The following is a 70,845-nucleotide window of genomic DNA, read 5'->3' as shown; positions in this document are numbered from 1 at the left end:
TATTCCCCTCTCTCTACATTGGACAACAAGAGTTTAGCCCATATTGCATTAATTCCACTTTTGTGAAACAAATCAAAATTGAACAATTTTATGTGCAAGAGTTAGTTCTTTTATATCTTTTTACAACTAGTTTGGATAGAGGGAAAGGATGAGAGTAGAAAAAAGAGAGGGGAATGATTTAATAAAACTTATTTGATGTTTTTTTAAAGGGGGAATTCGAGAAAAATGGAGGGGGAGGGGTTCCACTTATTTTAAGAAAAAAATTGGTTAATTTTGCTTTTATGATGTCAATTTATGTCCATTTCTTTAAAATTAACAAATGAGGGTCATAATTATCAATTTATATGATTACTCCCCTCTCATTTCTTTCCCCTACTTAATTTATAAAATATTCAAATAAAAGGTAGAAGGATATCTATTTTCCTCTCCTACTTGTTTTTTAAAACATGGGAAAATTACACTTTACCACCCTAAACTATACCTCAGATTACACTTTGCACCCTAAACTATTCGAATGCACAGTTTGCATCATAAACTATTATGCTTATCACACTTTGCGCCCCACTGTTAGTTTTACTGTTATCTTTGACGAAACTTTGATGCACATGACACGCACATGTGTTTTGCTTAGGTGGAAAAAAGTTAAACAACAAAAATACCCCTCTTCACAATCAATTAAAACAAAGTTTTTTTTCCTTATATTTTTTTCCAGCTCTCTCTCACACGTACAGGTACAAGTAAAAATCTCTCTCCAATCTCCCCAAATCAAAACCTTGTAACCCTAAATTCCCAAATCAGAAATATCTTACTTGGCTTTTCGACCCTCTTGTGTTGTAAAAGTGGGAATTCTTTAAGTTAAAGAGACAAAAGTGGTGGCTCCGGCCTTTTCCAAGCAAGTAAATGAAACAAAATAAAATGGTAGTAAAATTGAATAGAAATGAAGCCGACGAAGGAATGAAGATAAAGATTAGTTCTATCCTGGGCACCACGCAAAGGCTTAAAGACTGGACCTGCCTTCCTTTGCTAAATGATTTCGTGATATTGTCCATGTGAAAAAAAAAAAAAAATCGTTTGTTGTACAAATAATTGGAGTTTCCCCCATCAATTAATTAATTAAGTAGTATACATTAGTGATATTAATTCCAAATCTACTCACTTTAAGGCATGCACTCCACTCAACATTCTGCCATTTTTATTTGAGTGTAGTGTATAGTGGTGAAGTGGTGGGCGAAGGTGGAGCTGAAGATATTTTTAATTTGAGGATTTAGGGTTACAGAGTTTTGATTTGGGGGGAGATGTACCAGTACATGTGAGAGAGAGCTGGAAAAAAAAAACTTTGTTTTAATTGATTGTGAAGAGGGGTGTTTTTGTAGTTTAACTTTGATCCACCTAAGCAAAACACATGTGCGTGTCATGTGCATCAAAGTTCCATCAAAGATAACAGTAAAACTAACAGTAGGGTGCAAAGTGTAATAAGCATCATAGTTTAGGGTGCAAAGTATAATCCGAGGTATAATTTAGGGTGGTAAAATGTAATTTTCCCTTAAAACATCTAAAAAGGTGAAACCATCTGTCTCCTATTTCCTCTACTCCCCCCTCATACTCTCTACTCAATCCAAGTCAAATAGGAGTAATAAAGAAATAAAATAAAATAATTTTAATCAATAGATGTAATCTTTTAGATATGTTGGTATCTTGATGACAGTCAAACGAAGCTCCTGTCCAACATGTCAAGGATCATTACAAGGTTCTAATTTGAGTGTAGTCCTTGAAGTCTTGAACCAAACACAAGCCCAAACACTTTCCCACTATAAGAGCAACCGCATCAATCATTCCAAAATAGAAAAAGAGGTTAGTTTTACACATTTATCCCAAAAAACACCTACATCAGTGTTTGCATACCTTTGTATATATTCAAAAGTGTTACAGTAATTGTGCATATCTGTATGGTTATCATAGCTTTATATATATTATTTTAATATTTTTTCTCACCCCTCACATTCTCTCTCTTCCCCTGACTCTCTCTCTCTCTCTCTCTTCAACCTATAATCTCTACAACTGATCAACACAACCTAGCACTGCCAACCACCACTACCACAACATTACAATACATAACAATTTGACCACAAAATCAACCAAAAAACAAACACACCCACACACGAACAGAGACAGATAGAGCATTTTTGTGAACTTGTGGTTGTGGGTTGGTGCTTGGAAGTCAACTGGAATGAGTCTCGGTGCTTGCGGAGGAGATTGGAGTTTTTGGGTCAACTAAAACGAATCTTTGTGCTTGTGGATTGGTGCTTGTGGCGAAGAAGGATGCTTGTGGTGGCTTAAGGGTTTGAGCAGAGGAAAAGACGTCTAACTGTGAGGGAGAGAGTGAAAGGTGATTTCAACCAAAAGGGGGAGAGGGAGAGGCGAGTTTTCATTTATGGAGGTGGCAGTATCTTCAAGAATGGAGAGAGAGAGAGAGTTTCAGATTGGTTAAAAGGGAGCTGAGAGAAATAATAATAAAAAAGTGAGGAAAATTATTATTTAAATAAAATAGATGGTAAAATAGACAAACTGATGTGGGAGTTTTGGATAAGTGACTGTGTAAAATAGAAAACGTGGGTTCTTATGCTAAAATAGACCAAAAATTTTGCACCGACTGATACAATTGCTCTAATACTCACCCATTTTTCCATTATACAGATCCAAGCACAACTAAACCACCCCCCCCCCCCCCCCCCAACCAAAGAGCCCATTTCAAGAGGTGTCTCCCAATCCGCCTCCTTCAAACTCAGATCTACATACTAAGAATCCAACTCGTCCACTCCATCCATGGCTGAAGAGATTGCAACCAAAGCCCATGACTAAGCTCAAGGAGCTCCTAAATGCTCTAGCCATAGTCTAGAAACGAATGCCTTATGCCAACACTTATATACAAGGCAAAGACTTTGAACAAGCATGAGGGTCCCTGAAGGAAGGCCCAAAAGACTAGGGGCCGAAAAACAAAGCCGATATTGTCTGACAGTGGGAGAAAATTAAAGGATGGGCTTGACAAAAATGGAACAATTGGAAAGGAGAGGCAGTTTACTACCTAAGGCCCAAGTGCCACCCAAAGTTTGAAGACGCCACTTTAAAAAATATGAGGGCATGAGCTGCCTTATTGCCCATCTAAAAATGTATGTGAGAGCTCTTCAACTTTTGGGGGCTGACGAAGGTTTCAATTTTCATGGCTAAAGCGTTTCTTACTTTTATTTTATTTATTTATTGAGAGAGTTTCAACGTATAGTATCCGCTCTTAATGATAACTCGTTATTATTGGATTAAGATACTAATTAATTTTTGGTGTAGATAAGAATTGAACCCAAATCTCTTATTTAACCATTAGAGATTTTTCTAGTTAAGGTAATAATTAAAGATTCAAAAATTGTACATGGGATGGAAAGACATCTGCATTAAATTCACTAAGCAGTAAGGAACAACCAACCAAGACTGAATGTTAGAACAAATTCAAAATCTGGAAGAAAAAAAGAATGATCAACTTTCATTGTATTTTCTCATCAATCAAATTGAGTTCATAACATGATGTCTTTCATTGTATGACATCTCTTTAATAAACATAATTGAAAACTGAAAGCATAATGTGTAGTACTATCACTCTAACATCATTAGAAAACAGCTGATAGGGAATGCTGAAACACAAAAGGTGACAACAAATTCAGACTTCTAAATACGATATCTATCAAGTGGGTCTTTGAAGAGGATGCGTTCATGATAAACTCTCCAAGCATAGTCCTCGAAAGAAAAGGAGTTGAACAATCTCTCTTCCCGCTCGCCCGAGCTACCATCACTTTGTTCTTCGTCTTTTTCGATTTCATCCTCATTGCTACCAACTAGCTTGGGTAGGAGAGGAGAAATTGTACTGTCTGTAGGAAGAGTGACCAGCAAAGTCATCGATATGCAGCGAGTGTTGTTGGTATCTCCCAAATGTGCCACTGGTCTCCCTCTCACTTTCTTTAACTTGCCATTGCTCCATACCTGTGATGCATTCATTCCAATTGGGAGAAAATCCAACAAATTTGACTTGGTTAGAAAGCTTAAGATGGTTCTAAGTTCTAACTTCTAAGATGCAATGCACCACAATCTACATACAAACAACTACTTTTGAAGACTTTCTGAAGTATTTGAACTTGCTAACTAGAATTTCATTAGAGGAGAAAACAAAATGATCCACAAATAAACTTAGGTACACCTTAGATTTTTCAATTAAGTTCAATAATACGAACCAATGAATCACATTATTGAATTAATTTTCCTTGAAAAAATATAACACTTGTTGTGATTCATTGTTCACTGTAAACACATTGTTGAGTTTGGTTAGTACCTAAGTTTGCCATTTCGTGCTAACACATGAGCATACTAAATTGTTCCAAACATGTCATAAACATATTTTATACAGTGATAATAGGAAAACAAGATTCGTAAAAAGTAAAAAACATTATTTCAGGTTCATCATTCAAATCAACATTAAAGTATGTTGGGAAATCTAATCTATGCTTGCATATTCATTATGTTTATCATCCTATATCATCCAATAGAATCATGGTGGAAAATAAGCATAAATTGAGTTAAGGTTTATATCTGTATGTTGTATGTATGTTATTTTTTAATCAGACACAACTTTTGAGAAAAAACCATCATTAAAAAATAACTTACAACATATTCACTTTTTATTTTTATTTTTGTTATCACATCTAAATCGATTCATTTATTGTAAAAATTTACAATTTTCAATATGCTCATTTCGTCAACCTGTGGAAGTGGCATATATATTAGAAATGTTGTAGTAATAATCAATACAATAAGTCTAAAATACCCTATATAAAAAAAAAAAAAATCTAAAATACAAATTTTGTCACAATTTTTTCAATGAAAGATAAGCTTAACTCGCAAAAATTGTGTTATGGATTTGTTGTAGTTTAATAGGGTAAATGTGCAAAGCTATTCCCAAGTAAAATACAAAATATAAAACTCACATGAGCAATGTCACCAAGCGTTACCATAACCGAGTCTACTTGGGGCGACACAGAAACCCAACCCGAATCCGCCAACAGTGAATACTTCTGGCACCTGATTTGATACTGTAGGCCCACAATATACGGGTAAAACCCACCCGATAACACCGGTTTATTGCCGGGTACACCTTCAGTAATCCACATAAGTGAACAAAACCGGGTCGGATCCTCCTTTAAAGGATTCTCAAACCCCACTGCACTACAAAGCAGTTCAACGATCCTCACCCCGAGCTTCTCCATAGCAAGAGTGAACTCGCGCAACGAGTCCAACGCAGGAGGCAACTCGGTTGACTCAGTCGAACACGTCGAATCCAAGCGGAACGACTCGCCGTGTTGTTCTTCGTCCTCGTCGTCGTCGTTAACTTCGTAGCCGAAAGGCCAGTTCTTGGGAAACGACGATTCTTTCTTGTCCTTGGGAAGGTCAAAGAGCGCGAGCGAGTCAGACTCGGCCGAGCGAGCGAGTTGGGAAGTGAGGGAATGATCGGTGAGTTGGAAGAAACCGAGTTGGGACGAGGCGGAGAGCAGGTCATCGAGTAGAGTAGCAGCTGCAGTACTGTTATTAAGAGAGAGAGTGGGGGCACACGTGGCGGGGGGTGAGCGGCGCGTGGGGAGAGTGAGAGTGGGGGAGGGGAGGCGGTGGAGGAGAATGGAGAGTGCGTCGGCGGCGTCTGACGTGGACAGGGGAATGTTAGGCTGCGCCGAGGGCGTAGGCGGCGGGGCTGCGGTGGCGCCGTACATGTTTGGTAATTGATGTGGTTGGTGCTTGTGAGTTGAGGAGGTCATGATGGATTGTTTTGAAAGAGAAAGAATGAAAGAAAGATGATATGTGATTGTGTAGCATATAAATATACACACCACAAAATGAGACTTGTTGTACAGACAGGACAGCAAGAAAGATTATAAGAATTCTTCTTTCCATGATATTTGTGTAGGGCATATGTGAGTTAAGCTAGGCAAGTGTATGTTGTGTCATTTGTGGGCCATCTGAGTTACCAAAAACTACAAAGTTGCTACATTTGCATTATTGGAGACTGCATCATTACCAAGAAAAGAAAAGTTACTGCTTTAACATTCCTTTCCTTCTTTTCAAGAGTAATTTTCGAATTACATATTAAAAAAAAGAAAGTTTTGCTATTCACACAATGATTAATAGTTTTTGCTAATATTTTTTTGAGAATTGAAAAAGTATTGACAAATTTTTTCAATTCTCGAAAAAATGTTTCTAAAAATGGATTGTTTAATGTGTGCCCTTAGGGCACACATTAACTAAAAAAAAAAAAAAATCACAATTTGTAGTATGAGAGATTGTGATAAGTTGCTTATTATTTTCACATGAACCTACTACCTAAAGTTTTTTACGCATATAATTGGCAAGAGTTGCATAATTTTTTTGTGGTACTAGATTTTATGTCTTTTAAATCCTGAAAGAGAACAAGAAAAAAAGTAGGTAAAAACAAAATTTTTATCGTAATTATGATGAGTTGATTTATGCTTAATGAGAAAAAAGTAGTTAGTCTATGTATAAGTGATAAACAACTATTCATAACTGATCACATCAAAATTGTAACAAAAATTGTAATAGTAGATGAATGAATTTGAATCAGTTTGAATCAACTTTTTTTTCTCTCCAGATTTTCAACTTTTTTAAAGTTCAATTTTTTTTTTCCAAATAATCTATTTAAAAAAAATTTGAAATGTAAGTTGTACATATCAAATAATCTATTTTCAAAAAGAGTTGGAAGCTCCTATGAAAGCTCTATAAGAAAAAGCATCTCTTTTTCTTTATTTTTCAAAATCTCAAGTGATCCATGATGTTTAAATCTTCTAATCTATATCTCGGTGTCATTCTAACTGATTTTTTCTCTAAAAATATCCAATTATATATATATATATATAGAATTAAATTTATTTATGAATTAATCGGTATTCAAAGAGGCTTGTAAACACACACTAACAGTGGAAAAGAAGAAGGATAATTTAATAGTTTGTGGTAAATCCAGCTTTGATCCAAGATGAGGTTGTGCATGGGAATGCAAGTAAGCTGTAACTTTTTATTTTTAGTTTTTTATGAACTCAAGTAAGCTGTAACTATTAATTACAATCGGGTAAAATGAATTGCTGCTTTCTTTTTGGTTAGAATTTTATCTAGATCAAAACAACTGTGGTGGAATGCAATGCAGCATGTAATTTATTCTAATTTTGTTAGTCCAAAAAATTCGTAACTTTTTGCAGATGTAGCGGCAGTCTGCTCCCTTGTTGTGAGGGAAAGTTGTGTCTAGCTCCTGCTGATGGCAGATTTTAGTTGCACGGATGGACACTATTATTATGATTTGTGGACGAAAGCATGTGCTAGGTCATAGGTGCATATATAGTTCAGCATTATCTATAGAATATATCCTTTGAATTTTTCAAATATTTATATTTATTTATTTATTTTTGGTGTGGCAAGCAACTAAGTACTGATTCAATTCAGAGACTACTCTTAATTTAGAAAAAAAAACAGAGGGACCAGCATTTTTTATTTATTTATATTTTGTCCAATTAATCAACGAGGAACACGAAATTGTAGCATATAAGTCTAAAATATCATTGAGAGGCCAATTAAAACAAAAAGTTATTCGGTGTTTGGTCAAATATTACAACATATTAAGTTGATGGTATCTCATATCTTGCTTAGAGAATTTCCGCATTGATTATATTCTCGGAAGGAATGGTGAAATTGACAATTGTAGAATTGATTGGTCAACAACCTGAAAACCAAAATAATTAGACTCAAAGTGTCATTACTAGTTGATATGGAAATATGGAATTCCTGATCAAATAAATTCAACTTCAACATCTAATTCAGTATCTAAATTGTAATCCCCGTAATTAAAGCTAGCTATAATCTATCTTTCAGATAAAAGCTATAATCTATTTAGGTTCAAACTTGGTTGATTGAAAGTTTGAAACAACCTACTTTCTAACACACACACACACATATATATATAGAGAGGCTAAATCTTAGCCTAACAAACTTCTAGTACAAGTAAGATACTTGATTTGCACATATAGAAAGATTGCGCTTGAACTTACGCTATTAAGTTAAGATATCTCTAACATGATTAATCACAAGAGCCATTGTGAAAATCAAGTTGGTTCTTAGGATTTGTAATGCTTTCACTAAGAACATATCCAACAGTTATGATGAACACACCTTCTTTCCTCAAGTAATGGGGGTATATCATATATTTAGATTTATTTTAAGGATTGGCAATTTTCCATGAATAAGGAAATTTTGACAACAAACCATCCCCTCAAGTCAAACGAGGGGATGGGTTAATAAAACGCCTGTACCGCAAATGTATAATAAAGATGTTATTTTGTATATATGCAAAATGAGTGATGATAGATTAGATCATTAAATGTTAATTTGATGGGTAGACTTTTCTCCGACGCTTATAACAAGTTTAAAAAGAATTTGATAATCGAGCTCCTAAGAGTTCTTCGGTCTTAGATTGGGCGTGCTCGCTTGGGTGTTTGGACATTTGTCTTTGATGAGGAATGAAATACTCCAGACCGTCCATGGTCATCCACACCCACAGTCGAATTTGGCACAACGACATCTACTCGTCCTAGGGAAGCTATCAACCTCGTCCTGAAGGGGTTCGTCCATAAGAGGAACAACCTCCTTTAGAAGCAAGGTATATACAACAAAAGGACCCCTGGACGAGCCCTTTACACTTAAGTAAATTCTTGAGGACATGTCACCACTCCGTAACATACGCATAACTTCCGGTGACTGTTATATGAGAAAATATAACTCCTAAATGGTTGTGGAAATTATCCTTGAACTCTCGCACCTCCTCAAATCCAGGGGAGGTTACAAGCCCAATAACTGTTCCTAGGACACTATATAAACATCCATTCAGACCAGAAAAAGGTACGTTCTACATTTCCCAAAAAGTTGAAACTCCAAAAATATAGAGAGAAAACTAACTTTGCCATTGGAGGGTTCTTGGCTAGCGACCCCGGTCACCCTTGATCGCTTTTCTTTCTTTTTCAGACCAGCAAGTAGTCCTTTCAAGTTTGGAGCATCCAGTCTACTGATTTTCTTCGCATCGTCAGTTGGCGCCGTCTGTGGGAAAGAAACTAAGGCAGATTGTCCTTTTCATTCGAATATTTGTTCTGTTTTCAACGATTAGCCTTTCCCAGATAAAAGGCTGAATGGTTCGAACAAGATCAAGGGCTACCAGCCCAGGCCATCAGGGGAGTAGGGATGCTTCTAGTAATCCCCTCCGCGATCGTCAATCAGCGCCTGTCATGCAACCGCCTTCTGTTCAACATATACAGTCCATGGCTGCCGTTATGGCGGAGTTGACTCGTCAGAATCAGGAGTTGAATAGGGAGATCAATCTAAGGAGGCAGCGCCATAATGGGCACGCGGAAGGATGAACCCAGAGTCAGGAAGGTGGAGGAGAAAATGTTGAGTCCGAAAATCAGACAAAGGGTACTGCTTCAAGAAGAGTGCCACACTTGAAGAGGGAGATGGACCAGATGAGAAAAGCCATGGATGAGATGAGAGAGAACATGAGGCGGGCGAACCCAGTGGATGATTTAGTTCACCGAACGGACTCCCCTTTCACGGCTTCAATCAACAGTCACCCTTACCTCCGAAGTTCAAAATGCCTTCCTTGGATTCGTATGATGAAAATCGTGACCCGTGTGATCACATTGCTACTTTCAAGACGACCATGCACCTTCAAGGGGTCCCAGACGAGATTATGTGCATAGCTTTCCCTACCACACTTAAGGGACCAGCACGGGTGTGGTTCAGCAAAATACTCCCAAACTCCGTGGGCTCATTCGAGGAATTGAGTAAGTTGTTCGTCAAAAATTTCATTGGAGGGCAACGTCACAAGCGTTCCTCTTCTAGTTTGCTAACTATAGAGTAAGGGGAAAATGAAAGTTTGCGGTCTTTCATTACCCAATTCAATAGAGAAGCCTTGACAGTGGATAAAATGGACGACAAGTTGTTATTGGCCGCCTTCCACAATGGGGTCAACTCTAACTTGTTCATCCATAAACTCTACGAGCAGGAACCACAGACTATGGCTGAACTCGTCCATTCGGCCCAGAATTTCATGAATGCTGAGGACGCTATCATATCCAAGAAGAGAAAGAAAGCAGAGTGCTTGGAAGCAGGCCACCAGCGTTACTCAGATCAGGGCCCTCGTCCAAAAAAGGCTATACGGAAGAGAAAAAAGACAAGGATGGCAAGAAGGCAAGTTCCTCAGCAATGAATCAGCAATACACACCCCTGAGTATGCCACTAGAGCAGGTACTTATGCAGATCAAGGATGATCTGCCTTTAAAGTGGCCGGATAAGATGAAAAGAGATCCTAACAAGCGCAACAGGAACAAGTATTGCCGCTTTCACAAAGACCTCAGGCATGACATGGACGAGTGCTTTGATTTGAAGCAGCAGATAGAGAATCTCATCAGATAAGGAAAGTTAAGGAATTTCCTTGGACGAGACCAGAGAGACGAGAAACTGAAGGCTAAGGTGGAGGAGTCACCACGACCCCCATTAGGAGAGATAAGAGTAATTATGGGAGGAACCTCGACAGCGCATTCATCCAGGTCGAGGAAGACATACCTGAAAGTGGTGCAAAACGTCCAGCTGTCTAGACAACCTCCCAGGACAAGGGAAGCAGATGAGGAGGCCATTACGTTCACAGATGAGGACGTGGGACGACTTCACCACCCACATGATGACGCGATAGTTATCACCCTACTCATTGCTGACTACATGACTAGGAGGGTGTTGATAGACAATGGCAGTTCTGCGGACATTCTGTATTACCTCGTCTTCCAGCAAATGAGGCTAGGACAAGATCAGTTTCGACCAGTGAATTCACCATTGGTGGGATTTGGAGGAATGAAGGTGCAACCAGTGGGCACCATCACATTACCAGTGGTGGTTGGAGCGTATCCACAGCAGATAACCAAAGAGGTAAATTTTCTTGTTGTTAATTGTGCATTGTCATATAACGCTATTATTGGAAGACCGACTCTGAATAGTTGGAAGGCGGTAACCTTTACCTACCACTTGTCCATCAAATTCCTAACCGAGCACGAAGTGGACCAAGTACAAGGAGATCAGTTGGCTGCCAAAGAGTGCTACCTAGCCATGCTGGTGATAGATGAGCATGTACAGGCAATGAGTATAGACGAGAGAAGGATCGCAGCGGAACCCACTAAGGTTTTAGAAGACGTTCCTTTGGACGAGAGCAGCCCTGAGAAGTTTACTAGAATTGGGGTGAGCATGGAAGAAGAGGCAAAGTATGCTTTGGTCCAGTTTTTGAAGAAAAGTGTCGATATCTTTGCATGGAGTCATGAGGACATGCTTGGTATTGATCCAAGTGTTATTACTCACAGCCTGAATGTGTGTCCCTATTCCAAGCCAGTGCGTCAGAAGAAGAGAGTTTTTGCTCTTGAGCGAGACAATGCCATCAAAGATGAAGTCCAAAAGTTGATTACTGCGCAGTTCATCCGAGAAGTTTATTATCCAGATTGGTTAGCGAACGGAGTCTTGGTAAAGAAAGCCAACAGAAAATGGCAGATGTGCGTGGACTTTACTGACTTAAACAAAGCTTGCCCGAAGGATAATTACCCATTGCCATGCATTGACCAGCTGGTGGACTCGACGGCAGGTCACAGGTTGCTGAGCTTTATGGACGCCTTCTCAGGCTACAACCAGATAAAGATGGACGAGGCGGATCAAGAAAAAACCTCATTCATTACAAGCCAATGGTTGTTTTGCTACAAAGTAATGCCTTTCGGTTTAAAGAACGAAGGGGTGACTTACCAAAGACTGGTTAACCACATGTTTCGTCCTCAAATCGGGCGAAATATAGAGATTTATGTGGATGATATGCTGGTCAAGAGCCTGGACGAGGGAAATCATCTGGACGACCTTCAAGAGACTTTTGATACACTTCGGCGGTATAACATGAAATTAAATCTAAACAAGTGTGCTTTCGGAGTCTCGTCGGGGAAGTTCTTGGGGTTCATGGTTTCGCACAAGGGAATTGAGGCAAATCTAGACAAAATCCAGGCGATATTGAATATGGAGCCACCGAAGAACATCAAAGAAGTCCAGTCTCTTACCGGATGAGTTGCCGCACTTAACAGGTTTGTATCAAAAGCTACTGACAAGTGTTTGCCATTCTTTAAAGTCCTCAAGAAGGCATTTGAGTGGACGGATGAGTGTCAAAGGGCCTTCCAAGACTTGAAGGCTTACCTTATGACAGCGCCATTGCTAAGTCCATCTGTACTTGGAGAAGAACTGTATTTATATTTGGCAGTGTCTCTACACGCGGTAAGCTCAGCGTTGGTCAGAGAAGAAGGGAGAATCCAGAAACCAGTTTATTATACAAGCCGTGCGTTGAGAGGAGCGGAAGGACAATACCCGATGATGGAGAAGCTAGCTTTTGCCTTGATTACGGCTTCTAGGAAGCTGAGGCATTATTTCCAAGCTCACATTATCAACGTCCTAACAGATCATCCCGTAAAGAAGGTGATTAACAAGTTGGAAGCTGCTGGATGACTAATACAGTAGGCTGTGAAACTTAGCAAGTTTGACGTCAGATACCATCCAAGGAGCGCGATAAAGGTGCAGGCATTAGCAGATTTCATTGCAGAGTTCACCTCCAGCCAGGACAAGTTGGACAAAGACAAGGGAGTTGAAAGGTGGGTTATCAATGTAGACGGATCATCCACACTATATGCAGGAGGAATTGGAGTCATACTCAAATCCCCAGAGGGTGATAAGCTGGAGTACGCTACTAGTCTACAGTACCAAACCACCAATAACGAGGCTGAGTACGAAGCTTACTCAAAGGACTGGAATTGGCTAAGTTCCTAGGGGCGGAGTCGATAATAGTCAAAGGAGATTCACAGCTTGTCATCAACCAAGTAAATGGAATGTGTAATGCTAAGGAAGATCGGATGAAGAAATACCTAAGCAAAGTGAGACAGCTTGCCCAGAAGTTTACAGAAGTGAGTTTTGTCCAAATCCTAAGGGACGAAAATATAGAAGCAGATGCCTTGGCGAAAGCAGTTTCAGGAGGAGGAATTATGGACTCGTACGATAGAATCCAATACATGCCGAGTAAAGACCTCCCAGATATATAGCATATAGGAAGGGGAGAAAATTGGATGAGTCCAATAGTACTCTATCTTAAGAATGGAAGGCTTCCAGAAGACAAGAACGAGGCAAGGAAACTAAGGGTCAGGGCAGCCAAGTATGTTCTCATAAACGAAGTACTATACAAGCGAAGCTTTTCTCAGTCCTACCTAAGGTGCCTGGCTCCGGACGAGTCAAATTATGTTTTGAGGGAAGTTCATGAAGGAGCATGTGGAAATCACTCAGGAGCAAAATCGCTTGTCCATAAGGTCGTCCGTGCAGGCTACTACTAGCCTACGATCCAAGCAGATGCTAAGGCCTATGTCAAGGTGTGTGACCAGTGTCAGCGCTATAGCAACGTCCCTAGACAGCAGTCAGAGTACCAGACTCCAATGATGGCCCTATGACCCTTTGCACAATGGAGACTGGATATCCTAGGTCCTTTTCCCATGGGAACCAAACAAATGAAGTTTTTGGTAGTAGGGATTGATTACTTTACCAAGTGGGTGGAGGCCGAACCTCTGGCAAAAATCACTCAGCAAAATGTCAAAAATTTTGTTTGGAAGAATATTCTATATCGGTTTGGAGTACCCAGGGTACTAGTATCAGATAACGGACGTCAGTTTAACAACGCACCCTTCAGGAACTTTTACGAACATTTTAGAATCAAGAATCACTATTCCTCACCCTCCCATCCACAGGTGAATGGACAAGCAGAAGTAGCGAACCGATCCCTGTTGAAAATCATCAAGACTCAGTTCGAATGGGGCAAAAGGGATATGGCCAGACGAGTCACTAGGTGTTCTTTGGGCCTACAGGACAACTGTAAGAACTCCGACAGGAGAAACCCCCTTTAAGCAAGCCTATGGAAGTGAAGCCGTCATACCGACTGAAGTTCATATGGCTAACCATCGAGTGATGAAGTATCAGGAGAGAGGAAATGAGGAACAACTTCGTCTTGATCTCGATCTCATTGAAGAGGTAAGAATGGATGCAGAGCAAAGGACAGCAAGATACAAGAATCTTATGGCTAGACAGCATGATGCCATGGTGAAACCCAGGCGATTTAGTGTTGGGGACCTCGTTCTCAAAATAGTTTCCTTGGCAATTAGGAATCCAGCTCATGGAAAATTGGGACCCAATTGGGAGGGACCTTACAGGGTAATCAACTGCAAGAGGCAAGGGTCGTACTACTTAGAATCTTTAGATGGACGAAAGTTAGAGCATCCTTGGAACGTGGAGCACCTGAGGAGGTACTATCAGTAATAAGCTGGGACGAGGGGAAGCAAAGACGAGGTTGATGTCCATGATCGGTTACAACTATGTCCTATGTGTTTACCCATATCTACTGTTGTGTTCTTATTGCTATTATGGTGTGTTGTAAGAATAAAAAGTGCACTAGTTCTTAAACTTTTGCACCGTCTCCAGATACTAAGTATTTTCGTAAAGCACTAGCTTCTAGGCAAATGCCATATTTGTGAGCAATGTTTATATAATAATATGTTTTGGATTTCCAGTGTATTTTATGCATAAATCTAGTTTCCATAACAATACCCACAAGGGGGCAAAAGCCTAGGACGAATGAAAATTTCTAGACGCAGGGATGTAACGTTCATAAACTTTCCTCGAAATGAGGATAAAGCAAAAAATAAGTTAAGGCATACTCGTCTAAGCTTTCCTCGAAATGAGGATAAAGCAAAGAAATAAGCTAAGGCATACTCGTCTAAGAAGTAGATAGACACGAAAAAGGCATACGTTAAAGTATAAAGTTCCAAAGACGAGCATCTAGCCAAGACGTCTCAATGTTTTAGGACGAGAAAAACATTATAAGCATCTTGCAAGAAGACGAGCGGTAATTGCCCAAAGGATAAGGTAAAAGACTGGCGAGGTCATCATTGTCGTCCTAAGACGAGTTACACTTGGAAAAATTTGAATGGCTAACAAAGACGTCCATGCTTAGGTGGGTCGTCCATAAGAAAATCGCATGGACGACCATTCAACACTTAGCACACAGACTGTTTAAAAGCCAATGACATTAATGATGAAAATAGTGGAAAAACTCGTCCATATAATAAATAATGAATAAAAGTAAATATTCATTAAAGTCTAAAGAGGGTAGACGACCACCGTCCAAAAACCCTTACAAAATAAGCCTTAAAAGACAATTGTTAATAAACTCGTCCATAACACCTTGAACGAGATAATTGTACTCAAATACATCTTAATAAGGGTCCAAAAAAACAATGGACCAAACTAAAAGAACAACAGAACAACAATAGCATTCTAAGTTAAACATTTTGTCTTCAAGGAGGGGCATCAACATTGGGGTCATCTTGAGATGGCTTTGTAGTGGCATCATTCTCAATATTAACATCGTTTGAGCCTGTTTGGAGGAGAGAACTTGTAGCAACGCCAATGTTGAGTTTAATAGTGCTAAAGTCAACACCAGGAAAGTTTTCTATAGCATCCATTCTGAAATCTTCAAACCCTACTGCATAGTTGGTGTCCAACAAGTTTGTAAACTCCTTGGACGCTTTGAACTCCTCCACTGCATCGTCTTTAGCCTTCTTAAGAAGGGAACTTAGCTTGTCGTTCTTCTTTTGAAGAAGGTCAAGATGATCGTCCTTCTTAGTAGCATCAGATTTCAGCTCCCCCACTAAAGTGTTCAACCCTTTAACCTCGTCCTTGGCCTTATTCGCCACCTCGGCCCAAGTTTTGCAGTCGCCTTTAATCTCCTCTATTCTTTTTTCAAGAAGGATCCTCGTCTTGTCCATCTCCATGGCCTGCCTGGACGCAGCTATGAATTTCGACATTGCCTACATAGAAGATAAAAAGGCTCAAGAGATAAAAATGACAATAGATAACATTGCTAAAGCAAGACGAGACAAAGGTGCTCACCTTAAAAAGATCGTGGACACCGGAGTGCCCAAATTCCTTCAAAGACATATCGTAGCACGCAGCCATGTCCTCACCTATTACAGCCTCTTGAAACCATTCCCAGGCCAAATCCTCATTCTCCAATAAGTTTATAGAAATCCTTTGAGGAGGCTCGGACGAAGTGGGAGCATGGGTTTTGGACGAAGTAACGTCAACGGGCGTAGACGAGTCAACATCAACAACTGTGATGGACGGCAAAGAGGAAGGAGGGTCAGACTTAGCAGTTTCAGCACTGGACGACCCATGCTTGGTCTTCTTCCCCTGACGACTGGGTAAGCTTCCCAAGTCCAAGTTTTTGGACAAGCTTTTCCTTTTGTCTCTAGCAGCAGGACGAGGCTGAGATTGAACCTCAAGTCTGGTCGTCTCCTTAATCACTTCCTTTCCTTTGTTTTCTTTCATGGTTGCCATTCTTGAAAAATACATGTACATATATATATATATATATATATATATATATATATATATATATTAAAAAAAATTTCAAAATTCAAGTAAGAAAAGCACTCACGTCTACGAACAGTTTGTTCGTGCGCAAGGGCTTCAGCAGATGGATTAGCGCCAAGTCCCCACTTGTGCAAGCGTCGAAGAGTCACCAACGAGTGAAAATTTCTCTCGGAGTGTAGACGAGCTCTATGGACGCGGTCACGGTGAAACTTACTTAGAGAAGGACGTCTAACAGCTGAGAAAAAGAGAGAAAAATTAAGGTTAGACAACTGTATAAAGATAAAATATAACAAAACAAATAAAAAGAGAATGAAGGAAAAACATAACATACCTTCTTGACGAAAGTTCTTTAACTCTCCAGTATAAGGGGCAAATGCATCTCTACCAACCTCAATAGGATGCCCCGCCCAGAAACTAGAGACAAAGAAAAATTCTGTCTTCCAGTTTCTGTCAGATGAAGGCAAAGACTAAATCAACCTACAATCATTGCCCCTAGCTGTGAATTGATAAAAACCTAAAGATTGACTTATCTCAGAGGGTTTATAACAGTATAGAAACTCGTCCACGGTGATAGGACGGTTCCCATTAAATACCTCCCTCCATAAGACTTGCATAGAAACAATAAGTCTCCACGCGTTAGGGTTAAACTGACAAACTCTCAAGCCCAGCCTAGTGAGTAATTCTCTAGCGAAGGCATTTAAAGGTAATCTAAGCCCCCCTAGCAAATAAGCTTCGTAAATACCTATTCCTAAACGGGGTTGGCAACACCATTCCCCTTGGACGGCTAACATAGGATTCAGATCGTCTGGGATTTGGAACCAACTCCTAAGAGCGTCTAACCTCTTCTCGTCTGTCTTAGAAGGAATTTCTATAGCACAACTATGCACAGTTTCTTCTTCGTCCAAAGGGGAGGATGGCGGGACGCTCATCGAGGTAACAGCTCTAGAGGTTGCCCTCGTCCTAAGATTTTCTTGTAAGGTTTCAGCGGGAATTTCAGGAACACCAGAGGTATATTCCTCCGTTGTGTGGCCACTACTACTACTACTACTATCGTTACCGGAAGTGCTACAGCTAGAAGAATCACAATACTCGTCTATGGCCTTGTCTATACTGTCGCTAGACGAACAGGTAGCTATTTCAGATGTCCTAAAGCTTAAAAAGGAAAGCCTGAGAGTGAGAGTAAGGCGAATACCTGGCTCTAGAAGAAAGATACTAAGGACGCTGAGAACACTCCTAGACGAGGCGACGGACGAGAAGTGTCAAAATAGAAAATCTAAAAAAATGAGAGGGGCGCGAGAGGGAAACCACTATTTATAGGTAGAAAAGTCTTGGTATTCACAATGACGAGACCAATAAGAAAGCGACACGTGGCATCTGCCTCGAGGAGGTAAATCGACGTGACCAGTCACCTATGTAAGCATGACACGCGGCATGCTGCCTGAAAAACAAATAAAATAGAAAATAAAATAATAATAATAACAATGTTCTTGGAAAACTTGTCCTGAAGTTTAGTGATATGCTGAATGACTCCTGGACGAAGGGGCAACTGATGAGGAATGAAATACTCCAGACCGTCCATGGTCATCCACACCCGCAGTCGAATTTGGCACAACGGCATCTACTCGTCCTAGGGAAGCTATCAACCTCGTCCTGAAGGGGTTCGTCCATAAGAGAAACAACCTCCTTTAGAAGCAAGGTATATACAACAAAAGGACCCTTGGACGAGCCCTTTACACTTAGGTAAATTTCTGAGGACATGTCACCACTTCGTAACATACGCATAACTTCCGGTGACCGTTATATGAGAAAATATAACTCCTAAATGGTTGTGGAAGTTATCCTTGAACCCTCGCACCTCCTCAAATTCAGGGGAGGTTACAAGCTCGATAATTGTTTCTAGGACACTATATAAACATCCATTCAAACCAGAAAAAGGTACGTTCTACATTTCCCAAAAAGTTGGAACTCCAAAAATATAGAGAGAAAACTAACTTTGCCATCGGAGGGTTCTTGGCCGGCGACCCCGGTCACCCTTGATCGCTTTTCTTTCTTTTCCAGACCAGCAAGTAGTCCTTTCAAGTTTGGAGCATCCAGTCTACTGATTTTCTTCGCATCATCAATCTTTATCCTTGAACTCTTCGCCAAGAGGTGATCGGTTGTTACTTTTTATGTCAAGTGAGATGAAACCTTGTTTGGGTTATGTATATGGTCTCAAGAGTCAAGCAACTCAAGGACCCGCTGGGCCTAGGCTAGAAACACCTCTTAGCCCATCTCAGGATTGGGCTTAAAGTATAATCTTTTATTTTATCACATTCTTGTATTTTTTTTTATAAAAAAAATCGCATGTTTGTTTAAAAATATCTTTGTTTATTTTATAGGAAAAAATATCTTTGTTTAGTTTCTTTGTTAACAAGATACATGATGCGTAGAAAAAACAAAAATGGGATCCAAAAAATGGATAAGAAATATTCTCACAAAGAAAGGAATGAGCATATGATACAGAGTCATACATACTTTAAATTAGCAAATGTTAGACCAAGTCATTTGCAAAAAAAGTCAATTGCAAAAAACAACACTTTCCTTTGAGCCCGTGAGAAAAAAAAAAAAAAAAAAGAGAGAGAAACGAACCACCACCCCAACCCCACCAAACGGTCACTCCAGACTCCACAACCTCGCATCACCGTCCGATCACGATAAACACAATTCCCGAAAATGATCCATCACGCATCATCGTTATCCGTGCCATACCTGAATATCTAAAAATCAAAAACAAAAACAAAAACAAAAAAGCAACAAAAGCAAGTAGTAGTTGTATTTATTTGTAGCAGGAGAAGAAAGAAACAGCTCGTGTTTCGATTTCCGTCCACCATGTTTGCTAAATTGTTTACAAAGAGCCCCTCTCAAAGAAAACAACAACAATCACAATCACAATCACAATCTCCTCAGGTTATATATATATACATATAATCTGTTATTAATGTTTTCAATTCGATATTGCGATTTAGCTGATCGATAAAATTTCTCTATATATGAAACGCTCAAATCTGCATTGGTATAATGTTTGTAATGAACTTGAACAGCAGCAGCAAAATGTGGCACAGGGGAGTGTGACTCGGGCAGACTTGGATCCACGCGTAACTCTTCACTATGGGATTCCATCTACCGCTTCTATTCTTGCTTTTGATTCAATTCAAAGCCTATTGGCAATCGGAACGCTGTGAGTTTGTTAATCTAGTTTGCATAATCTTAATTTGTTGCCTAATTGAATTGAATTAGAAATTTTTTTGAACAAGAATTGTATGAAAATATGACATAGTTGTATATCACTCGTTTAAATGGTACAAAATGAAATGTCGACTAAGGAAGTAATAGAAACTATGACTTTGGATAGAAATGAATACATGTGGTCGGCCTTGACTAGTCGGCTGAGACCTCCCAAAATTAAGCAAGTAGAGTTAATTGTGTGGCATGTCTGATCCTGCTTGTCAATTAAGTAAGTATCAGCGACAGAGAGTATGACTTTAGATAGAATAGAATGGTGTAAAAAAATACATGTGACGAACCTTGCTTAGTCTGTTGAGGATCTATAATCTTCCTGATATTTTGGGATTAAGGCTTGGTTTTTGTTGTTGTAGGCAATGTCTTATTATTGCTTTATGAGCTTTGGATATGGATAAAGAATCTTAGAAAATATCATGATCACTTTTTTGTTCAAATAAAAAAAAAAAAAAAAGAACAAAAGGAAGAATCAAATTTTGTGATTGATGAGGAATACATCTTGGAATGCATAGAAATTCTATATATTAGGATTGTTTTGGTAATTAGACCTGTTAGTGAATTGTGAAATCATCGAGCAGATGGTGAAGCCGATAAGTGGCTAGTGTAGACAATTATTGAATTCAAAATTTTGATTTTTTTTTTCTTCTTCTTTGCTTATTGCAGGGATGGCAGGATAAAAGTGATTGGTGGTGATAATATTGAAGCACTTCTTATATCACCTAAGCAGTTGCCGTTTAAAAACTTAGAGGTTTGTGACTTTTAAATGGAAAGATGCAAAGAGCTTGTATCTAATTTGTGCACCAATCTCATGTTTATATATATGGTTCTGAAAGTTGGTTTTATAATTATACTTTGAGAGATTGGTGAATCATTTGTAGTAATCTGTTGTGGCATGAATTTCTAGCTGGAAAACATAAATCTATTGATTTGTTTCACTATACTGCTTGCCTTCTTTTACATCTTAATTCAGCAAATGTTGGTCTGACAATGTTGTCTTTTTTTTTTCTTTTTCTTTTTTGTTCTTTTTAACATGTTTCCACAGTTCTTACAAAATCAAGGTTTTATTGTCAGTATCTCAACTGAGAACGAAATTCAGGTATCAATTCTTGTTAGACTATCCAAATTTCTACTGAACAATTTTTTGTCTTACTAGAACTTGTCTGCGTCTTTGCCATTTTTCCTAGTTTTCTTCTTTTCTTGATCGTTATCTCTTTCTTTTCTTTTATTCTTCCACTTTTCCCCACTGACATATATTATCGGCTTAATAGGTTATTGATGTTTGCAGGTTTGGGATTTGGAACACAGGCAAATAGCTTCTACTTTACAGTGGGAGTCCAATATAACTGCTTTCTCTGTTATTTATGGCACCACTTACATGTATGATGCTTTCTAAAATGATTGTTAGAGTGCATTACACTTATATTGGTTTGCATATGCAACTGAAATCTTGACCCGTGGAACGTTGTTACCCTGTCATTTTGTACAGGTATATAGGGTGTGAGTATGGGATGGTGGCCGTGCTAAAGTATGATGCTGAAAGCAAACAAATTATACATTTACCGTATTGTGTTCCCAAAAACGTCATTGCTGGTAATTGCTCCATTCTTATAATTAGTTGATGCCATAGCTGTGTTGGATTGCAACATTTATATTTTTGTCTACAGATTTTTGGGAAGAGATGGAGAGATAACTTAGTTGAGTATATAATATACAGCACTGCATTCATTGCATGATGACCACTTTGTGTGAATAACTCCAATTAGCAGGTTGTCAATATAATCTTCTATTTTCTTGAAAGACTTACTGTCATATATAACCCTAAGGGGTAGTAGCACTATCAGATGGGGACTACATCTCATTAGTTTGAATCTCCCCTTCCCCTCTCCTTGGTATAAAAACTTACACACATAATAATAATAATAATAATAATAATAATAATTATGTGTCATATATGAGGATGCATTTAAAGCGATAAGATATTTTGGTTGTCTATAGATGCAAGTGTCGCACACACACAGACATAGAAGAAAGAGAGGAATTTGGATGTCATTCTTCTCTGACTTGCCAACCGCCAAATCATTTTCTATTAATAAAACTCCTCACTGAGTCTAGTTGGAGTCAGAATTCTATGGTGGTAAAGCTATGTCACATAATTTCATTTGCATGTGAAGTTTAGGGGTATTTTCTACTAATAGATTCACTAATATACTTATGTATGACGGTATGAGTATATACTTAGAACCTATAAGGTTAACTTTGTTCATCCTACTGCTTGAATTGGATTTTAACCAAATTAGCCTCAGGCACTGGCTACTTTCTACTAGTGCAAACATTGAATAAAAATATGGATAATAACAGTTGTTTTATGATCCCTAATACACTTTTTTCAGTAGCGGCAATTTTTCATTCTGGAAATATTTCTGATAAATACCATGAGCTTCACACTTGCAAAAATTCTTTTGTTTTTATTGGTATGTGTATTGTTGTTAGCATGATATGTTAGCTTCACACAAAAGTACTTCAAGTCTTCAACATAAACTTGAAAATTTAAGAGATAAAACATTAAATAAATACAACAAAAACTTCAGACATGAAGCCATGACACTAAATTTTACTTCTCACCTGCATGTATGTGTGCGACCATTCGTGCTGTGTTTATTTTAAGGAAAAATTGTGTGGACCTGTAACGTCTAATATATAAATAAGTCTAAAATGTTGATCAATTTTTGCAGAGGCATCTGGGATTTCATTGCCTGATCATCTTTCTGTTGTTGGAGTTCTCCATCAACCTTTATCTCAGGGAAATAGGCAAGACAAGATTTACTTGAAATTTCCTGGTTTTTGGGTTTTTATGATTCTCTACTTGTATTCAACTTCATTGATTTATTAAGGTAATAAATTTTTTGCATCTAGAGGCATATGGATTGGTATGCCCATGCATGTCTAAGGCATATGGGTTGGTATATATATCATTCTTTTAGGACACTAAGGATGGGCATGAACTGAGCTGTGATTGAGATTTTGTCAACTGTTGAATAGGCTTGACTAGAGGCTAGATTTGGCACTTAACCCTGCACCTGGGTGTCCAAACTGAACTGAGATGTATGTGTGTGTGTGTATATATGTGGTATAGTTTTATCTCTCTCTCTCTCTCTCTCTGCCATGTGTTGTGTGCATGCCTTTAATTAAAAAAAAAGTGTTGAATGGATGAAGCCAGAAGAGGAATTAGCCTTGAGTATCGCACCTTGAACATTTACTTTGATTTACTTGTTCTACTTAATGAATGTTGAGAGAATGCATCTTTCACAGATTGCTGATTGCATATGATAATGGGTTGATCGTACTCTGGGATGCGTCTGAAGATCGCATTGTTCTTGTTAGAGGCTATAAGGACCTTCTATTGAAGGATAAAACAGTGGTTGATTGTCCAACAGACACAAGCCATGAGCTGTCTGATGATGTATCAGACGATACAGAACTGGACAAAGAGATAAGCTCTATCTGTTGGGCATCTAATAGAGGGTTAGTTCTTGCTGTTGGCTACGTTGATGGAGATATAATGTTTTGGAACTTATCAAATGCTACCTCTATCCAAGATCAGAAAGCTGCAAAATCGTCTAATGATGTTGTTAAGCTACAATTATCATCAGGCAGCAGAAGACTCCCTGTCATTGTTTTGCATTGGGCTACAAATAGATCACATAATGATTGTGGGGGCCAACTCTTTGTCTATGGTGGTGATGAAATTGGATCTGATGAAGTTTTGACGGTGTGCTTTTAACTCAAAACTATTTTTTCATTTGTTTGTCTTAGTTAAGTATATATATCTTGTGATGGAAAGTCCCTTTTTTTGTGTTGATAAAATTTAAACATAAGACCTATAACAATCCCACCCATCCCTTTACCACCCAAGCCAAGAGCCAACAGATAATAGTGATCAAAGCACCTTATTTTAACATGGGGTCATAAACATGTTAACTTCAACATTAATATTTGAGGTTGTAGCTGTGATAGAAGAAAAGGAAGAAAACGACATGGTTGGTGACTTGGTGATAATAAATTCCTTAAATAGCTAATAAATTAGCTTTCTAGGACTATGATTTCATATAATTATGTTATGACATGATCACATTTTCATCTGACACATTTTACGTATATAGTCTATGTTGTTTGTGACCCTTGTTGGCTCTATTTCCCTGTTTTTATTTAAGCACAATGTTAATTTATTTTTTTGGGAGGGAACCGATTTTGCTTCCAAATTTGGATGTTAATTCTGTCGTTGAAGTATACAGCATAGTTCATTTAAATTTTAGATAACCATTTCTTTTTCATCTTACAGATTTTGAGCCTAGATTGGTCTGCTGGGATAGAAAGTCTGAAGTGCATTGGACGTGTAGACCTTACACTTAATGGCTTTGCAGATATGGTTCTATTACCAAGTTCTGGTACAACTGAGAGTGGTGGCACTGGCATGTCTCTAGTTGTACTAACAAATCCTGGTAAATTGAATGTCTACAATGATATTTACTTGTCTGCCTTAATTTCTCAGAAAGAGAAAAAACCTTCTGTGACTTCTGTGGAGTATCCTATGTTCATACCAACTCTTGACCCATACATGACTGTGGCAAAGCTTGGTCTGGTTTATAGAGATGGGAAGGTCTCAAAAGTTCTGTCTGAGGTATTGCATATTTGTTAGCATAAGCAATGTAGATAGTTTCAGTTGAATATTTCAATAGAGTACTTTTTTAAAATTTTGTTTTATGACCACCTGATATTTATACAAGTTTCCAGTTTTCAATTAAATATTCTAAGCTGCAAAACCTCAATCAGCACATAGTCCAGGGATAATATATATCATCCACCATTATTTATTTGGTTTTCCTTTTTCAATTTAGATTGTCTCAGCTGCAAAACTTCACGCTGCACAAACTCCAGATGTAGGGGCTACAAAGTGGCCTCTGACCGGTGGTGTTCCCTGTCAGCTTCTTGACACTGAAGTTTATCATGTTGAGAGAATATACATAGCAGGTTACCAAGATGGATCTGTTCGAGTATGGGATGCCACATATCCAGCCCTGTCACTTATTTATGTTTTAGGAGAGGTTAGCAGGGTTGTTTAACCGTTAATTTTGAATGTCATACAAAACTTAGCCCCTGGTCTTTTGGCTTTGAATGTTAACATGAACTCTCTCTACAGTTTAGTTGAGAAAAGTTATTCTTAATGGAACACATGTCATCTATGACAGGTGAATGGTATCAACATTGCTGGTACAAGCGCAGCAGTATCAGCATTAGATTTCTGCTCTTACACTTTTACATTAGCCATTGGCAATCAATGTGGTCTGGTAATATTCTATTTTTTCTGCCTTTAGCTTATGCAATCAAGACTTAATGTTTTAGTGATTGTTTTCACTTTTGAGATTATGTAGGTTTGCGTATACAAGCTAGTAAGGAGTACGGATGAGAAAATTTTGCACTTTGTGACAGAAACCGTAAATGAAGGTTTGGTTCTACTGTATACAAATTGACGTAGAACAACCAGAACAAAACTAAACAACGGAAAAATAAAGGGATATGACCTAGGAGTCAGCACCTAGGCCTAGCTTGGAGTCAGCACCAAGCGGGGAAACCACTAGGAGTCAGCACCTAGGGTAGATCTGGAGTCAACACCAGACCAAAGAGAGACCAAACGATCATTTTTTCATTCATAAAAATATCAACTATCCTCTCAAGGAGTACAATAGGTTGCTTATAAAGAACTGCTAAATCCTAGTTCTAGTTGGCTAGAAAACCCTAATTGCCTTATTACAAAAATAACCTTGCTTCCAAATTAAAATACTAATAGCTTAATAAACTACTAGGACCTAAAACTTAAAAATACAATTGACTTGCAAACATAAATAATCCTAAATAATAATCTTCTTGCGTCTCCCGCATCACAAATTTTTGTGTATTCCTTTCTAATGTTAGACAGGTTCTTCATTTAATAGTTTTGCTTGAGAATTAGCTCTACAAACAACGACCAAAAGGTGTCAACTAGGGGTTAGGTTGACAAATAAAAAATTATTAGGCGAATGACTGCTGGGTTTTTGAGGCCTTAAAGGCTTAGTGTCTAGAGAGAGAGCTCAATGGTAAAAAAAGATTGATGTAGACAACCCCAAGTATTGAGATTTCTAGGATTTGTTGTGGGAGTCTCAGAGGACCTACTATTGTTTTTCAAAAGTTGGTTTTAGGTAAAATTGGGGGCAGAAAAACAATGGAAACAAACATGTATAAAGGACAGAGCACGGAACTTTTTTTTGTGTGTTCAAGACACTTCAAGTCTTTTATTTTTCCAATTTTGATATGCTAATTTTTTTGCAAGCTGCTTGCAGTTCTCAATATTCACCAAGAAGATGGGCCTCACTGCACAGCTGTATTTTCCCTCCTCAACTCCCCTGTATGCACCCTACAATTTGCAGATTTTGGATCAAGACTTGCCATAGGATTTGAGAGTGGCCGGGTGAGAGTCATCTGTATAGTTTTTTTTTAATGATAGTACTTTTAATTTATGCTGGTTGTTGATTGGAAATTTCAGATTAATAAGTTTTACAGATTCACATTTTTCATTTATATTACAGGTTGCAGTGCTTGATACTAGTACATTATCAGTTTTGTTTTTTACAGACAGTGTATCCGACTCAAATACCCCCGTCATATCTCTTGCTGTGAAAACATTTTCAGATACTAACAGCTTAGTAAACAGTCCAGAGGACTCTGAATCCAAATCTTTGAACAATCTTGGGAAGGGGCTAGTGTTCACAATGACCAGGAATGCACATATTGTAGTCATGGATAGTGCAACTGGCAATATAGTCACCAGTCAGTCATTACACCTCAAAACAGATTCAATTGCAATTTCTATGTACATTCTAGGCAAGTACAGTCAGTTGGAAAAAAAAGTAGATTTTTTTACTCTACCTATGAGTTGTAGTTGAGAACTCCCCTTTTGCAGATGGGAGCAGTTTTATCCCTGAAATGTCCAGCAAAAAGCGGTCATTGAACTCACCTCAGAAAAGTGAAGCTAGAAGTGATTTTGTACAAACTAATTTGCAGTCTGAAAGTACTCATGAAGTTGAACTTGACTCCAATGAAACTGTGTACTGTGTGCAGCAATCAATGAACTTATTCATTTTACTTTGTTGTGAAGATGCATTGTTCTTATACTCTTTTGAGTCTGTGATTAAGGTGCCTCTTGTTACAGCCCTTCTTTTTCAACATTTCCACATCTTCATCTGCAAATAAACAGAACTGTGTTATTTCTAGGGTGAAAGCAACTCAATTTGGAAGGTGAATCTTGTAAAACCATGTTGTTGGACTGCAACCTTCAAGAAAAATGAGAAAGAGTTGGGGCTGGTTGTACTCTACCAGAGTGGAGCCATTGAGATAAGGTAAAGTGCTCATTAATTTCCTTTCTTTCTTACTTATATGATGAAATGTCTGATATGATTTTGGTGGCCCCATTTTTTAATGCCATTTAGTAGAAATTAATGCTTTTTGTACCAACTATATTCTTCTTCTCTTGAGATCTTAAAAGTATGCTCAGCAGTTATTCTGCTAAAAGGAAACTGATATCATCTTCGGACAGGTCTCTGCCTACTCTTGAAGTATTGGAAGAAACCTCTTTAATGACAATTCTAAGGTGGAACTTCAAGGCTAACATGGACAAGACAATGTGTTCTTCCGATAATGGGCAAATTTTTCTGGTTGGTTTTGAATATTGATATATGAAATGGACCAGTTATTCATTCTTATCATTTTATGCATCACAAGCAAATATCTGATCTATTGTCACCTGAAATTTTATCACAAATTCTATTGGGAAAGACAGTTGCTTCCACTTCTGTCTTCTAGAGTAATAATAAATACACTTTTCTCCCCTCTTGTTAAAATGTGATATATGGAGGTACATATGAATTTCTTATGACATTGATATGGTTGGCATTCTCAAGTTATGGCTTTGCGTTGTTATATTTAACTTGAACTTGTGGCATTCTGGTTTTATAGGTAAATGGGTGTGAATTTGCTACAGTATCTCTATTGGGCAATGAAAATGACTTCAGGTCTCTCTCTCTCTCTCTCTCTCTCTCTCTCTTGTTTGTGTACTAATATAATTCAGCCATCAAGCTCTAAACCAATATGCTTAATGCAAATCTTAATGGCTTGTCCTGTGACTACTTTCTAAAAGAGACTTTGGCATATTTAGGATTCCGGAGTCTTTGCCTAGTCTTTATGATAAAATCCTTGAAGCTGCTGTACCTGCCTCTGTCAACTTATCTTCAAATCAGAAGAATAGACAGGTTGCAGTTTATTTTTTCGGGTTCCCTCTCTCTCTCTCTCTCTCTCTCTAAATGAAAGTATCAAGAATTTGTGGCTAACTTCTGTTGACACAGGATGTCGCTCATGGGGTTTTAGGTGGAATTATTAAGAACATTAAAGTGGGTAAGGAGGAGCACAATGTAGATGTAGATCTAGCTGAAGTTCATAAGAATAATGTTGAACATTTAGAGAGCTTATATTCAAGTCCCCCATTCTTAAAGCCTTCCACTGCAGTAATGGATGACCAAGACATTATGGAGCTTAACATAGGTTCTATATCTATGCTCCAATAATCTCCTTTCTTTTTTTGATAAGTCTCCAATAATCTCCTTTGTGCCTCACCCCGTCCTCTTTCTGAATGTGTACTATGTTTCGGCACAGATGATATTAAAATTGATGAACCAATAGCACTCTCATCTCCATCTCCGAAGAGTGATAATGAAAGGAGAGGTATGTCTATTTCTTCATTTTCTGGTAATTTTATTATAACTTGAATCAACTTACATTTTCATTATTGCTTCACAGATAAGGGCACAGAAAGAGAGAGATTATTTGAAGGTGCATCAACTGACACAAATCCAAGACTCAGGACAGCAGAAGAAATTAGAGCTAAATACAGAAAGGCTGGGGTAATTTTATGCAAAATCATATTTATCCGTAATTATTTAATGAGGAAATTAGTTACACACTTTAGTGTGTAAAGTTATATTTTCTGACATGGTCAGTGCTTTCAGGATGCCTCAGCAGCAGCTTCACAAGCAAGGGATAAGCTAGCAGAACGCAAAGAAAAACTTGAGGTCGATTTTTTGTTGATAGTTCCCATATCCTATCTTATCCAACTGGAAAATTTTAGTTTTCTCGAGGAATGGATGTTTGAATAATTTGAATGATGGAGTAGGTTGGAAATTTGGTGTATATACCATTAGACACCAATCTTTTAGAATTCACAGATATAGATTCCCATCTTTTAGTAACCCTCCATTAGTAGTTGCAGCCCAATCAGGCGATTCTTTACACAAGCAATCTAATGCTTTGGATGTCAAAGCAAGCTATGTTGCTCATATTACCATACATAAATATCCTTAGAGAACAGTCATCTAATTAAAATTTGTAGAGAATGACACTATTAGAATGCATAGTCGACCTCCCTTTATCTTATTTTTGTTTACTGGAAGTCCAGTCCTGCCACTTTAGAGTATGTACTGAACTCCAGTTTGTGTCATAAAGATAAATAAATGTCGGTAGAGAATGTGAATTGTTTTGGATATGGTAGTTGAGTAATTGCAGTGGCTAACATAAAAATAGAGGGAACTTATTTATTAGGTGGTTTAGAAACTACTGACACAGTTAGGGATTAGACAAGAAAAATAGATCAGGGCTCCATGGAATTATTTTTAACATCACAGCAACTGTTTTCACATTCTTTTGCCCTATATGGTTATGCTTGCATGAAATTTCCTTCAAAAGTGATGCACGCTTTTCTGTTTATATCAGAGGATCAGTCAGCGTACTGAAGAACTACAAAGTGGAGCTGAGAACTTTGCATCGGTGGCAAGTGAACTCGCCAAGACAATGGAACGTCGTAAATGGTGGAACATATGACAAGTTGGCATCAATGAATTATATAGGCCAATTGACAGGGTTTGGAGCAAGTTAGCCCTTAGCCCCTTACTGTGCATATTTCAGAGGCGGCCGGAACATTTTTACGAAGGATTCTACAATAAATTTCGATCCAGTATTTACATAAAGTTCTCCTCTTAGTATATATTATCATCTCAAATGGGTTCAGCCTGTGTTGTAAAAGTAACTTCTTTGCTAAATTTTTAGGGAAAGAAACTTTCTTACACTTCTGTATATATTTATTAGTAGTTTTAGTACATCCTTCTCTCTCTCTGATAACTGTACATGATAAGATTATTTCTATAGCAAGTTTTTTTTTTTTTTGCCGAATATAGCAATAAGTTTTTTTTCCTCTTATATTTGTTTACTCTCTCATCTCTGTCCAGTTATTTCTTAGGATAGAATCGATTTCTGACATCAGGAAATTTTCCATGCTTGTACGATCTATCCTATTCCTGCCTAACAACTCCAGCTCAACATTTTCGAGTTCCTTGTGCAGTTGGTCCACTCACAGCTATTGTTTGCTTTATGCATCCACATTTTTCTTGCTTACTTACCATGATAATATAGTTGGCATAGGACTGGTGCTGGCTTTGGATGATTTTGTGTTAGCTTGAAACAAAAGATTTCTCTTTATTGATTTAGGTCCTTGTGAATTGAGACTAGTTTCATAAGATAAAATGATTCAGAATCAATAAAGTTGCCCAAAATTCTAACCTTGTAAAGCAGAAAATATTTGGCAGCACTCGCCACCGAATATGCTTTAGTTGTACCTTCTGTTAAAGTTTAATGTAAAATTGGTAGCTTAAATATCACCCGTGTTATTTAAAAGTGTTTTCTATTTTATAAGTTTTATGTAATGAAACATATAATTTATTTTGCGCGCGCGCGTGCACATATATATATATATATATATATATATATATATATATATGTATGAAAAATGTAATTTAATAAAAAGATTTAAATTACATAATTATAATATTTTTTTATAAAAATGGAGAAGATGTTATTAAAAAAAAAACCATAATTGGTTGACTAGTTTGAGCCTATCCAAGATTTAAAAAAAAAAAAAAAAAATATATATATATATATATATATATATATATATATATATATATATATATATATATATATATATATATATATATATATATATATATAACCCCCATTCCATGAAACACATATAACATGTTATATTAAGTTTAAATTATTATATAAGTTTAGAATTGTAGTTTTTCTTTTTTTCTTTTTAAATATAAATATAATGTCTATATAATTGACACTTTAATTTTAAGGTAATTTTTTGAATATTTATCATTTTTATTGTTTACTTAGGCCCAATATTTCTAATTTTTAATACTTATTTTGTTTGTAATTTTTAGCCCAAAACTAAAGATTTTGGCCTAAATAAAATAAAATATCATACTTTTCAACCCAAAAATTAAGAAAAAAAAAAAATTTTGAGCCCAAAATTGAAAAGACAACTTAAAAAAAGAATTAATTTAAAGCCCAATCAATCCAAAATGGATTGAATTGCACCGTATTGGACTGAAGTGGACCGAAGTGGACCGAAGGGATTGAAATAGACAAGATTGGACCGAATGGATTGAATTTGATTGAAGTGGACCAAATAGACAAAAATACTATGCTAATGTGGCTCAAAATGAGCACAGTAACAATAAATGATTCGCTTATGATTTTAGATACTATATAATTTCCCGCGCAACGCGCGGACACTTTGCAATTTTATTTAGAAATAACTTTTATGTTTTCTATTGTATATAGTATTTATGTTTTCCCAAACTATTGTCGAATGCTTTAGCTCCCTTTTCTTAATTAATATTTATAATTTTTCTTATGCTAGAAGTAATTCCAAACTATTGATTGGCTTTTGTTTACTAATATTGGTATATGAGATTGAAATTGTATAGTTATTAGGTATTCCTAGAAGACCATATCATATTATAAATTTAATATTAAAAATAATATATAGAAAAATTGGTACTAAATTGCAGTTATAGTATACAAAATAAGGAATAATGAAAATACTTGCTATTCAAACTGATAGTATGCCTTTTTTCTTTAATTAGCTTTGTTAGAGTATCCGTTCAATTTTCCTCAATGTTCATATTCAAAATATTTTTAGTATTTAATATATTTGTGAAGCAAGCTCCCAAACATTCAAATATATTATAAGGAAATTCAACAATATATATAGTGTAAGTGCACAATTGCGCCTGGACCCCAAAACACACGTGGGCTCCGGCCCAATTAGCCTTAAACAATGAAATTTGTAGAGTGTGGATTCGCAATCTAGTTTAGTGATATTCAAAACTTGGTGAACAGGCTGGACTATTACAGTGTTTACAAATAGAAGACAAACAGGGAAAAGTAAACTTCCTTGGACGTGAGCCGAGGACAAATTGTATATATATATTCTTTGTCTCCTTTTTTTTTTTCTCAAAGGCCGCAGTTCTTCATATATCTCTCCTCTTTTCTTTGCCCTCTTTCCTCCTTAAATACTTCTTCTCCTTCCTTCTTTATCCATGTGTCGCACAAATCACCCTTTTAGACACCTGTCCCATCCACCACCCTCTGGAAGTCTTTAAATTATAGCAAGAAGGCTGACTTCTACTATTCAGGGGTCACTCCCCCATTAATGCGGCCAGGAAAGTAGGTGCAGGGCCTTTAATGTGGAGGTAGCAGCCTTTTTCTAAGATATTTCCCTCACACCGTTGCGTCTGGAGGGTGCTTAAATCCCCCTCTTAACCAATGGTTTTTCCAGAACTCTGCCTTGATCTTTTTAGCGAATCCCAGGGTCATCGTGGGTCTTTCCGAGGAGATATTCGTCCTCGGACGAATCCTCGGACTCTCAACTCATGGGCCGAGTTACAGTTCTAAGAGGCTTTTAGTCTAAAACAAACTAGCGCCCATCAACCAAGCCCGAGGCCCAAATACTTACTTAGGTCCTTTTAGTCCCCACATATAGTATAAGGAAAATTGTAAAAAAAAAAAAAAAAAATCTAAAAGTCTTTGTACGAAGACTTTTAGATTTTTAATAGAATTGTATTCAAAATTATGAATGAGGTTTATAATTTAATAGATTTGAGAAAATTTCTCAAATCTATTAAATTATAAACCTCATTCATAATTTTGAATACAATTCTAATAGTTCACACTAATAAAGGAAAAAAATTATTTCATTTATGCGTGTGCAATACAATACATTAGTATTAAAATAAAAGTAAAAAAAAAAAAAAAAACAAAAAGACTAATGTAGAGAATAAGTAAAAAAAGAAAGAAAAAAGAAGTGAAATAAGGGTTGAAGGCTGACAAAATAGTAAACAGTGACATATTTATCAAATCAAAAGTCTCAAAGCCCATAAAAAGGTTCTTCATAGCTTCAGCCAATTGGCAAAAATATAGTCACACATCATCGTAAACCCAACACAAAAGCTCCGACTCCAAAAATTTCAAACAACCAAAGGCTCATATCCAATCACAACCCTCACAAAATCCACATGACCTCTTACTTCCGCATCAAAACCACAAGTCGTTTACATCCTTCCTAGTTTGGAGAATCTCATATGTGCATTTGAATTAAGATAATGTAAAAGACTATGAGCAAGGGTATATAAAGGAGTAGAAGTGCAAGAGGTGAAAACCTAAAGAGGAAAAAATAGTCTTGAAAGGATGTATCTAAGAAAATGAAGAGTCATTATCTTTTAATTGGTATTTATTTAGTAAATAAAGAGTACTTATCTTGGTGAGAGATAGATGAATAGTCTTGAAATGATGAACCAAAGAAAACAAAAAGTCCATATATTTTATTACAAGAGAATCATCAAGGAGAGAGCCACTTGGCAAAACCTCACGTTCTCTCAAATGAGGTCTCTCCTTTTATATATATATTGATGATTATATAGATGATTTGGGAAAACTTTTTTTAAAAAAACTTGTTACTATAGCAAGTTATGACTGGATCAACATAAGTTTATCATATATCTTATTTTTATTATACACCATTTACAATTGAAGACGTCAACACATACGATTAAAAAAAAAAAAGACCAAAACCAATTTTTGGTCAAAATCAGGCACTTGACCAAGCTCTTAATTCTTCAATTGACATGTTTGATTTGAGAATGTGAAAATCCCCCCCATCCCCCTCTCACGAGTCAACATATCAGATTAAAATAAAACAATCAACATGATCAAAGTCAAATAATTTGAAAGTTTTCAGAAAATTGGGCTGACCAAAATGGATGAAACTACTGAAGACCACAAAATTTTGACTCCGAAGCCGTTTGAATGCTTCATAAACTAACAATTACAATGGGAAATGACACAAAATATAAGAAACTTGTACCGACCAAGTTCGCTCATTTTGAAAGAGTAATGCAAAGAAAAGCCATTCAAACACTTAGAAAAGATAAGTCGGCACATTATGGTACTGACTATGACCCCAACCCAAACAAATCACAGAATTCCACTGATTGACTCTACGAACCAGAATTGACCACGTCAGCTCTCTTTTTTCCTTTCACACACTGGCGTGGACTCACTTTGTAGTTACAAGTTACAACAACCAATCCTCGTGTTTCCGTTTTAAACGCAGGGATAACTATTCAAACCAAGTTGGCATATATCCAAATATTCAAGCTTTCTTTAATTAAATGCTCTTACCATTTGAGCAGCAGAGGATAGATTCACACCTACGTAATATACATGCATTTGTATATTAACAGTAAGTTTAAAACCACTCTTATCTATAATAATAAAAAAGGTTTAGAGTCACAACTGTTTTCATACAATTTTTCAGACAGTAAAATAATATCTGTGATGGGTATATATTAGAATCAATAATAACTTATTTACTTAATAGTTAAAAAAAATACAGTAAAAAAAAAAATGTTATTTTTAGCATTATTCTGTATATAAGAATGCATGTATGTATATATAAAGAGAAAGGGGACAAGGAGCAAGAAGCCCAAGTTGAGTTTTGTTGATGTGATGAGAGAGGTCCTTGTGTTATCTATCTGCTTAATTCCCATCTCACATTTTGTTCATTCTAAGGTCTCTAACTCAATCTGTGTCTGTCTCTCTCTTTAGCCAAAGAGACTCAGAGCTGAAATTCTTGCTTTTCTTCATCTGGGTCTCCAATGGCGAGCTGGGTCTTGACAGAATGTGGCCTTAAGCCTCTCCCTAGAGTCTACACTCGCTGCAGAGACAGACTAGAATCAAAGACAGCCTTTTCTTCCAAGATAAGGCTATTACAAAACAGTAAAAGCCATTGTCTTAGTTCTTCTTTGAGACTGTTTAGAGGGAACAATTGGGCTCTAAATGTGAGTGTTCCATTGAATACTGTCACATCCGTGGGTGAGGAATATGAAGAAACAGAGAGTGTTAATGGGGTTGAAGATGATGGTGAATTATTTGACCCCGGTTCACCACCTCCTTTTAATTTGGCTGATATCAGAGCAGCCATTCCAAAGCATTGTTGGGTTAAAGACCCTTGGAGATCTATGAGCTATGCTGTGAGAGATGTTGCGGTAGTTTTTGGATTGGCAGCTGTTGCAGCTTACTTCAACAATTGGATTGTTTGGCCTTTGTACTGGATTGCACAGGGGACCATGTTCTGGGCTCTCTTTGTTCTTGGCCATGATTGGTAATCATATCAAACACCTTAACCTTTTCTTGAACTTACAATATTTTTTTCTTGGTTTACATTTCTTTTTCAAGAAATCAAGGATTCATAGTAGTTTTCCTTGTGTTAATTTCAAAGGTAATTTGAATACCAATTTATATATATATTTTAGTGTGAATTGTGTTACATTTTAATTTTGCAGTGGTCATGGGAGCTTCTCTAATAACTTTAATCTCAATAGCGTGGTGGGACATATCCTTCATTCTTCAATCCTTGTACCTTATCATGGATGGTTAGTTCTTGAAACCTTGCTGAATCTAGAATTGATTCTGCTTTTGGGATAAATTAGAAAAACTACTGTGTTTCAATAGGTTTATGCACTATATGATATGTGTCAATCATAAGATGAAGGCATCATAATATGTCTAGTAATCATAATGATTTCACTTGTCATGGATACTACAGGAGAATCAGCCACCGGACTCATCATCAAAACCACGGACATGTCGAAAATGATGAATCTTGGCATCCAGTAAGTTCATGTGGTCATGGCTGCCTTCTATCTCATTTTTTTTTCAAGTAATCAAAGTTTAAAAGGAAAATAAATAAATAAATACGAGATATTGCTTATTGCAATTAGTGGAGGATATGGTTCTTATTAAATATGGTAGTTTTATTATAAACCTATCTGTATATATTATATATTATTTATTTTAATAATAAGTTCTCAGAGAAATCTGAATTTGATGTATCTGGTAATTTTGAATTTGGGATTTACTTTTCTCTTGTGGTTTTGAGCGTTGCAGGAGACACGATACTAACACGTGTCTTAAAATGGACACATGCCTATCCTGTGTTCCATCGTGTGCTCCTATCCACAAGAGGAAAGTCTTACCCCTAGTTTTAATTACGAACTCACCATATGCATTGTTTCTACGATCAGTTGTCAGAGAAAATCTACAAGAGTTTGGATGATGTCACCCGAAAATTGAGGTTTACCTTGCCATTTCCAATGCTTGCTTATCCTATCTATTTGGTGAGCCTTCTACATTTTGTAAATTGATTTATAAGTAGTGGTTTTTTTTTTTTTATTGTCCAAAATAAATTTCCCTTTTTCGCTGATATGCCTTTGGTATCTTATTATAGTGGACTCGAAGTCCTGGAAAGAAGGGCTCTCATTACCACCCAAACAGTGATTTGTTTGTCCCAAATGAAAGAAAAGATGTTATCACCTCAACTGTTTGTTGGACTGCAATGGTTGGACTACTTGTGTATTTAAATTTTGTAATGGGTCCTGTCCAAATGCTGAAACTCTATGGCATTCCCTACTGGGTAGGTTCAGTTTTCATGCTTGATATATATATATATTACTGAATAATGCTTGAATCATTTCTGTCATAGGAAAGAATGTATTTGATTAAATGCGCATTGAAATGCAGATATTTGTAATGTGGTTGGATGCAGTGACTTACTTGCATCACCATGGCCATGAAGAGAAACTTCCTTGGTATCGTGGAAAGGTATGAGATTGAATTTATAAGTTTTTCCTTTTTAATTTCACATCAACCATCTTCATGTTTAGTTGGTTGAGAATTTATAATCGACCCCAAAATTTTGGAACTCAAACTTAATTTATTGTTTTCTTATGTGTTAATCAAACAGGAATGGAGTTATCTAAGAGGAGGACTTACAACTCTGGATCGTGATTATGGAATAATCAACAACATCCACCATGATATTGGGACCCATGTCATACATCACCTATTTCCTCAAATCCCACATTACCATTTGATAGAAGCTGTGAGTATTGCTCTCAAATTGAACTAGTCTTACGAGGAATTTAGTTTGGTAACCCATATGATTAACTTATTGACTTGTTCTAATGGTTGTAAATTTAACCTTATAGACCGAGGCAGCTAAACCTGTGCTTGGGAAGTATTATCGGGAGCCAAAGAAGTCTGGACCTCTCCCATTCCATCTATTGGGAACCCTTATCAGAAGTATGAAACAAGATCACTATGTTAGTGAAACAGGAGAAATTGTATATTATGAAACAGACCCCGAACTCTATGGAGCCCATTAAGGTGACAAAATGAAGATACAATGCATCAAAATGAACTTGTACATGCTTGGTAAGAAAGAAGAAAAAATTAAATGATGGAGAAGATACAGATTTGCAATAATGTATACTTGATAGGAGAAAAAAAAAATATTGAAAAGATAAAAACAAATGTAACTTTCTTTTGCTTGGTTGAGAAGAAAATATGTGGAAAGAAATGACTTATTGTATCAACTCATTATTATAGCCTTTACTACATAAAAAATTATGATTTTTCATGATTTTAAAGTTTTGTTACAAACATATTGTATCAAAAAATGAAAGTATGCTCAAATCCATTATTCATTAATGGTATAGTTTTATATTTTTATTCTTTTAAAAGAAATAGCGAATTATATCACTTTTGTAAAGTGACCAGGGGCGGAACCACATTGAAGTTTGAAGAAACTGTGGCCTTCACAAATTTCTCAAATATTAGTTTTTTACCTCCAAATTTACTTAAAGTTTTCAAAAATTATATGGTTCCCCCCAAACTTCCTAAATATTAAATTTTTACCCCTAATTTACTTAAATCTTTCAAAAGATATGAAGTTTGCCCCTAAACTCTTTTCATTTCTTATATGACACTTTAAATTGGTTCAATTTTTATATTTACTATTATTTTGGCTCTCCAATCTCAAAATTCCCACCCTTTGGCGTGACTGGTGCCTATGAAGGTATTCCATATTCGATGAAAAAACAATTGTGAAGAAGATTGATAAACTAAAATAAAAATTTAAGCTGGACCTTCCAAATAGTCAAATCAACAATCTTAATTAACCCAGCTTTCTTCTTTCTTTCTTTTTTTTTCCTTTTCTTTTTCTTTCTGAAAAAAAAAAAAAAACAAACCTTTATCTCATTTATGGATATAGGCCCCAGCCAAAAAGAAAAAGAACAAGAAAAGAGTTTAAAGTTGAACTTTTAAAAATAAATAAATTGTATAGCTGTTGAACCAAAATCCTTATAAGTTACAACCAAGCAGCGTTCCAGTAATTTTTAATTGAAAATTAGCGTTTAGATGGATGATGAATTGACTTAGAGGCAAATATTCAAAAGTAACAAAAGCTAATTCATAGATTCATAAGTTTCGTCTGGGATTAAGAGGTGATTGAGTTCAGAATTTTTTGTCCTTAAAGGAGATTTCGATTAAAACATTGTACGTGTTGGAAACAAAGCTTCGGGGGAAAAAATAGTTTCGGGGTAAAAGTTAAAATTTGTGTCATCATGAAGATGTAAGGAGAGAATGCATAGCTGGTTTGACATAGGGAACTCAGAATTTGAGTTGGTTAACTCTTTGTAATCTTTGTTTTAGTGCATATTTTTGGCTAGATGATATCTAAATGGTTTTTCTCAAATTTGGGTTTTCCACCTAAAAAATTCTTTGTACTTTGTGTGATTGTGTTTTTTTAATTTCTTTGAATGATCACATATATAGATGCACTATAAATGTATAGGAAAAAATAATACTCGTATAACTTTGTTTCCACCATGCATAACTAGAGGGAAAAAGAGGAATAAGTAAGTCATATTCATCTAGTTAAATCTGTGTAGCTTGTGAATTGTGCGTGGGAATTCTCTGGAGTATTGGAGCATATCCAGGGTTTTTCCGGGGTGTAGAAATGATTTACCATTTTTAACTGTTCAAAACTTGCTAGGTCACACTAGCTCCAAAATGTTTTACCCTTAAATGAGAGAAAATTGATGAACTAAACGTACATAAAACTAATAGACTCTTGTCAAATTGAAAAAATCACAACAATTCAAAATTTGAAGTTACATCATTATTAATCAATAGTAACACAAAATGAAAACACATTAAGCTAGATCTCATTTTACCTTGATTAATGCCTTGAAATTTTTAGGTAACAACAATTTAAAATATTCTCATAGATATTTTTGTTTCAATATGATAAATATTAATAGGAACTCTCTAGTTATCTTGACAGACTTCTCTGAATTTTTTTAATTTTTATTTATTTATAAAAGTGACTGTAAATTCCAATGGTTCCAAAAAGAGACTTAATTAACAAAATACAACAACAACAAAACATTAGTCATAAAATCTAAGACTGTGCTTATTTGCCTTGATTTTTGACAATTTTGCGTTTTGAAAATTTCCAAGAAAATTTGTTCTATGTTAAGTAGTCTATAGAACACACAGCACTCATAAAGGAAGATATCCGCGATTGGTCTTTTTGGATGCCATCTGAGGCACAAATGCCACTACTAACATCAATACCCTGGGGTTGGAGAGTAGAAAGAGCTTCATAAACATTCTCAGGGTTGATACCTCCAGCCAAAAGCCATCCATATTTGCTTCTAACTATTGGTAGCCTAAACTGGGCCCAGTTGAATCCTTTGCCACTGCAGGCATATGTCAAAACGATTATATGATAATCTTGCTCCAAAAGAATGATCAGGAATGAATATAGACTATCTTAACTAGCTGAGAAGTACACAAGTTATGCAAGTAGTGGGGTCAGAACGAATATTGGGATTTGTTTAGCTAGCTGGTAATCATACTTATCAAAAAAAAAAAATTTAGCTAGCAGGTAATCATGACTAATCAATTTGAGACTTAAACTTACTGATCAGCCACACCAGACAATTTTTTGTTTCAATTTAAGTAAACCCCTCAGGTATGAGGATTCCTTATCATATCTGCAAATCCTGTCCTGACTTTGGTTCAAACATCAAAGCAGCTAGTTTCATACATTCATATTATTCGATCAGTCACACCCAATCAGAAACATTATAAAAGAGCTAGCATATTCTTTTTATTGGTAAGTTAAAAGGCCCACCCAGTGCATCTTATATCGATGACCTCACCCCCATCCCATAACAATGGAAGTACCAATTGAATTATAGCTCATTCCAGGACATGATTTGGTTGTGTAAGTAAATACCTCAATATAATAACTAGTGTGCATATATGAATGCATGGACATACAAAAATGGAGCTCAATGAAGAGAAAAATATTTCTTACCTGCCACCCTTGGCGCTATCCACAAGAATCCAATCAATTAGAGAGCTTTGTTCATCTGGAAGTTGGTTTAGAAGGCTTCCATCTTCATTTGCATGAAGAACATATATAATTTGCCTTTCTTGCTCTAAAACTGGGAAGGCTGCCCGAGAACCATTTCCATGAAGCTGCATCACCTCAAAGCATTACGATGTGAACTAATTTACTATAATATATGCAAGGTGATGTAGGTCAGACAAATATATACCTGTACAAACTCAAGGTCAGAGGCATCAGAAGCTCTTAATATCGTGTCTGCATTGTCATCTACAAATACTCCAACAGGCTTTGCCCCATGTTCCCTTGCAACTTTTGAAATCTCCTTGGCAACCGAAACTGAAACGGAACGTTTTGAGTTAGGCCACATAATCATGCCAATAAAATCAGCCCCAGCTGCTGCTGCCATTGCAGCATCTTTAGCTGATGTTATTCCGCACATCTTAACCAAAGGTCGATTCTTTTCGCGTTCCTCATAATGAAAGGAGACTTCTTCAGACTGGGCAAAGTTGCAAGTAATTTTCTTCTTTGAATATGACCTCATCCTTGACAAGTGCAGTCTGTCACCATTTACACCTAAAATACACTCTTGGAAATTATCATATGTTTAACAGTAACGAAGTCACTCATACGAAAAAAAAGAAAAGAAAAGAAAAAAAAAAAACTATTGGACCCTAAACTTTAGTTCATGAGCAATTTTAGACCCAAAAGTTTAAAGTAATCACTTTTAATCCCTAATAAATTTAAAGTGATCACTTTTATTCCCTAACAAACATAAAGTAATCGCTTTATTCCCTAGAAATTTAAAGTAATTGCTTTTAGTCCCTAACGTGTCTAACAAAGTGATGGCATGTCAATTTTTAGTTTGGCCACATCATCTAAAAGACTAAAAATAATCACTTTAAACTTCTGGGACAGAGGGACCAATAGTGTATCTAAATCTAAACCAACTAAATACTACGCATCTTGTATATACAATCAGGTAAACACATGAAATCAGAGTACAAAGAAGAGGTTAGATGCTAGTATATTGCCATTGTACATTCTAATAAACAACTCTATTATGCGCTGAAATCATATACTAATATTTTTTTTTTTGATAAGTAAGAAAAATTTATATTCGAAAAGCTACTTTATGCTGAAAAAGCACAAAGCATACCAAATCATACAATAAAAAAATAAAAATTACCACTCATTTGCCATTGCTGCAATTTTACGTGTTTGGGCTGAAAGTGACTTCCAATAGCTAACTCTGCAAACATAAGATACACTACATAAGATAAAAAACGATCACATTTTTTATAGCACCCAAATGGGCACATCACACAAATTCATGTAATGACCGTTTTAATCTTTTACTATTCTCCAAGGTACAATATTTCTACCAAGAGCATTGTAACTCAATTGAAACTTCCTAGTGTTTCCAATGGAGACGCCCACGCTCAAATATCCTCTCTCTCAACTATTGGATAACAAAAAAAAAAAGAAAAAAAAAAAGGTACACTCTTCCTAAGGGAAAAGCTGTTGTATATGTCAAAAAAACCTGACTCAGTTTCCATGAGATACAATTCATATAATTCTATGTAAAAGCGATTTTGTTCTGCCAACCAAACAATGTCTTCAACATACATATTCACCGCATAGAACAGCTTGAAGGGTGAGACTACTTACTAAAGCCAATAAAAAGAAATGCCTCAATGAGAAATATAAATACATAGCAAGAAATTGATACCCAACTCATCAATATCTTGAACGACAATAAAACGTGAAGATTTCAAGTGACTAAACGCTAATACAGATAGAATAACTCTTTGAGGACTTTCACCGAACATCTAAAGTGCAATTGCAACAAACACATTCAATAAACACACATGTAAACATGGAGAGACAGAGACTGAGAGAGAGACCTGCGAGCATGTTGTTTTTTGAGTAATTTGAAACTTGCTTGTCGAGACTCGAGATGCCGAATCTGCTGGTCGCTAAACAATAAAAGAAGTAAAAAAGTAGTCTTTATCTACATGTGTGTTATTGAGGCCGTAAAGCAATATAAAAGGAAAGCAGCATTTCCAGTTTGGGTGTGGGCTGGAATTTTAGCCCAAAAGTAATAATGCTTATAGGCTATATTTATAGGCCCAAAACCCAAAGGTGTGCACCAAAACAGTCTTTGACTCTTTTAGGTGCTTCCTCAAATTCAATCTTGAGTCTTGACCAAAGAGAACACTCAGCAGGGTGCTTCCTCAAATTCAATCTTGACCAAAGAGAACACCCAACAGGGTCAAATTGGCTTGCACACAACTTGTTAAATTAGTTTTTAATATTATAACACTAAGATTTGTATCCGTGAAAAAATTATAATATGTCATTTAATTTGACTTCATACCAACTCAAAATGGAAGGGGTTAGGTTGGGTTTTTTTTTTTTTTTTTTTTTTGGTGATGAGAATCTAATGGATTAGGTTTGATTTGTCTCGAAGATAAGCCAAAATAAAATTTATTATGGTTAGTTTTCATTCTCATTAAAATTGAAACTTAGGCATGCATGAGGCGTCTAACTAAATGGATTGTGATATATATGGGATAGTGCATTCATCAAAGTTTTTGGAAATATGAGTAAGTATGTCTTTTATTTGATAATAATAGATATGTTAGGAAATGAATCATTATATGGTACCTGTAAGTGCACAATTGCACCTGGCCCCAAGAACAGTTGCGGGCCCAGGCCCAATGAGCCTTAAACAATATGAATTTGTAGAGTGTGGGCTTGAAACCCAGGTTAGAAGTATGTGGGGATTAAATGACAAACTAAGGATTTCGAACACTTGGAAACAATAAGGAATATTGCAAATTGGCCTCCTCGGACATAAGCCGAGAGCTGTTCTTATATTATATCCCTTTCTTAGTCTTTTCTTTCTTTTTAGGTTACAAAAATCCCTCCTCTTTCTGCCTTAAATTGCTCTTTATATACTATTCTTTTGAATGCTTTGTACACGTGTTGCCTCACCTTCCCCTTAGCCTAGACATTTCTTTTCTCAATGCCTTTGAATAGTAACCAGAAGTTTCTCTTCCACTGTTCAGGTGTCACTTCCCCATAAATGCGGCCAGGGTGGTAGGTGCAGGGTCTTTAATGTGGAGGTAGCAGCCTTTATCTTTGACATTTCTTCAACACCGGTGCTTCTGGGACGTTCTAGGGTTCACCCCTTTTAACCATTGGCCTTAACCATGTCATCCCCTAATCTTTACTAGGAAATCCCGAGTTCTTCAACATTCATCCGAGGATAAGGTCACTCTCGGCTGGATCCTCGGATCCTCGGCGTATGGGCCGACCCATAGTACTAACAATTTCTAAACCCAGGATCAGGTCGGCCTTCCTTAACACGGCCCACAAGGCCCACGTTCCCATCAGGATCTTTTTGCCCCCCACAATAGCCCCTCAAAACTCTAATTTTCAACGTCCGAGGAGAAAAATAGGGTTTTGATCCGACGAGAACCTACTCCAATCATTTTGTGAGTAATGGCACGTGTGGAAATCGTTTCGCGTCCCAGAAGATGCCATTTGGCGGTTTTATTTTGAACAACGCGCGTATTCAATACTGACAGTTACATTTTGTCCCTCACGTTTTACGGTGAGATGGACATCCAACGGCCCACATCACCCCACGAAATTTTAGGCGGGACAAACATAATTTCGAGGCCGCCTTTTCGCACGTCGTGACGCTTCGGGAACCTGCGCCTTCATTTAATTCCTCTGGGGGTAATCCCATCAAGACATTAGCCATCATTCCTTACTTGCAGAAAACCGTGGAAATTTGCACTCCTTCAAACTCGTAAGTTCTTGCTCCTATTCTTAACCTCTTTCTCCTTGATATTTGTCCTCGGCTATCACTACAAACACTATCCCTCCTAGAGTCTAGTCTATCGTTCCTCTGTAATGGGAAAATTCAAGTGTCTAGTTGATACCGCCGCTGGGATGGAAGGCTTTAGAGCCAAGTACCGTATTCCCAGCGACGTAGGGCTAAAATACTGCCCGGCAACAGCCGTGGCTGGTTCTAGGAAAGAGGGAGAGGTTATCATTCCTATGATAGCCTTTCTAGAGGGTGGGATGACCCTTCCAATGAAACCTGTAACTAGGGAGTACCTTCGCAACCACCGGTTGTGTCCCGATCAATGCCTCCCAAACGTTTTTAGAGTTCTAGGTAGTGTAGATGCTCTAAACGAGCAGATGGGTTTAAACCTCACATGGCACGATGTCGTGTTCCTATATGAGTCCCACAAACTTTCTAAAGTAGGTTATTACATTAAATCTCGGTCCAGCACCGTTAGGCTAATCTCCTGTCTGCCCAAATCAAACAAAGGCATGAAGGACGACTACTTGATCGTGTCTGGGAACTGGCACGACGGCTTCCACTGCCCAGTTGAGTGGGGGGATCCAGGTGCGACGCCGTAGGATTAACCTCCCCACGACACAACTTCTCCTAACACACACACAGAAATGCGTATTCGTACTTACTTAAATTTGTTAAACATCTATATAAATCTGACCAAGTTTGTTTGTTTTTGACATCTTTTTTGCAGATAAGCAACGCGTGCGTCCTCGTCTGAGTCACTGTAACATCGCAGATCTGAACCGGGTACTTCGCTCCGAGGTGTTCGTTAGTGAAGACCTACAACTCCGGGCTGCTCACCTTATCCTTGGGTACACCCCCCTTTCCAAAGACTTCCAGGAGATAGAGAACGCCATAATTGCAGGCGACCGAAGACGAAAGAGGATAAACGTAGCTCGGCCTCACTTTTTAGACGACCGTGACCTCCCGGACGCTCCTAATACCATTTTGTACAACCGGCCGATAGCAGCAGTCCCTCTCGCCGTGCACTCACAAGCAACTGTCGTTCCAGAAGAGCAGGTGTCTTCTTCACACACACTCGACGACGAGATAGACCAATTCCATCTCGAAGACACCGAGAGACCTCGCGGGAACCAGTTTGTGGTACTCTCCGACGAGGAGGAAGAAGCCACCGAGGCCTCTGGAATTGCAGGGTTTGTGGTTGCCCTTCCCGAAGACGAATTTGAAGAAGACATGGGAAGAATGGAGGGTCTCCTCACCAATAGGGCTGCTAAGGTTGCCGAGAAAAAGAAAGGGACATCTCAAGTTCCCCCAGCTTTACCTCCTCCTCCTCCTCCAGCTGAGCCAAAACTGCCAACCGAGGATCCTAAGAAGAAGAGGAAGGGGGATAACGAGGGGACGATTACTAAAGACCCCAAGAAACCACGCCAACAACTCCCACCGGCCCAGCAGCAGAAGCTGGACAAGGGCAAGGGTAGAGCCCGTTCGGCTGAAATTGGGGAAATCAGGGACGAGGCTGAAGTGCGACGAGCACCGACCACCTGGTCCCCCGATTTAAGACTGGACGGCGCTCCCATCTCCTGCCAATCCAGTATAAGGGCAGTTCAACAAGGCCACACCCACCACCTGGCCGAGGTCTTGGAACGCCCTCTTCTGCTGCCCAAGGACATGGAGACCTTGGAAAAGATGGGCCAGCCACAACTATTCCTCTCACTAAAAAGAGACTTAGCGTTGGTAAGTATTTCTCCTTTTAACAATATTTATAAGTAAGTTTGTTTTTTTGTTGTTTTTTAACTCCATCATACTTTACCACAGGCTATTCAGGAGGTCTTCGTAGCTGAGAAGTTTATTGAAGACACTCGGAAAATAGCCAGGACTGAGCTCGAAATCAGGATGGAAACTGAGAAGTCCTTGGGCACAGCCCTTGCTGCGAATGAGAAGTTGACCTCGGAGGTGGCTGATCTGAGGAGAGAGAAAAATGGGGTCGAGTCGAATTTGATGACCATGAAGACCTAGATAGAGGGACAGCGCAAGCTCCTTCGTGAAAGAGATGAAGAGCTCTCCCAAGCTCAAAGGGAGTGCTCGGATCTAAAGAAGGAACTGGAGTTAATGAAGAAAGAAGCCAGCTCCTTCCAACTTTCTCTCCTCGCCGCCAAGCAGGCAAGTTTTGATGAAGGGGTAGCAACCACCGAGGAACAGCTGACAGAGGAGTTTGCGGCTTTATGCCGCGATTACTGTCAAAAAGTATGGGGGGAAGCTTTAAACGTAGCAGGAGTTCCCCAATCTTCGGATTTGAGGAAGTCCGAGAACGTTTGGCTTCCCCTAGAAATACAGGAGATTGAAGAGGCTCCTGCTGTTACTCCTACCCCTGAGACAACTCTTCCTGCTCTACCTCCAATGGTCCCACAGCAAATTCCTGATCCTACAGAACCTTCTGGTTCCAATAAAGAAAAGGAAGGAGGAGTGGATGCAGAGAAGGACTTGAACCAGACAGTGGAACCCAACGTCCTTCCAACAAAGACAGCGGATAAAGGAAAGCAGGTTATGACTCCTTTTGAGCTGGAGTTGAGAAAGACCGAGGGTACTAGTACCTCTCAACAAGATCCTCCTCCAACAGCTTAGGACTTAGCTTAGGGCTTCTCTTTTTCCATTCTTTTTTTGTTTTTGAATTATATATTGTAATGCATATTCAACTGATTAATGAAGAACGATTTCGTTTACTTTTCACTTGGATTGTGTCTGCTTTTACTTTATTCTTTTTGTACTTATTACAAAAGTTTCCCATTAAGTCATATCAAAAGTTTCTCAGAGTATAAAAATCTAACTCCAAGGATTGCACAATCATAACTTCCACATAATCATGCGTATATTATTAAAGATTTAATACAAGGTGACATGGTTAATTCATTTGAATAATGCCTCGATTAAGAAGAAGAGAGGGCCTCATATAACGATTAAACCCTTGTAATGCATAGCTCTGTTTCTAGTAAGATGTAAGAGCCGAGGACCATTCCTTACACAATCAGAAGTTAACTTTACGATTTGAGTTAATAAACAGTAACGTATTAACATCCAGACACAATCAGAAGTTAACTTTAATCAAAGCCGTAGTCCGAAGATAAATATTAAGCAATCTTTCGTTTAATTCTTAAAAATTGTAACTGTAAATGTTAATTTTCCCAAAGTAGGAGGTCCGAAGACCCGGCATAACTAAGGTTCTGTTTAACAAATGACAAGACATCAATTTCCACAAGGTTTGTGATCCGAGGACTGCACTTAACCAAGTTTCTGTTTGATTCTTAAAAATTATCACTTCAAATGTTAATTTTCCCAAAGTAGGAGGTCCGAAGACCCGGCATAACTAAGGTTCTGTTTAACAAATGACAAGACATCAATTTCCACAAGGTTTGTGATCCGAGGACTGCACTTAACCAAGTTTCTGTTTGATTCTTAAAAATTATCACTTCAAGCGTCAGAGCTACTCATAACTTTGAAATACAAACTGAGAAAAGCTCATTTTATTAATAATAATACCTTCTAAGATTATTTACATTCCATGGACGTGGTACAATCCGTTCGTCTAGATCGGCTAGCCTATATGACCCTATGCCTGCTACTGAAACAATGCGATAGGGGCCTTCCCAGTTAGGTCCCAGCTTACCCCAAGCCGGGTTCTTAGAAGTGCCTACAACTTTCCTTAATACAAGATCACCAGGTGCAAGTGGTCTTAGCTTCACATGGGCATCATATCCTCGTTTTAGCTTCTGCTGATAATAGGCCATCTGGACCATAGCTGCCTCACGCCGTTCTTCAAGTAAATCAAGACCTTTCTCTAGAAGTCCCTCGTTATTCTCTGGGCTAAAAGAACTTGTCTTTAGAGTAGGAAAACCAGATTCCAAAGGTATCACCGCCTCGGCTCCATAAGTCATAGAGAATGGCGTTTCTCCAGTGGATCTGCGCGGTGTGGTCCGATACGTCCACAGGACATGAGGGAGCTCCTCTACCCATCTACCTTTCGCATCGTACAACCTCTTCTTGAGCCCGTTAACTATAACCTTGTTAACGGCCTCGGCTTGTCCATTTCCCTGAGGATAAACAGGGGTGGAATATCTGTTTATGATACCCATGTCACCACAATACTTCCTAAAAGCCTTACTATCGAACTGGACACCATTGTCAGAGATGAGTGTGTGTGGTACACCAAATCTAGTAACGATGTTTTTCCATATGAATTTCTTCGAATCGACATCTCGGATATTGGCTAAGGGCTCAGCTTCAACCCATTTGGTGAAGTAGTCTGTTCCCACCAGCAGCCATCTTTTGTTGCCAACAGCCCTCGGAAATGGCCCTACAATGTCCAAGCCCCACTGTGCGAAAGGCCAAGGGCTGGAGAGAGGGTTAAGAACCCCTCCAGGTTGGTGGATATTAGGGGCGAACCTCTGACATTGATCGCATTTTCTAGCATAGTCCTGAGCTTCCCTCTGCATATTAGGCCACCAATAACCCTGCGTCAGGGCTCTATGGGCTAAAGACCTTCCCCCAGTGTGGCTCCCACAAATTCCCTCATGCAATTCCTCCAGTAATGTCTCTGTTGATTCAGGGTGCACACATAACAAATACGGTCCTGAGAAGGATCGTTTGTACAGCTTCTGGTCCTCGGACAACCAGAAACGCGGCGCCTTTCGACGTATCTTTTCTGCTTCAACCTTGGCTTCGGGCAGAATGTCATTTTTAAGAAAAGATATGATCGAATCCATCCAACTAGGACCAGGCCTTATTAGATGGATGCGAGGTGCGTTAGCAGTTACAAGAGAAGGTTCTACCAAATCCTGAACGAGGATAACCCTTGGTAACCCTTGAGCCGAGGACGTTGCCAAAGTAGCCAAGGAATCTGCATGAGTGTTTCCACTCCTAGAAACGTGAGCTAAGGAAAAGGAGTCGAATTCAGCCTGCTGGCGTTTGACCTGGGCCAAATATTCCTGCATTCTGGAGTCTCTAGCCTCCATGGTTCCCATGACCTGGCCGACCACTAACTGAGAGTCTGAGAACACGTGGATTTCCTTGCCACCCATCTTATGTACCATTTGCATGCCTACCAAGACTGCTTCATACTCGGCCTCGTTATTAGTAGCCGAGAAGGCCAATCTCAAAGATTTTTCGAAGACAATTCCTTCAGGGGACATTAGAACAAGTCCAACACCAGACCCTCTTTGATTAGCAGCCCCATCCACATGAACTCTCCAAACCGAGGGCGATACGTCTGTGATCACACCAACTGATTTCTCACCCATGTGTGCTTCTTTTGAAGTTTCTTCTATCAATGGTTCAGTAAACTCTGCCACCAAATCTGCGAGGACCTGTCCCTTTACCGATGTGCGAGGCCTGTATTTAACATCAAAGGCTCCCAAAATGGTTCCCCATTTTGCCACCCTGCCAGAGTAATCAGCACTACGCAACACAGCCTTAAGAGGCAACTGGGTCAAAACAACCACAGTATGAGATTGGAAATAATGAGGAAGTTTGCGCGTGGCGTGGACTACAGCCAGAAGTGCTTTTTCCAAGGGCAGATAGCGCACCTCGGCCTCATTCAAGGACTTACTAACGTAGTAGATCGGTCTCTGTACTCCGCTTTCATTCCTTATAAGGACTAAGCTCACCGCGTGAATAGCCACGGCCAGATAAGCGAATAAAACCTCGTCCACCTCAGGGCGAGATAAAATAGGTGGGCGAGAAAGATATTGCTTAAGCTGTTGGAAAGCTAAATCGCAGTCCTCAGTCCATTGAAACCCTTTCCACTTGTGCAACAACTGAAAGAAAGGACGACACCGATCAGCTGACCGAGAAATAAATCTATTCAACGCAACCACCATTCCAGTCAATTTCTGAATCTCTTTTGGGTTCCTAGGCGGCTGCAAATTCTGAATAGCCTTAACCTGCACCGGGTTTACCTCTATACCCCTATGAGTAATCATATATCCCAAGAACCTTCCAGATCCCACGCCAAAAGAACACTTGGAGGCGTTAAGGCGCAACTTATACTTCCTTAGCATTTGGAAGGTGTCGGCCAGATCTGTCATGTGCGACGGTATTGCCTTACTCTTCACCACCATATCATCCACGTATACTTCGATGGTTTTCCCCATTTGCTGTTCAAACATTCGGGTCATCATTCTTTGATAAGTAGCCCCAGCGTTTTTTAATCCAAACGGCATGACCTTATAATGATAGTTCCCGGTTGGAGTAATGAAAGCAGTCTTCTCCTGATCCTCCAACGCCAAGGGAATTTGGTGGTAACCCTGGAAGGCGTCCAAGAAACTCATCCGAGGATGTCCAACAGTGGCATCTACCAGTTGATCAATCCGTGGCATTGGGAACGAATCTTTAGGACAGGCCTTGTTCAGATCAGTAAAGTCCACACATACTCTCCAGTTACCGCTCTTCTTTTTAACAACAACAGTATGAGCCAACCATTCAGGGTAGAAAACTTCTTTGATAGCCCCCGCCCTTTTGAGTTTAAGAACCTCTTCCTTCACAGCTTCAGAATGTTCTCGGGAAGATCGCCGAGGTGGCTGCCTCCTCGGAACAATGGCAGGATTGACGTTTAAACGATGACAAATAAAGTTCGGATCTACACCTGGAGCCTCATAGGGGTCCCACGCAAAAACATCTAAATTATCTTTCATAAATTTCAACAACTCCATCTTCTCTTGGTGTGGCAAAAGTATGCCAACTTGGAAAAACCTCTCTGGATCATCTGTTATTACAAACTTCTCTAACTCCTCACAAATAGCCTCGTCTCCTGTCATCGCTCCAGGTGCCTCCGGAGCTGTTAATTGCTATGACTCCTGGATGGGCAAGGTTGATGACTCAATTTCTGACTGACGAAGCACCGCAGCGGATATGCATTGCCTAGCCACTACCTGGCTGCCGAGGATTTCCTCAACATGCTCCCCCGAGGGGAATTTCACCTTAACATGTAAGGTAGAGGAGACAGCTCCCAAGGCGTGCAACCATGGCCTGGCGAGGATGGCTGTATATGGAGAGTACGCGTCAACAACAATGAAATCTACCTCCACCGTTTCGGTGCCGGATTGAACGGGTAAACGGATCTGTCCCTTCGGCATAACGGCCCTTCCTTCGAAGCTTATAAGTGGGGAGTCATAAGGGGTTAAATCTTCCAACTCCAATCTTAGCCCTTTAAATAGATCAGGGTACATGATATCTGCACCGCTGCCCTGATCTATCATCACCCTTCTCACATCATAGTTCCCTATTCTGAGGGTAACCACAAGAGCATCGTCATGGGGCTGGATAGTCCCTACCTTATCCTCCTCGGAGAAACCCAAGACAGGTAAAGTGCTCCTTAATCTCTTCGGCCTGCTACCCACATCCTCGGCCTGCGGATGGGAAACCGCCATAACCCTAGTGGGACCTGAGCCGGTCCTACCGGGTGCGGCGAAGATAACATTAATTGTTCCCAATGCCGGTCGAGATGAACTGTTCCTCTGATTGTTTGAACCAACTTGACTGACCTGCCCGGTGGGCTGACACAAGTGCTGCTTTAACTTTCCCTCACCGACGAGCTGCTCTAGATGATTCCACAGGGTCCGACAGTTCTCGGTAGTGTGGCCCACATCCTGATGGTACTGACAGAAAAGGTTTTGATTTCTTCTAGCAGGGTCCCCTGCCATCTTGCCGGGCCATCTGAAGAAGGGCTCTTTACGAACTTTTTTCTAACAACTGATGCACTGGTTCTCGGAACACAGTATTTACAGCCTGGGGTGCTGCCGAGCCGGATTGTCCGAAGTAATCCCTCCTCGGCTTATTGTGATATCTGTCCGACCTGAAATCCCTTCTCTCCTGCGGGATAACTTTCTCCTTTCCTTTCCCCTGCTGCTGGTCTTCCTCTACCCTCTTATATTCATCAATACGATCCATAAGACGGCGTACGCTGCGGACAGGCTTTTTCGTCAAGGACTTTCTTAGGTCGTGGTCAGTAGGGAGACCCACCTTAAAAGTATTAAGCGCCACCTCATCAAAGTCGCCATCTATTTCATTAAACATCTCCCAGTATCGGTCGGAGTATGCTTTCAGTGTCTCCCCTTCCTTCATGGCCATGGATAGTAACGAGTCCAATGGCCGAGGGACTCTGCTACACGTAATGAACCGCGAAGCAAATGCCCTGGTTAGCTCCCCAAATGAGCCTACGGATCCTGATTTGAGACCGTTAAACCATCTCATAGCCACAGGTCCCAAGCTAGAGGGGAAGACTTTACACATCAAAGTCTCGTTGTGAGAGTGCACTGCCATCCTCTGGTTGAAGTGACTCACGTGCTCCACCGGGTCAGTTCGGCCATTATAGATGGTAAACGTGGGCTGGGTGAACCTCCTGGGAAGCCTCCCCCTCTCAATCCTCCGTGAAAACGGAGATTTAGAGAGTTGGTGCAACGCCCTACTCATGGTATCGTTACCTAAGCCCCTAGAACGAAACTTCTTACGCCTGCCAGTTGGTTGATCGTCTTCTTCACCGGAGGATGTTGCGCTGGTGGGGGAACGTGACCTTGAACTGTAGACAATCCTCCTATCTTTCCCTGAGGAAGAACTAGAAGAGGACGGAGAAACCTTACGTTTAGCACGGCGTAACTTCCTCTTTAAACGATTGATTTCCTTCTGCATGGATTTAGAACCCTCATCGTGAGTAGTGCTACCTCCTTCATGAGTATGGCTAGCCCCTGGGTATTCTGTATGGACGCTTCCCTCACGATCCCTACGATGTTCAAGACGTTCAAAGTGATCTTCCGGTTGTGATCCTTGTGACTCTGCATGGTGAGAGCCTAAGCCTGCCATAATACCCCTACCTCTTCTAGACTAGATTCCCACAGACGGCGCCAATTGTAAGTGCACAATTGCACCTGGCCCCAAGAACAGTTGCGGGCTCGGGCCCAGGCCCAATGAACCTTAAACAATATGAATTTGTAGAGTGTGGGCTTGAAACCCAGGTTAGAAGTATGTGGGGATTAAATGACAAACTAAGGATTTCGAACACTTGGAAACAATAAGGAATATTGCAAATTGGCCTCCTCGGACATAAGCCGAGAGCTGTTCTTATATTATATCCCTTTCTTAGTCTTTTCTTTCTTTTTAGGTTACAAAAATCCCTCCTCTTTCTGCCTTAAATTGCTCTTTATATACTATTCTTTTGAATGCTTTGTACACGTGTTGCCTCACCTTCCCCTTAGCCTAGATATTTCTTTTCTCAATGCCTTTGAATAGTAACCAGAAGTTTCTCTTCCACTGTTCAGGTGTCACTTCCCCATAAATGCGGCCAGGGTGGTAGGTGCAGGGTCTTTAATGTGGAGGTAGCAGCCTTTATCTTTGACATTTCTTCAACACCGGTGCTTCTGGGACGTTCTAGGGTTCACCCCTTTTAACCATTGGCCTTAACCATGTCATCCCCTAATCTTTACTAGGAAATCCCGAGTTCTTCAACATTCATCCGAGGATAAGGTCACTCTCGGCTGGATCCTCGGATCCTCGGCGTATGGGCCGACCCATAGTACTAACAATTTTTAAACCCAGGATCAGGTCGGCCTTCCTTAACACGGCCCACAAGGCCCACGTTCCCATCAGGATCTTTTTGCCCCCCACAATTATATATAAAAAAATGCTTTAAAAGTGGTACATTTGTTGGTTTTTTTTTAATTTAAAATTTTATAATAAGATAGCTCCAACGAAGAGAGAAGATTTGAACATTTTTTATGTTTATATTGAAAAATAAAAAGTATCAATTGAATTACAATGTTATTGACATACATTCTATTTTAAGATAGAAAATAATTCAACTTAATTAATAAAGTCTCTGAAAGTTGAATAAAAGATCTAGGGTTCAATCTTCGCCTACACCAAATACTAATTGGTGTCTTAATCTACGTTTGGATACTGCATTCATGTCCACGTCCAGCGTTTTATGTTTTTTTTTTTTTTGAGTTCCAGTGGGTTCCGTGCACTGTTTGTGGGACTCACACACCTCTTTTTGCAACAAAACCTTCATTAAAAATGGGTCTCACAGTACTATTCACACAATTAAAAATTATTTTGCTACATTTCTATAAAAAAAAAATTATTTTAGTACAATATTTTCAGTTTTCAGCAAAATAAGCTATATCCAAATGCACCATTAGTCTGATAACAAAGAACTATTATCAGAAGCAGAAGACACAAGTTGAAACTCTCTTAAAAAAAATTTAATAATGTCTTAGACCTCACTTAGACCAAAGTTCGTTGAATTTGTTCAAACTTGGTTTGCTGCATATTATTAATATGTGCTGTGCTGAGTATTCTACTATCCCCGTAATAGAAATGTGGACCATGATTATTTAGGAAAGGTATAACTGCATCAAACTATATATAATATGTAAGGTTAGCCACCAAAAGAACCGAAAGTAGCCATTAGGTCATGTTTTGCATGGATCATCCTTATTTCTAGCTTCTTCTTGTTCTTTTCCTTCAATTGTAAAAAAAAAAAAAAAAAGTTAGTAAAGATTTAATAATACAATTTATAATTAGTATTATCTCTACCAACTCCATAGCTGCCAGGAGTAATATTTAGGCAAAAAGTTCCTTAATGGGTACAAGTACCTCAGCAACCTCAAAATCTGCAACATTTAGATTGAATTTCTTACCTAAATCAAACTTTTGAACTAGATTTGCGAATTCTTTACACTTAGAATGTAGGCTATGATTATGGCAAAGCTGAATCTAATGTCTTTGCTAGACAGTTGGATGGTAGTGCCAGGAAAAACTACAGTATTTAACATATGTGGGTACTCTGAACTATATTCTATTGTTTAAGAAAATTTGAAGGGTTATCCAAACTTGAAATTGCGCGTGGGGCCCAACCCTTTTTGACTTCTGTGTTTCCTAGGTGCTTCATGTGAGAGGGAGTGAATTGGAAGCATGATGAGCTGGGTTTATAATTGGGCCGCCCACGAGCTTAATTCTGGACCAATCAAGTATAATAATGCTTTGGAAGAAGTTTCCCTCCACCTTCTTGCTATCTCAAGTATCAACATGTGCCACCAATGTTGCAGCATTGCTGAAATTGTGATACCACGCACAAAATTGGTGGTTTAGGGAAAATATAATAGAGCTTTTTAGTTGTCATATGATTATGATAAGAGCAGAAATTCCACTCGAAAATTTCTAAGTGGTGTGGTATCTTAAAATTACATTATTGTTATTATAAATTGCAAAGTGCAAACTAAATAAAAGCATTAAAATATACATTGCCTCGGATACATGATATAGTTATTGGTCGGGAAGAGAATGATAAAATAAACATATTTTCTCAATCAATCATATAAAGTATAAACAAGATATCACTTACAGTGGCGGACCTAGAAAGTTTGAGTTGGAAGGCCAAAATATCATGTCAAAATAAACTCAAATTACAAATAGAGACTACTGTAAAAAAATCCACATAATATATGTGTATGAAAATATAAATTTTAATTTTCTTATTCTAAAGTAAGTTATATACATATGCACAAAATTATCAACTTTTATATGTATATATACACACCTAGACACAAGATCTTCTTCATAAGAGAAACTTATAATCTTCTTTGTAAGGACACAAAAACCTAGTGGCCCAAGCCCACTTAGAACTGTGGAGTCGGTGCAACTCAGCTAGGCCCAAACAATAGATATTTGTGAAGAGAGTGGGGTAAGACAAAGGGGGAGGGCTTAGCCCGAGGACAAAAAAATAGGAAGAATGGTCAGAGCCCCTTGGTTAAATATATAAGTTTGTCTGAGGATAAAGCTTTTACACTGGGTGATACACTGTTCATTCTCTTTTTTCTCAATGTTCTTGCTTTAATTTCTATGCTTAGATTATTTTTCTCTAGATCCCTTTCATCTGGAAGTTCCCTTCCCCTATATACCTCTCAGATCATCACATCATGGCCCTTCATCTCCACCTACCCAGACTCTCCCTATGACACTTGTTCCCTTAAACTTCTACTGAAGGTGGTAGAAGGAACTGTTTAGCTGTGAATTCCATTGTTTAGGTCACTTCCTCATCAATGCAGCTGATAAAATTGTTGTCAGTCATTCAATGCGAAGGTAGTAGGCTAACTCTTATTGGAAACTTCCTTTACCTTCCATGATTCTCTCTCTACACCTTATCCTCCTCATTCGGACTTCCCAGAAGTCTTTTGTCTCTTCTCCTCCTACCCTCGGGTAAATCCCCTCTTCGGGCTCATGATGCCTCAATAGCGACAACTACAGCTCATTGTATCCAACCTTGGTCCTCGAGCTCCCACATTCTTAAACTCTAATAAGTATACAAACAATGTATAATTAGGTATACACCATACAAATATATAGGGGAAAAAAAATAATGAACATAGTATCTTCCATCTTAATGTTATAATTGAGGTCTCATATGAGTTTTTTTTTTTTTTTCTTGATAAAATATTGAGAATAGAAATTTTGACCAAATTGCATATATTATCAATGTTAAATGATTTGAACACATTAATAGGATTTGAAATTGAGCTAAAAATTAGGAGTAACACTATTTACTCACAAAACTTACTACCTAATTATTTCATTCTATTGTAATTGTATGTCAACTCTAAACTCTCTTCTTCTTTTTTTTGGAAAGATTACTAGATTAATTGATCAATGCTTTCTTTTGGGGGGGGGGGGGGGACTCCTATTTTTTTCATATAACCTTTAATTTATAAAATATACCTATATTGTAAAAAATTAAAAATTAAAAATTTTGGAGGGGCCAAGGCCCCCCAAGCATGTATGTGGCTCCGCCACTGATCACTTGTAACTAATAATTTTATGATACTTTTTTTTTTTTGAGAGATGATGTCCTCAATAATTTTTAACAATTTATTTTTATTTTAACAAGTCATTTTTAGTTGTGCTCGTAACTAATAATTTTATGATACTTATACTATTATTTTTTGGGAAATGATATTCTCAATAATTTTTAACAATTCATTTATATTTTAACAAGTCATTTTTAGTTGTGTAATCTTAAGCATTCATTTATATTCATGAAGACATTATGTAGGTATCATAATCTAAAAAATATTCAAGGTACTGTGGGGGGCAAAAAGATCCTGATGGGAACGTGGGCCTTGTGGGCCGTGTTAAGGAAGGCCGACCTGATCCTGGGTTTAAAAATTGTTAGTACTATGGGTCGGCCCATACGCCGAGGATCCGAGGATCCAACCGAGAGTGACCTTATCCTCGGATGAATGTTGAAGAACTCGGGATTTCCTAGTAAAGATTAGGGGATGACATGGTTAAGGCCAATGGTTAAAAGGGGTGAACCCTAGAACGTCCCAGAAGCACCGGTGTTGAAGAAATGTCAAAGATAAAGGCTGCTACCTCCACATTAAAGACCCTGCACCTACCACCCTGGCCGCATTTATGGGGAAGTGACACCTGAACAGTGGAAGAGAAACTTCTGGTTACTATTCAAAGGCATTGAGAAAAGAAATATCTAGGCTAAGGGGAAGGTGAGGCAACACGTGTACAAAGCATTCAAAAGAATAGTATATAAAGAGCAATTTAAGGCAGAAAGAGGAGGGATTTTTGTAACCTAAAAAGAAAGAAAAGACTAAGAAAGGGATATAATATAAGAACAGCTCTCGGCTTATGTCCGAGGAGGCCAATTTGCAATATTCCTTATTGTTTCCAAGTGTTCGAAATCCTTAGTTTGTCATTTAATCCCCACATACTTCTAACCTGGGTTTCAAGCCCACACTCTACAAATTCATATTGTTTAAGGTTCATTGGGCCTGGGCCCGCAACTGTTCTTGGGGCCAGGTGCAATTGTGCACTTACAATTGGCGCCGTCTGTGGGAATCTAGTCTAGAAGAGGTAGGGGTATTATGGCAGGCTTAGGCTCTCACCATGCAGAGTCACAAGGATCACAACCGGAAGATCACTTTGAACGTCTTGAACATCGTAGGGATCGTGAGGGAAGCGTCCATACAGAATACCCAGGGGCTAGCCATACTCATGAAGGAGGTAGCACTACTCACGATGAGGGTTCTAAATCCATGCAGAAGGAAATCAATCGTTTAAAGAGGAAGTTACGCCGTGCTAAACGTAAGGTTTCCCCGTCCTCTTCTAGTTCTTCCTCAGGGAAAGATAGGGGGATTGTCTACAGTTCAAGGTCACGTTCCCCCACCAGCGCAACATCCTCCGGTGAAGAAGACGATCAACCAACTGGCAGGCGTAAGAAGTTTCGTTCTAGGGGCTTAGGTAACGATACCATGAGTAGGGCGTTGCACCAACTCTCTAAATCTCCGTTTTCACGGAGGATTGAGAGGGGGAGGCTTCCCAGGAGGTTCACCCAGCCCACGTTTACCATCTATAATGGCCGGACTGACCCGGTGGAGCACGTGAGTCACTTCAACCAGAGGATGGCAGTGCACTCTCACAACGAGACTTTGATGTGTAAAGTCTTCCCCTCTAGCTTGGGACCTGTGGCTATGAGATGGTTTAACGGTCTCAAATCAGGATCCGTAGGCTCATTTGGGGAGCTAACCAGGGCATTTGCTTCGCGGTTCATTACGTGTAGCAGAGTCCCTCGGCCATTGGACTCGTTACTATCCATGGCCATGAAGGAAGGGGAGACACTGAAAGCATACTCCGACCGATACTGGGAGATGTTTAATGAAATAGATGGCGACTTTGATGAGGTGGCGCTTAATACTTTTAAGGTGGGTCTCCCTACTGACCACGACCTAAGAAAGTCCTTGACGAAAAAGCACATCCGCAGCGTACGCCGTCTTATGGATCGTATTGATGAATATAAGAGGGTAGAGGAAGACCAGCAGCAGGGGAAAGGAAAGGAGAAAGTTATCCCGCAGGAGAGAAGGGATTTCAGGTCGGACAGATATCACAATAAGCCGAGGAGGGATTACTTCGGACAATCCGGCTCGGCAGCACCCCAGGCTGTAAATACTGTGTTCCGAGAACCAGTGCATCAGTTGTTAGAAAAAAGTTCGTAAAGAGCCCTTCTTCAGATGGCCCGGCAAGATGGCAGGGGACCCTGCTAGAAGAAATCAAAACCTTTTCTGTCAGTACCATCAGGATGTGGGCCACACTACCGAGAACTGTCGGACCCTGTGGAATCATCTAGAGCAGCTCGTCGGTGAGGGAAAGTTAAAGCAGCACTTGTGTCAGCCCACCGGGCAGGTCAGTCAAGTTGGTTCAAACAATCAGAGGAACAGTTCATCTCGGCCAGCATTGGGAACAATTAATGTTATCTTCGCTGCACCTGGTAGGACCGGCTCAGGTCCCACTAGGGTTATGGCGGTTTCCCATCTGCAGGCCGAGGATGTGGGTAGCAGGCCGAAGAGATTAAGGAGCACTTTACCTGTCTTGGGTTTCTCCGAGGAGGATAAGGTAGGGACTATCCAGCCCCATGACGATGCTCTTGTGGTTACCCTCAGAATAGGGAACTATGATGTGAGAAGGGTGATGATAGATCAGGGCAGCGGTGCAGATATCATGTACCCTGATCTATTTAAAGGGCTAAGATTGGAGTTGGAAGATTTAACCCCTTATGACTCCCCACTTATAAGCTTCGAAGGAAGGGCCGTTATGCCGAAGGGACAGATCCGTTTACCCGTTCAATCCGGCACCGAAACGGTGGAGGTAGATTTCATTGTTGTTGACGCGTACTCTCCATATACAGCCATCCTCGCCAGGCCATGGTTGCACGCCTTGGGAGCTGTCTCCTCTACCTTACATGTTAAGGTGAAATTCCCCTCGGGGGAGCATGTTGAGGAAATCCTCGGCAGCCAGGTAGTGGCTAGGCAATGCATATCCGCTGCGGTGCTTCGTCGATCGAAATTGAGTCATCAACCTTGCCCATCCAGGAGTCATAGCAATTAACAGCTCCGGAGGCACCTGGAGCGATGACAGGAGACGAGGCTATTTGTGAGGAGTTAGAGAAGTTTGTAATAACAGATGATCCAGAGAGGTTTTTCCAAGTTGGCATACTTTTGCCACACCAAGAGAAGATGGAGTTGTTGAAATTTCTGAAAGATAATTTAGATGTTTTTGCGTGGGACCCCTATGAGGCTCCAGGTGTAGATCCGAACTTTATTTGTCATCGTTTAAACGTCAATCCTGCCATTGTTCCGAGGAGGCAGCCACCTCGGCGATCTTCCCGAGAACATTCTGAAGCTGTGAAGGAAGAGGTTCTTAAACTCAAAAGGGCGGGGGCTATCAAAGAAGTTTTCTACCCTGAATGGTTGGCTCATACTGTTGTTGTTAAAAAGAAGAGCGGTAACTGGAGAGTATGTGTGGACTTTACTGATCTGAACAAGGCCTGTCCTAAAGATTCGTTCCCAATGCCACGGATTGATCAACTGGTAGATGCCACTGTTGGACATCCTCGGATGAGTTTCTTGGACGCCTTCCAGGGTTACCACCAAATTCCCTTGGCGTTGGAGGATCAGGAGAAGACTGCTTTCATTACTCCAACCGGGAACTATCATTATAAGGTCATGCCGTTTGGATTAAAAAACGCTGGGGCTACTTATCAAAGAATGATGACCCGAATGTTTGAACAGCAAATGGGGAAAACCATCGAAGTATACGTGGATGATATGGTGGTGAAGAGTAAGGCAATACCGTCGCACATGACAGATCTGGCCGACACCTTCCAAATGCTAAGGAAGTATAAGTTGCGCCTTAACGCCTCCAAGTGTTCTTTTGGCGTGGGATCTGGAAGGTTCTTGGGATATATGATTACTCATAGGGGTATAGAGGTAAACCCGGTGCAGGTTAAGGCTATTCAGAATTTGCAGCCGCCTAGGAACCCAAAAGAGATTCAGAAATTGACTGGAATGGTGGTTGCGTTGAATAGATTTATTTCTCGGTCAGCTGATCGGTGTCGTCCTTTCTTTCAGTTGTTGCACAAGTGGAAAGGGTTTCAATGGACTGAAGACTGCGATTTAGCTTTCCAACAGCTTAAGCAATATCTTTCTCGCCCACCTATTTTATCTCGCCCTGAGGTGGACGAGGTTTTATTCGCTTATCTGGCCGTGGCTATTCACGCGGTGAGCTTAGTCCTTATAAGGAATGAAAGCGGAGTGCAGAGACCGATCTACTACGTTAGTAAGTCCTTGAATGAGGCCGAGGTGCGCTATCTGCCCTTGGAAAAAGCACTTCTGGCTGTAGTCCACGCCACGCGCAAACTTCCTCATTATTTCCAATCTCATACTGTGGTTGTTTTGACCCAGTTGCCTCTTAAGGCTGTGTTGCGTAGTGCTGATTACTCTGGCAGGGTGGCAAAATGGGGAACCATTTTGGGAGCCTTTGATGTTAAATACAGGCCTCGCACATCGGTAAAGGGACAGGTCCTCGCAGATTTGGTGGCAGAGTTTACTGAACCATTGATAGAAGAAACTTCAAAAGAAGCACACATGGGTGAGAAATCAGTTGGTGTGATCACAGACGTATCGCCCTCGGTTTGGAGAGTTCATGTGGATGGGGCTGCTAATCAAAGAGGGTCTGGTGTTGGACTTGTTCTAATGTCCCCTGAAGGAATTGTCTTCGAAAAATCTTTGAGATTGGCCTTCTCGGCTACTAATAACGAGGCCGAGTATGAAGCAGTCTTGGTAGGCATGCAAATGGTACATAAGATGGGTGGCAAGGAAATCCACGTGTTCTCAGACTCTCAGTTAGTGGTCGGCCAGGTCATGGGAACCATGGAGGCTAGAGACTCCAGAATGCAGGAATATTTGGCCCAGGTCAAACGCCAGCAGGCTGAATTCGACTCCTTTTCCTTAGCTCACGTTTCTAGGAGTGGAAACACTCATGCAGATTCCTTGGCTACTTTGGCAACGTCCTCGGCTCAAGGGTTACCAAGGGTTATCCTCGTTCAGGATTTGGTAGAACCTTCTCTTGTAACTGCTAACGCACCTCGCATCCATCTAATAAGGCCTGGTCCTAGTTGGATGGATTCGATCATATCTTTTCTTAAAAATGACATTCTGCCCGAAGCCAAGGTTGAAGCAGAAAAGATACGTCGAAAGGCGCCGCGTTTCTGGTTGTCCGAGGACCAGAAGCTGTACAAACGATCCTTCTCAGGACCGTATTTGTTATGTGTGCACCCTGAATCAACAGAGACATTACTGGAGGAATTGCATGAGGGAATTTGTGGGAGCCACACTGGGGGAAGGTCTTTAGCCCATAGAGCCCTGACGCAGGGTTATTGGTGGCCTAATATGCAGAGGGAAGCTCAGGACTATGCTAGAAAATGCGATCAATGTCAGAGGTTCGCCCCTAATATCCACCAACCTGGAGGGGTTCTTAACCCTCTCTCCAGCCCTTGGCCTTTCGCACAGTGGGGCTTGGACATTGTAGGGCCATTTCCGAGGGCTGTTGGCAACAAAAGATGGCTGCTGGTGGGAACAGACTACTTCACTAAATGGGTTGAAGCTGAGCCCTTAGCCAATATCCGAGATGTCGATTCGAAGAAATTCATATGGAAAAACATCGTTACTAGATTTGGTGTACCACACACACTCATCTCTGACAATGGTGTCCAGTTCGATAGTAAGGCTTTTAGGAAGTATTGTGGTGACATGGGTATCATAAACAGATATTCCACCCCTGTTTATCCTCAGGGAAATGGACAAGCCGAGGCCGTTAACAAGGTTATAGTTAACGGGCTCAAGAAGAGGTTGGACGATGCGAAAGGTAGATGGGTAGAGGAGCTCCCTCATGTCCTGTGGACGTATCGGACCACACCGCGCAGATCCACTGGAGAAACGCCATTCTCTATGACTTATGGAGCCGAGGCGGTGATACCTTTGGAATCTGGTTTTCCTACTCTAAAGACAAGTTCTTTTAGCCCAGAGAATAACGAGGGACTTCTAGAGAAAGGTCTTGATTTACTTGAAGAACGGCGTGAGGCAGCTATGGTCCAGATGGCCTATTATCAGCAGAAGCTAAAACGAGGATATGATGCCCATGTGAAGCTAAGACCACTTGCACCTGGTGATCTTGTATTAAGGAAAGTTGTAGGCACTTCTAAGAACCCGGCTTGGGGTAAGCTGGGACCTAACTGGGAAGGCCCCTATCGCATTGTTTCAGTAGCAGGCATAGGGTCATATAGGCTAGCCGATCTAGACGAACGGATTGTACCACGTCCATGGAATGTAAATAATCTTAGAAGGTATTATTATTAATAAAATGAGCTTTTCTCGGTTGTATTTCAAAGTTATGAGTAGCTCTGACGCTTGAAGTGATAATTTTTAAGAATCAAACAGAAACTTGGTTAAGTGCAGTCCTCGGATCACAAACCTTGTGGAAATTGATGTCTTGTCATTTGTTAAACAGAACCTTAGTTATGCCGGGTCTTCGGACCTCCTACTTTGGGAAAATTAACATTTGAAGTGATAATTTTTAAGAATCAAACAGAAACTTGGTTAAGTGCAGTCCTCGGATCACAAACCTTGTGGAAATTGATGTCTTGTCATTTGTTAAACAGAACCTTAGTTATGCCGGGTCTTCGGACCTCCTACTTTGGGAAAATTAACATTTACAGTTACAATTTTTAAGAATTAAACGAAAGATTGCTTAATATTTATCTTCGGACTACGGCTTTGATTAAAGTTAACTTCTGATTGTGTCTGGATGTTAATACGTTACTGTTTATTAACTCAAATCGTAAAGTTAACTTCTGATTGTGTAAGGAATGGTCCTCGGCTCTTACATCTTACTAGAAACAGAGCTATGCATTACAAGGGTTTAATCGTTATATGAGGCCCTCTCTTCTTCTTAATCGAGGCATTATTCAAATGAATTAACCATGTCACCTTGTATTAAATCTTTAATAATATACGCATGATTATGTGGAAGTTATGATTGTGCAATCCTTGGAGTTAGATTTTTATACTCTGAGAAACTTTTGATATGACTTAATGGGAAACTTTTGTAATAAGTACAAAAAGAATAAAGTAAAAGCAGACACAATCCAAGTGAAAAGTAAACGAAATCGTTCTTCATTAATCAGTTGAATATGCATTACAATATATAATTCAAAAACAAAAAAAGAATGGAAAAAGAGAAGCCCTAAGCTAAGTCCTAAGCTGTTGGAGGAGGATCTTGCTGAGAGGTACTAGTACCCTCGGTCTTTCTCAACTCCAGCTCAAAAGGAGTCATAACCTGCTTTCCTTTATCCGCTGTCTTTGTTGGAAGGACGTTGGGTTCCACTGTCTGGTTCAAGTCCTTCTCTGCATCCACTCCTCCTTCCTTTTCTTTATTGGAACCAGAAGGTTCTGTAGGATCAGGAATTTGCTGTGGGACCATTGGAGGTAGAGCAGGAAGAGTTGTCTCAGGGGTAGGAGTAACAGCAGGAGCCTCTTCAATCTCCTGTATTTCTAGGGGAAGCCAAACGTTCTCGGACTTCCTCAAATCCGAAGATTGGGGAACTCCTGCTACGTTTAAAGCTTCCCCCCATACTTTTTGACAGTAATCGCGGCATAAAGCCGCGAACTCCTCTGTCAGCTGTTCCTCGGTGGTTGCTACCCCTTCATCAAAACTTGCCTGCTTGGCGGCGAGGAGAGAAAGTTGGAAGGAGCTGGCTTCTTTCTTCATTAACTCCAGTTCCTTCTTTAGATCCGAGCACTCCCTTTGAGCTTGGGAGAGCTCTTCATCTCTTTCACGAAGGAGCTTGCGCTGTCCCTCTATCTGGGTCTTCATGGTCATCAAATTCGACTCGACCCCATTTTTCTCTCTCCTCAGATCAGCCACCTCCGAGGTCAACTTCTCATTCGCAGCAAGGGCTGTGCCCAAGGACTTCTCAGTTTCCATCCTGATTTCGAGCTCAGTCCTGGCTATTTTCCGAGTGTCTTCAATAAACTTCTCAGCTACGAAGACCTCCTGAATAGCCTGTGGTAAAGTATGATGGAGTTAAAAAACAACAAAAAAACAAACTTACTTATAAATATTGTTAAAAGGAGAAATACTTACCAACGCTAAGTCTCTTTTTAGTGAGAGGAATAGTTGTGGCTGGCCCATCTTTTCCAAGGTCTCCATGTCCTTGGGCAGCAGAAGAGGGCGTTCCAAGACCTCGGCCAGGTGGTGGGCGTGGCCTTGTTGAACTGCCCTTATACTGGATTGGCAGGAGATGGGAGCGCCGTCCAGTCTTAAATCGGGGGACCAGGTGGTCGGTGCTCGTCGCACTTCAGCCTCGTCCCTGATTTCCCCAATTTCAGCCGAACGGGCTCTACCCTTGCCCTTGTCCAGCTTCTGCTGCTGGGCCGGTGGGAGTTGTTGGCGTGGTTTCTTGGGGTCTTTAGTAATCGTCCCCTCGTTATCCCCCTTCCTCTTCTTCTTAGGATCCTCGGTTGGCAGTTTTGGCTCAGCTGGAGGAGGAGGAGGAGGTAAAGCTGGGGGAACTTGAGATGTCCCTTTCTTTTTCTCGGCAACCTTAGCAGCCCTATTGGTGAGGAGACCCTCCATTCTTCCCATGTCTTCTTCAAATTCGTCTTCGGGAAGGGCAACCACAAACCCTGCAATTCCAGAGGCCTCGGTGGCTTCTTCCTCCTCGTCGGAGAGTACCACAAACTGGTTCCCGCGAGGTCTCTCGGTGTCTTCGAGATGGAATTGGTCTATCTCGTCGTCGAGTGTGTGTGAAGAAGACACCTGCTCTTCTGGAACGACAGTTGCTTGTGAGTGCACGGCGAGAGGGACTGCTGCTATCGGCCGGTTGTACAAAATGGTATTAGGAGCGTCCGGGAGGTCACGGTCGTCTAAAAAGTGAGGCCGAGCTACGTTTATCCTCTTTCGTCTTCGGTCGCCTGCAATTATGGCGTTCTCTATCTCCTGGAAGTCTTTGGAAAGGGGGGTGTACCCAAGGATAAGGTGAGCAGCCCGGAGTTGTAGGTCTTCACTAACGAACACCTCGGAGCGAAGTACCCGGTTCAGATCTGCGATGTTACAGTGACTCAGACGAGGACGCACGCGTTGCTTATCTGCCAAAAAGATGTCAAAAACAAACAAACTTGGTCAGATTTATATAGATGTTTAACAAATTTAAGTAAGTACGAATACGCATTTCTGTGTGTGTGTTAGGAGAAGTTGTGTCGTGGGGAGGTTAATCCTACGGCGTCGCACCTGGATCCCCCCACTCAACTGGGCAGTGGAAGCCGTCGTGCCAGTTCCCAGACACGATCAAGTAGTCGTCCTTCATGCCTTTGTTTGATTTGGGCAGACAGGAGATTAGCCTAACGGTGCTGGACCGAGATTTAATGTAATAACCTACTTTAGAAAGTTTGTGGGACTCATATAGGAACACGACATCGTGCCATGTGAGGTTTAAACCCATCTGCTCGTTTAGAGCATCTACACTACCTAGAACTCTAAAAACGTTTGGGAGGCATTGATCGGGACACAACCGGTGGTTGCGAAGGTACTCCCTAGTTACAGGTTTCATTGGAAGGGTCATCCCACCCTCTAGAAAGGCTATCATAGGAATGATAACCTCTCCCTCTTTCCTAGAACCAGCCACGGCCGTTGCCGGCGTATTTTAGCCCTACGTCGCCGGGAATACGGTACTTGGCTCTAAAGCCTTCCATCCCGGCGGCGGTATCAACTAGACACTTGAATTTTCCCATTACCGAGGAACGATAGACTAGACTCTAGGAGGGATAGTGTTTGTAGTGATAGCCGAGGACAAATATCAAGGAGAAAGAGGTTAAGAATAGGAGCAAGAACTTACGAGTTTGAAGGAGTGCAAATTTCCACGGTTTTCTGCAAGTAAGGAATGATGGCTAATGTCTTGATGGGATTACCCCCAGAGGAATTAAATGAAGGCGCAGGTTCCCGAAGCGTCACGACGTGCGAAAAGGCGGCCTCGAAATTATGTTTGTCCCGCCTAAAATTTCGTGGGGTGATGTGGGCCGTTGGATGTCCATCTCACCGTAAAACGTGAGGGACAAAATGTAACTGTCAGTATTGAATACGCGCGTTGTTCAAAATAAAACCGCCAAATAGCATCTTCTGGGACGCGAAACGATTTCCACACGTGCCATTACTCACAAAATGATTGGAGTAGGTTCTCGTCGGATCAAAACCCTATTTTTCTCCTCGGACGTTGAAAATTAGAGTTTTGAGGGGCTATTGTGGGGGGCAAAAAGATCCTGATGGGAACGTGGGCCTTGTGGGCCGTGTTAAGGAAGGCCGACCTGATCCTGGGTTTAGAAATTGTTAGTACTATGGGTCGGCCCATACGCTGAGGATCCGAGGATCCAGCCGAGAGTGACCTTATCCTCGGATGAATGTTGAAGAACTCGGGATTTCCTAGTAAAGATTAGGGGATGACATGGTTAAGGCCAATGGTTAAAAGGGGTGAACCCTAGAACGTCCCAGAAGCACCGGTGTTGAAGAAATGTCAAAGATAAAGGCTGCTACCTCCACATTAAAGACCCTGCACCTACCACCCTGGCCGCATTTATGGGGAAGTGACACCTGAACAGTGGAAGAGAAACTTCTGGTTACTATTCAAAGGCATTGAGAAAAGAAATATCTAGACTAAGGGGAAGGTGAGGCAACACGTGTACAAAGCATTCAAAAGAATAGTATATAAAGAGCAATTTAAGGCAGAAAGAGGAGGGATTTTTGTAACCTAAAAAGAAAGAAAAGACTAAGAAAGGGATATAATATAAGAACAGCTCTCGGCTTATGTCCGAGGAGGCCAATTTGCAATATTCCTTATTGTTTCCAAGTGTTCGAAATCCTTAGTTTGTCATTTAATCCCCACATACTTCTAACCTGGGTTTCAAGCCCACACTCTACAAATTCATATTGTTTAAGGCTCATTGGGGGGCGGGCCCGCAACTGTTCTTGGGGCCAGGTGCAATTGTGCACTTACAATAATTACAATTATACTTTTTTACAATAAACAAAATGAGCGGAAGAAAATAAGTTAATTTAAATACAATATTTTTATCATTTGAGAAGAAAACAAGAAGTAAAAAACAAAAGGATACATGCAAATTTGACTTAATGGCGACTAATAATGTTGGGTTGTTTTGGTGGCTGTTCTTATATACAAGTATATTTTTTATTTTTATTTTTATTTTTTTGTTTTGCTTTCCATAACCCTGGTTTTACATTTCAAGTAAGGGAGACCAGCCACCCGTACTGTGCATATTGGGATGCAGTCAACAAAGTTAGAAAGAAATTCAACTAACTATGGCCTCAGTGCGGTCCAAGACAAAAAACTGTTAATTGGTTTACAAGATAATGTTTTCATGTCGGGCAACAAATTCAATTTCAATCAAATTTGACCACTAAAAGCCAGGCGCAACTTGGTTGGCCATTAGTCTCCTTTCAAGAGTGTAAAAGAAAACAGGTTAGGAAATTGGTGCTGTGCCTAACTTGATCAAATCTAATGATCTGCAGAGCAACATCTTTCTAGGTTTTAGTAATGAGTAATCAGCATATTCAGGATTTTGCATTTGGAAGTGCAATATAAAAATTGGTATTGGATGACGTAAGTTTCATCCATTCTTTTTTTTCTTTTTTTGTGTCGAGATATAATTATACCTTAAAAATGTGATATTTCAAAAAGTTGTACATTTCATTTTAGGATAAAAATAAGTTAAACCAAAACAGGCCTAAGAAGCCCGAGTTCTTGCCAACACTACCTTACTCTACAGCAATCCAAATGAAGGCAATTGTTATGGCAGCATGGTTTCCAAGCTTTTGACAAAAGAAATGAGCAGTGAGATCATTTGAGCATGTAGCAGAAATGAGTGACAGAATCAAAATAGCAACCAAACTCAACTAGCCCTTCCATATATTTATAGCCTTAGCTATCCTAATGAAGACTGCTACAATGTGATTTGCAGAATTTGCACAAAGGAGCGATAATGCTCAAACTTCCAGTTAATCATAGGGGAAGGTAGCTCTCAAAAACTCAAATTGCAGCATAATGATCGGAAAGAAAATGCATATGCTCATCTGAAGGTGAAGGGAAACAGTGATAGATCACAAGAATCAATTAACAGAATTTCAGATTTTTGTAGAGCTTGCATTGTGTTTGTCCACAAAATGGATACAAGTTGCAGAATTTGATCATAGAAATAATAAATATTCCATTGCCTCTGATTCGTATACAGTTTACATACCAATAAATAATAATTAATAAACAACCCCCAAAGGAGTCGGAAAAAATACAATACAATATATATATTTTTTAAATCAGCATCTTTGCTAATCAAATCTTACTCCAAATAATAACTAACCTAGCAGGAAATCATTCTTCCTGCAAAGTTTTAGACCTTGAAATTTGTTTCTTCTATGACCCTTTTCCCTTCTCTACATTAAGCTACAATTGTTGAATACTAAATCAACTAATAAAAATTCAAAGAATATCGACTTTGTCAGGATAAGCTAGGAGCAAATCAGGCAGACGTGTCCCTTATGCCACCATCTGCTCCTGCTCTATGTACAACTGCTCCACCCATTGTGGGAGCAACTCATGGCCACCTCGACCATGATTATACTGCTGCCTCTCTGCGCCGAACAGGCCAGAACTGTCATGAGAAACGTCTTTAACCAAGGAATTAACCCAAGAGACATCTGGCTCATCAACTGCAGATGGCGACAAGGTTGTCACCACGTTGTTGTTTCGAAACCCAAAAGAAGCGGACTTTTTTAGCTTGCTCAGTTCGTCTCCTTGAATACCCCAATCCAATTTCCCATCAGGTGAGCTCCAATCTGAACGAGTAGAGGACATCATAGATGCAGAGTTGGCAGCTGCAGTAAGTCCAGGACGGTGAGTACCTGCTCCACGATCAATAAAACTCTGGCTTCGCTTGGCAAAGGCTGCAGACCTGGAATTCATCACTGCTGCTGCAACTGCAGCAGATGAGTCAAACCCAAAGGATGAGGGTTTTCTCACTGGAGATGAAGATAGATTGGTTGGGTAACTTGCACGAAGTTGGTTCATGTTCTGGCGCATCTGAAGAGCATTTGGAGATTGTAATTGGGTTGGTGTAGTGGGTTTTAGTGATAGTCCTTGCAATTGGGACAACATGGAAGCATCATGAGTTCCAAAAACATCATCAAGGTTAGTAGGTTTCAAATCTCCAATCCTACTGTATTCCTTACTCCAGCAGGAAGGGGATGAGAGACGAGCTATCTCATCAATCAGTTGCTGCTGCTGCTGCTGCTGCTGTTGGTTAACGTGACTTTCTAGCCCCCGCAATTCCATCTCAAAATCTAAATCTCGAGCACTCAAAGCGGTCTTTAGCCGACTACCAGGGAGCTGCAAGGCAGGTGGAGAGATGTTAACTTTGTT

The 70,845-nt window shown here is 39.5% G+C and overlaps 5 protein-coding genes across 8 annotated transcripts in view; 2 read left to right on the top strand and 3 right to left on the bottom strand.

The window, feature by feature from the left end:
* Positions 1-3,506: 3,506 nt before the first annotated feature.
* Positions 3,507-5,993, bottom strand: LOC142638516 (1-aminocyclopropane-1-carboxylate oxidase 1). Its single transcript, XM_075812547.1, has 2 exons — positions 5,025-5,993; positions 3,507-4,026 (listed from the first exon to the last, which is right to left on the bottom strand). The coding sequence occupies exons 1-2, from the start codon at positions 5,844-5,846 to the stop codon at positions 3,715-3,717; spliced, it is 1,134 nt and encodes a 377-aa protein (XP_075668662.1). The 5' UTR covers positions 5,847-5,993; the 3' UTR covers positions 3,507-3,714.
* Positions 5,994-19,165: 13,172 nt separating this feature from the next.
* LOC142640875 (uncharacterized) lies at positions 19,166-30,201 on the top strand. Of its 4 annotated transcripts, none has more exons than XM_075815185.1 (24): positions 19,166-19,560; positions 19,698-19,831; positions 20,557-20,641; positions 20,936-20,989; positions 21,179-21,270; positions 21,380-21,483; positions 22,626-22,701; positions 23,203-23,662; positions 24,233-24,571; positions 24,789-24,995; positions 25,140-25,238; positions 25,323-25,395; positions 26,268-26,395; positions 26,514-26,808; positions 26,888-27,120; positions 27,199-27,323; positions 27,521-27,638; positions 27,940-27,995; positions 28,139-28,232; positions 28,326-28,521; positions 28,633-28,701; positions 28,777-28,880; positions 28,986-29,048; positions 29,746-30,201. In XM_075815185.1, exons 1-24 carry the CDS (start codon positions 19,483-19,485, stop codon positions 29,851-29,853), a joined length of 3,390 nt encoding a protein of 1,129 aa, XP_075671300.1. In that variant the 5' UTR covers positions 19,166-19,482; the 3' UTR covers positions 29,854-30,201. The 4 variants fall into 4 exon arrangements, 3 of the variants coding, with proteins under 3 accessions (XP_075671300.1, XP_075671299.1, XP_075671301.1); XM_075815184.1 differs by having other exon boundaries at positions 19,169-19,560; positions 19,695-19,831; XR_012845274.1 differs by lacking the exons at positions 28,777-28,880; positions 28,986-29,048; positions 29,746-30,201 and having other exon boundaries at positions 19,167-19,560; positions 19,695-19,831; positions 28,348-28,521.
* A 4,665-nt stretch (positions 30,202-34,866) lies between these two features.
* LOC142640864 (omega-3 fatty acid desaturase, chloroplastic-like) lies at positions 34,867-37,929 on the top strand. Its single transcript, XM_075815168.1, has 8 exons — positions 34,867-35,542; positions 35,724-35,813; positions 35,987-36,053; positions 36,465-36,557; positions 36,668-36,853; positions 36,961-37,041; positions 37,184-37,321; positions 37,428-37,929. Exons 1-8 carry the CDS (start codon positions 35,037-35,039, stop codon positions 37,602-37,604), a joined length of 1,338 nt encoding a protein of 445 aa, XP_075671283.1. The 5' UTR covers positions 34,867-35,036; the 3' UTR covers positions 37,605-37,929.
* Positions 37,930-39,553: 1,624 nt separating this feature from the next.
* Positions 39,554-42,683, bottom strand: LOC142640863 (N-(5'-phosphoribosyl)anthranilate isomerase 1, chloroplastic-like). Its single transcript, XM_075815167.1, has 5 exons — positions 42,547-42,683; positions 41,829-41,891; positions 40,851-41,215; positions 40,607-40,770; positions 39,554-39,983 (listed from the first exon to the last, which is right to left on the bottom strand). Exons 1-5 carry the CDS (start codon positions 42,554-42,556, stop codon positions 39,752-39,754), a joined length of 834 nt encoding a protein of 277 aa, XP_075671282.1. The 5' UTR covers positions 42,557-42,683; the 3' UTR covers positions 39,554-39,751.
* Positions 42,684-69,612: 26,929 nt separating this feature from the next.
* The window catches only part of LOC142640356 (zinc finger CCCH domain-containing protein 29-like), a 3,202-nt gene continuing 1,969 nt past the window's right edge, over positions 69,613-70,845 (bottom strand). The window contains exon 2 of the mRNA XM_075814417.1: positions 69,613-70,845. This exon is cut by the window's right edge and continues 1,176 nt beyond it. Within this exon, the coding sequence (XP_075670532.1) occupies positions 69,964-70,845 (882 nt within the window). The 3' untranslated portion in view covers positions 69,613-69,963.

This window comes from Castanea sativa, chromosome 6, assembly GCF_040712315.1.
Source record: "Castanea sativa cultivar Marrone di Chiusa Pesio chromosome 6, ASM4071231v1".
Taxonomy (NCBI): Eukaryota; Viridiplantae; Streptophyta; class Magnoliopsida; order Fagales; family Fagaceae; genus Castanea; species Castanea sativa.
The sequence above is the reverse complement of the archived record's forward strand: the minus strand, read 5'-3'. Positions and strand labels throughout refer to the sequence as shown.

What these genes read in the sequence shown, in the direction of transcription:
- LOC142638516 (XM_075812547.1), bottom strand. Translation starts at nt 5,846, where the DNA reads ATGACCTCCTCAACTCACAAGCACCAACCACATCAATTACCAAACATG. An exon ending in CGCTTGGTGACATTGCTCAT is followed by an intron (nt 4,027 to 5,024) that starts GTGAGTTTTATA and finishes AATGCATCACAG; the next exon opens with GTATGGAGCAATGGCAAGTT.
- LOC142640875 (XM_075815184.1), top strand. Translation starts at nt 19,483, where the DNA reads ATGTTTGCTAAATTGTTTACAAAGAGCCCCTCTCAAAGAAAACAACAA. An exon ending in TAGGATTTGAGAGTGGCCGG is followed by an intron (nt 26,396 to 26,513) that starts GTGAGAGTCATC and finishes TTTATATTACAG; the next exon opens with GTTGCAGTGCTTGATACTAG. An exon ending in CATTATGGAGCTTAACATAG is followed by an intron (nt 28,522 to 28,632) that starts GTTCTATATCTA and finishes GTTTCGGCACAG; the next exon opens with ATGATATTAAAATTGATGAA.
- LOC142640864 (XM_075815168.1), top strand. Translation starts at nt 35,037, where the DNA reads ATGGCGAGCTGGGTCTTGACAGAATGTGGCCTTAAGCCTCTCCCTAGA. An exon ending in TTGCTTATCCTATCTATTTG is followed by an intron (nt 36,558 to 36,667) that starts GTGAGCCTTCTA and finishes ATCTTATTATAG; the next exon opens with TGGACTCGAAGTCCTGGAAA. An exon ending in TTCCTTGGTATCGTGGAAAG is followed by an intron (nt 37,042 to 37,183) that starts GTATGAGATTGA and finishes TTAATCAAACAG; the next exon opens with GAATGGAGTTATCTAAGAGG.
- LOC142640863 (XM_075815167.1), bottom strand. An exon ending in CTGACCTTGAGTTTGTACAG is followed by an intron (nt 40,771 to 40,850) that starts GTATATATTTGT and finishes GAGGTGATGCAG; the next exon opens with CTTCATGGAAATGGTTCTCG. An exon ending in GATAGCGCCAAGGGTGGCAG is followed by an intron (nt 39,984 to 40,606) that starts GTAAGAAATATT and finishes ATATGCCTGCAG; the next exon opens with TGGCAAAGGATTCAACTGGG.